General features: G+C 35.8%; 1 protein-coding gene across 1 annotated transcript; it reads left to right on the forward strand.

The window, feature by feature from the left end:
• The first annotated feature begins 31,770 nt into the window (after positions 1-31,770).
• Positions 31,771-37,467, forward strand: LOC148273493 (uncharacterized). Its single transcript, XM_088238626.1, has one exon. It carries the CDS (start codon positions 31,771-31,773, stop codon positions 37,465-37,467), a length of 5,697 nt encoding a protein of 1,898 aa, XP_088094752.1.
• Positions 37,468-60,948: the final 23,481 nt, after the last annotated feature.

The following is a 60,948-nucleotide window of genomic DNA, read 5'->3' on the forward strand; positions in this document are numbered from 1 at the left end:
ATTTTGCTACTTAAACTAGAACTTAAGGATCGACGTGTTATCCGTGACATTAGCCATTATATAGTAATTTATGAATACTCCGTAGTAGGTAATATTATAGCAGTAGGTAGTAGAAGTATTAGGTTGGATTGGAATTGGAAATTAATAAATATCTAAATAACCCTAATTTTAAAATGATAAATGAACAAACCACCCTAATATTTTCACCACTATTAAACATATTTAAATAGACTGTTATTATTCACTTTGTCCCTTAATGTACACGCTTACATGACGCGTAATTAATAGATGAATCATGTTACAATTGCATTTAATATATTTTGATAAGAAATTCTTAAAAATATAAATATTGTTTAATAATACATTTATGTTTATATAAATTTCTATATTCCGAGCATGTTTTAAAATTAAAAAGAACAGCAACCTATTATAAAATTATATATATATTTTCCACAACAATTATCTAAAGTTATAAAACTATAAAGCTTCATTAATTATCTCACAATACATACTGGTATGTCAATAAATACTTACTTTGTTATATTTTTTCCGAAATTAAAATATAAATACCTAAATTCCCCATTACCTATTAAACACTTAGCCTCGCCCTTAACTATTGGTTTTTCCCTCAACTATGATTAATGTACATGCTCTAGTTCGTAAGATTATTTTTATTTTCTACTCAAGTGCCTCGAATTATATAACTATATAAGGACATTCAATCCATCTAATCTTCACATTCGTTTGAAAATGTCCTAACAAGGCGAAACAACTGTCGCGAAATTTTTGTTTTTATATTTGTAAAAATAAAATAAAGCGTCAGTAGACTCAAATCAGTGTTTGATTTCTAATATTATAAGTTTAAATATTATTAATGTTTTTGAATGCTTTCACGCAACAAAACTTTTCCTATTTCCAGCAATATCAAACTTCGTATGGCATTGACGACATCGGAGGGAAGAAACTTTTATTTTAGGACAAAACCCAGGCGTAATGAGAACGGTTTTAACGAGATTTTCGTTCAGTGAATTGTGGCAGTTGTTAATTTATTTTTAATGCACAGCTTTATACTCAGCACCGCTGATTAATCCAGCATCCTCGATAGATAAATTGACGAGTATTACTAACTTTTGAGTCGGAACATTTTCTCTACAAGTTGTGCTATAAAATGGTAATCCAGTAAGTTGAGCGGGGTTCAATCCACGCCCCTTGACCCGTGACCCGCACACTACCAACGGACCACAAACCCGATTAATTGAAACGTTGGCGTTTCTATTTATTTATTCATACATACATACAATTCATATTTTACATAACGGCACAAAAAACACTCTGGAAAATTCTGCTCGTACTAGGAGTAGGCTACATTGACACACTTGATAGACTGATACTATATAGGTACTTTGATGAGACTAAAGAAAAATATATCAAAGTACACAGTTCAAATTTTTTACCCCTCCGCCTCTAAAGAGATAATCAAAAATAATGTTTGACCCGCTTACGGCAGATACGGATGAAGGTCTTGAGATTTAATTTTAGTATAGTCTAAATTTGGCTGTCTTCAATTATGAATGCAATTTAATCTCATTTTTATCTTTCTCAGGAAAACATTCTCGAATCTGTACAAATTTTTTTGAGCGAGATAAACCACAAATTTCGGTATTTTTCGAAAGCAATGAGAAACTTCAGCCCTTCGGGAAATTGAATACAATAAATATTTTCTCGAGCGCGGGAAAAATTGGAGCATTAAATTGTATGGCAAAGTTTCCTGAAAATGTGCGAAAAAAATCATAAAACATATTTTGATAAAAACTAAATACTTCGAACGACGTCACTAATTCGTATGAATCAACCAATCATAAGAGAGTTATGGAAGATTTCCGGTTTGCTTGCCGTCAATGGACTAATCGGCAGAACTGATCGAGAATAGGCGGAAGAGAATCTCTGACGTCACACGCGGAGTTATTTCAGAAATACACAATTTAAAAAATGACAGCGCCGATATTACGATACATAAAAATTAAAAAACAAAATTTAGCTTAGTTTAATAGTCTATTCACAAATATAAAAAAATTTAAAAAAACCACCGTACTTCCTCATTGAGTAAAAAATCGAGAAGAACACCGCAGTAATTATGACGCTACAGTGATATTATCATATTTTAACAGTCAAATGAGCGAATACAAAAAAAATACTGGGCATTATAATGTCAATACACGTTAAGCTACGGGCACTGATAATTTATAAAAATGTTTTTGCTCCGCTTTAACATGACCGATTTAGACAGACCGCAAAGTACTTCCGGGGGTGCGATATATTTCATGGCTGGTATTCTGAACGGAATTGCGCGCGGAGAGATCGCTCCGTTAGCGTGTATTTAGTACGTAAATACGCGTTGAAGATGCGTTTTCTACGCGCGCTCTTGCGTTCAGAATACCACCCTACGTCGACAGTTATTTGCGATTGAGCTGCTGTACGATCTAACGGCCATTTTCTAAGTTTTATAAGTTCCGCAAACGCGACAGAATCTCGGCGTTCACCTTCATCTGACAATCGAGTGAATTAGAGAAATAAGATTTGGGTCTCGTTCACTATCCAGTATCCAGTGTCTAGTGTAGCCGTACTTCTACTCTTCTGCCCACGGGTGACCCGGTATCGCCGCCGAATGCAAACAACAGATGAACGAAATTAAAACCAGTTTGTAAAGAAAAATGATTCACCGCGATGTGTGATGAATTGTCCCACATACATAATTATCTCCAACAGGCCAAGGATACTGCGTTTCTAAATAACGTGACATTATTTGTTATATCAGGTTTTTCGGAGTACGAATCTGAAACATCGTATAATATATACGCACGTGTACGGAGTACAATAATTAAGAATTCGACTGAGCAGAGTTTTACTGCGTCTTCAATATTTTATTTAAAATAAATATTCTAATAGTCATGATTATACATATACAGAAATATATTTTTTATAGTTAACAGAGTGTTTTTTAAACCCCCGCTAAATAACCCGACGTGGCTCGGAGACATACGTACATACTTATACCGTGTGAAAATATCGCGTTGGTTATAAAAAAACTACTTCGAATCAAAGTTAAAATAATTAAAAAGGGAGTTAATAAGGAATCACCACCACCTAAATACGTTATTGCCCGTCTGTTCCGTGACTGCTGACGCGCTGACTGCTGACCTGACCGGGTTGGTTATGGTTACTCTCGACCTCGACTCGACCATCGAGTGAGCCAATCTCGGTGTGAGTTTGTGAGCAGCCGGAGTTTCGCAGGCTTCCATAATCAAATCGTATAACTTTATAGCGCCTTCGCCGTTATTGTACATCTTCTCAATAAATGAATACATTTGAGAGTAGTCAGACACGACCGCAGCGTCATAAAGTGTTTGGAAGCCTCGGTGAGTATCGAGATCTCAATCTATTTAGTCAGTTTTACAATAGGATTGGATCTCTTTACTTTTGAAAACATTTATGATCGTATAAATAACTGTGCATAATATTTGAGTCAATTAAAGAAAGATTCCTTTCTCGCCAATCTTTTCATTCAAACTGCGGATTTTCGTCAGTAAAATTTTTGGCGTCAACGGTGAAAAATATTTAATAAGAAATGTTTATCTTTCCATTTTGTAATACAATAGCTTTTGAGTCTGTTTGCTCGGAGTTGATCTTTTTTAATATTAACTCCTTGTAGCTATAGTGTACAATGAGGAAGTTCAGCGGATATTTTAAATTGTTCATTTGTTAATAGACTATCAAACTAACGAAAAAAAAAAAAAAAAAATAGGTTTCGTAATGTCATCGATGATTTTTTTAGTAATTTTGAAATTACACAGCCCGCGATGTCACGAGTTCAAATCGGTGAATTTTCCTGATTTTTAAAAGTAGAACCCTGTACTCGTCAAAACACGCTAAACGTCGAAAAACATGGCTACACGGAAGCTGGAAATCTATCACAATAATCTATAATTGATTGGTTATTCACATGTATTTACGTGAACCTGCGACGTTTTATAGTTCATTATGATTATTTTTTTCATACATTTTCGAGAAACTTCGCCATAAAATTACATGCTCTAATTTTCACCGCGTGCAAGAAAACATTTGTTGTATCTAATTTTCCGTAGCACTTAACTTCCTCATTATCAATTCGGCGGTCTTTCTATTAGATGTTAATATACAGTTCCCGGCAGATTGAAGCACAGTAATATTTATTTATCTTAGAATAAAATACATGACAGATAAAATTGGTGCAGGTTTTAGCAGTATTATAAATATAGAAAGTATAGCGTATGGTGATATTCCAAGAAATCAATTTCTCCGGCAACAGAAAATGGTCGTTTATTTTTTTTAAGTAAAGTTTTAAATCTCCGCGAATAGGACCATTTTCAATATTTTTTTCCTATCAATATATTATGTACATCCGATTCGATACCATTTCACACATCCAATGATAGTATTTGTCAATATTCAGTACCGGTTAAAGTGTTCGGATTCCTACCGAAGTTGGACAATGTTTTCCAAGGTCGTCCGTATTCGGCCAATGTCACATACTATACCATGGAACTGCGCCTACTCGTTCCTCACCTTCTGGAGAACGAGGACGTGAGGAATGGTGTTGAAAATGGCGTTATCTGAATTTCTGCAACCAACAAAAGTGTGAATTATGACGGGAAATCCGACAGCGAGAATACCTCTTCTACCTGTGCCGGGTATGTAGGTAGTAGGTAGTCTGGTAGTCTGGTAGTCTGGTAGTGTATAGGTAGGTACAGTGTGCAGGGAAGTTTATTGATTGGAAACGATCGGGTCCGCCCGTTGAGCGGGAAAAATATGAATTATGGCGGGAAATTGACCGATCTCTTGTTTTCAACGTGAAAATGGCCGTGGAAATCACAAAAAAGGCCGTAAAACGTGTTGACCTATGGTCGTAAACAGGTAATGTTGTAATTTACTTTGTACAAGTACATACAAGAATGGCCGATAAAATATATGACAGTTGTAATAATTATTGATCGGGGCATTCATCGATAAAAGCGCCTAAAGAAGGATTTTCAAAATATTTTTGTGATTATTAAACACAAAGTTTTCAGTAGCGTAGATCTGCGTGTCGTGTGAGTTATGGTCGTATGTGTGCTGACGGCTGACGAAATTTATGTTCGGGAATGATTTTCAACGTGCTGCCTAGATGTTCTTTATTTTATATTTAATGAGAAATTTCCAGAAAAAAACAAGTATAGGTACTTATTCATTTAAAAAGTATTTTTTACGCAACTCCCGGGCGATTGTTGATATTGTTTGTTTTAATGATTTTACGGACTCGATAATTTTTTTAAAAAAACCTAACATTCGGTACGTATGCAGAATCGAAAAATAATACAGAGTAATTTAAATCCACACAAAAGGTTCTTCGTTCAAGTAAATTGTTATTTCCGTCAGCATTCGTATCTTTAGCCCGTAATAATACCGTTTGTGTATTTATCCTCCAAACATTCAAAGTGGTTACTTTCGTCTCACGCCCCCGCCCCGGCCCTCGCCGCAGTTCCTCTCGCCCCTTATCCGGTAAGTGGACCCGCTATCCTCACGACCGTAGTAACATGTTCTTAGATACATAATATTACGTTCATGCAAAAAAGAATATTAAATTACAGCCCATACGAGGATTTATTTTTTTTATATATTTTTTTAATTTATTTTTCAAAAATATCTACAAAATAGTCTTAAATTAAAGTCCTGCTGAGTTGCATACATACAAGTCGTCAGCAGGTTCTTATAAATTACATCGATTATTTACACTTAACCTACATTAACAATAATTTTACTTGAAAAACAATTACAGATTACATTATGAAAAATTAAAAACTATCACTAATACAAAAAACTTTTTTCTAATAACCATAATTTGAGCAAACGTCGCACTCTTGTATTTAACTCAGTATTTTTAATATTGCTTGGTAACATGTTAAATATTTTAGTTATACTGTATTGCAGTGTCCTTTTGCCATATTTATTGCAGTATCTAGGAACAGCTAGCCCTTCCATACTAGTAAACCTGGTGTTGTAATCATGTACCAACTTGAGTTTATACTCGGAGTGCGATGCATGCTGACAAATTAATTTGTACCAAAGTAGAGCCCTAACAGATAATTTATTTACAGATTTATACATTAATGATATTGAAATATTGTGTCTCTGGCGGTATACATCTTTATGTAGTAGCAATTTGATCATAGAATTTTGCAAGGTTTGAATAAAATTAATATTAGTTTCACTACAACAGAGAAAATAAATTGGATTTCCGTAGCTAGTGCAATATTCACATATCCCCGTTTATTCATTTACATTCAAAGTCTATGTCAACATCTAAAATGGAAGATTATCTTCCCGCATAATATTGTTATCGAATCTATGTACATACTAAAAACAACACTTCATAGTTACTATCGATTTTAATGTATGCTTCAGTAGCGCGGTATCATATCGTACATAAGCTTTAATGTATCGTAATTTATTTTTAAACATTGACAGTTTTATTATAAATAACTTTCGCCACGATTCGATCATTTCAATTTTAATTTTTAAATAATATATATTTATATGAAATTTTATTCGCATCGTATTACGAGTATCCCGACAACAAAGGCGATGCGATGCGTACAAATGTGTCCACATCGAATGAATGAAATATTGGGGATCGGCTGTCAACTATGTGTTACAGGCGTTTCCTACAATATTTTGTACACATCGCCAAGAGAGAACTAGACAGCCTCGAAAAGCGTGTCGTGATGGGCGGAGTGCAGGGAAGAAGATCCAGAAGTCGCTCACCGACCCGATGGAGCGACTCGACTAAATCTACGCCGGGGTCTTCGGTGACTGATGCTCTTCGCTCTGCCCGGAACGAGACTACCCGGAGGCAGACCGCAAAACGAATGATCTAGTTCAGCCGCCATCCTCAGTCGTGAATTCCATAATAAAATTGAATACAATCATTGAAACTTTATAATAACTGTTGTTTTTTTGTCGTGTTAGAATTTTCTATTGATAATACTGTCTCTTGTAAACCTAATTAATGATGATAGTTTTTTTTACGTTTGTACTCTGTATAAATACTTAAATTGATAGTAGAGCGCCTTACGCTCGAACAACGCTCGCAATTTATTTATGAAATCGATGTTTGGTTTACCAAACGCACGGGACTCTTTGTGAAACCGCGAATTTACTAGGTGACACTTGGCAGCAACATTTTTTCCGGAAATGATCGTGTCAACTTGCTTCCACAATCCTGTGATTGACACCGTTGGATTACTTCCTATAGGGCTACGTTAAGTCTATGGAAACATACCGGCAACTCATTAGAAGGGAATGTAACACGCACCGTTTTGAAAATAACACCGGATTTGTTGGGAAAAGTGGCCAAAAATTGGACCGACAGAATGCGCTACAAAACTGCTAGTTGTGGGGTTGTGGGTGACATTTGTCGAATATTACTATTAAAAACTTTTTTTTTCTTACTTTATTTTTATTACTATCTTTTTTACTTCATTTTATTTTTATTACTTCATTTTATTTTTTATTTTTAACTTCTAAGTGCCTAAAATTTCTCAATTTTTAAATTGCTTTTATTTTGATACCTATAATGTACTTAATCAATAGCTTATATCACTGTGGAAAATTTATATCGACTGTTTTCACAATTTTAGTTAATATATTTTCTTATTTTCTGTATGCAATATATGTAAAAGTTGTTTTTTTCCCAAATAAATAAAAAAGAAAAACTTACGATTTTTTCAAATACAATAAAAACAAACTCATTTAACGACTGTTTGCTTCTTTATTTAAATTAAAAATTGTACCAAGTCTAAAAAACACCCGATATTTTCGATAATCCGTTGAAAACGTAGACTAAGAAATAATGAAATGCTTTTCCTCGGTCACTACAGGACCAATTATGGTGCACAGTCGCCTTTGCCCAGAATGATCAGGCGGGTGAACGATCATCAAGATCTTGATTATTATGGTGTAAGGATGTCTTCTTTACAAATCAGCTAAAGAATCTGTATAGTTAGCCTATGCTTTTTACTTAATCTAAAAAATCTTTCATCTGTCTTTGCTGCTTATTTCTGTTCCTTATATTTTTTTATTCCTTTGTAAAAATTTCTTTTAATTGTAATGTTTATAATGGACTTTGTCCGTAAATAAATAAATAAATAAATAAATAAAACCACCTACTCACATTCGCAAAACAATTGATAAGTAATCATTTTATAAATGTAAATAAAACCCGTATTACCGTAGTCGTCAAAATTAACTATCGATAAAATCAAAATATTTTTGGGGGAAGAGAAACTTTTTTGTAAAAAAATAAATATATGCGTTCTTATGATTTACCCAAATATTTCAATTTTGGGTCCATTTTCAAAGAGTCGTAAACCATTCACTATTATAAAATGGGAATCAATTTGCGGTAGAGTGGGGTTCGAACCTCGAACCTCTGATCCGTGAGTCCGCAACACTAGCCACGGGACCACAACCCAATTTTATTTTATTTTTTGCAAATATTTTAAAACAGGTTTAGAAGAATCGGCAAGATGGTATCCACTTAAGAATACATAAAGTAATTTGTACATAGGTATACGTAAAAAATCTGCGAAAAGGTTGTCTTTTTCCGTAGTCAAAAGTTGTATAATTCCGCAGTAGCGTGTGAGCAATAGTGACGAATATGCGGTAGGAATCCGAACACGAAATGCGACATAATATCCTAAAGAAAAACTCAAAAGAAACTTTAAAAATTAAACAGGCGACAAGCAACCATACAAAACCGCATAGCGACCGAAGGCTTCGGTATGTTGCCGCAACGAAAAGCCTAGCGTAATAAATGATGCAAATATTTTGTTCTCTCGTCATTCCGCAAATTAAAATATGCATCTGTTTGGCTTCTGTGTGGCATTCAAATAATTGGCGTGGTGACGGGGACGTCGCACGCCACACGCCGCGTGCCAGCGCCGACGGCACATGGAAAAGCAAAAACAAAATTCAATCACACCTTTGAAAATATTGTATTATACGTAAATTACGTGAAATAACATATCGCACCCCCAGAAGTAGAGCCAAAAACAATTTATTTAAATTTATTAATTCTCGTAACTTACTGTATATGTATTGACATTATGCATAAACTTTAGCACGATAGATCTTTTCAACGAAACAAAATTTTTCTTTTTAAAATATGTCGAAAAAGCGATGGAGACGTTACAAGAGCAAAATTTTTAGTTTGCTATTTAACATTTAATAGTTTTTATCCTTGTATTATTATTGATATATATATATTTATTTATTTTATTTATTTAATCCAATATAAAATACAATACAAATACATAGTTAACAAAAATGTCTATACAATAGGTAGGTACATTCAATATATATTTATTTTTTTATGGATATAGCCACTCCACTGGCCCACAGGCACGTTCCGGAGTGTCAGTGTATTATTATTTATACATATATATATATATATAAATATATATATATATATATATATATATGTACGCGTATGTATGCAAGTATGTGTATTTGTGTATGGATGTATATTAAGGTGTATAATGTGTATGTATATATTTATCAACAATATTTTGAGTTTGTCCAAATTTTTGTTGACAAGGACTGGATTCAATTCCCCGGGGAGCTGTTTATATTAACATATTACAACATAGATGAAGAACATTTAAGAGAAGGTAATATAGAAGTCTAGGCATCTACAGGGCTTATGACCTGTCAATGGCTGGTTTAAGTGTCACTTTACACACTGTGTAACATTCACCATTCTGCCTTTATGTAAACGTCTACATTTCCTCAACTCTTCCATCTGTTGACTTTTGTAGACCTAGACTTCCTTAGTACCTTCTCAAAAGTGCTTTCCCTCTCTGTTGCAACAAATTTAGATAGTACATTTACCTTCCCAAAACAAGAACGAATTAGTTTTATATTAAATACACATCCCTTATAAGAAATGACATTAATTACGTCAAGCCGATTGCTCCAATTTCGCAGTAAACAAGTAATCCAAGAATCCTAATGACGTATTGTACAAAATGACAAAATGTTATCTGAAGGAAAAAAATTACGATACATTATTTTGGTTTTAAAAATAAAAATAAGTCTATATTTTGGGTGGATTGATTTTTTTTTTAATTAGCGAAAATATGAACGTGAAACGAGTAACAAAACAATAGTTCGTTAGACAAATTGCTCGGAAGTTGGGACTACAAACTGAAGAATATTGTTATGCAGACATCGAAAACTTTATAATCCTTAATAATAATGCTGACCAAATTCGTATTTTTTTATGTTTCCTCGATGTTCCAGCATTTCTTCAACAAATCCCTCTCATCGCTCTCCCCTGTAAGCTCTGAAATAATTAGAAACCGTTCCTCAGTCATCAGAGTTAATAATCATGGCTCCGATCGAGTGATGAATTTCAGCATTTTATACGATTATGTATACCGAATATCTGAAAAACAAGCAATAATAATGGTTATATTGCTCCTGTTTTCAAACCCGTTACCATTTTATAAATTCTGCGCTTATTTTTTTGTTTTAAATTTTCTTCGTTTAATTTCCTTTAAAAGTCCTTCGGTTCGTCAATCGATAAAGAACATGTAGGTAATATATCGAAATACCTCAATACATCTTTCAAGTTCATTCAGTTATATCCCCATATTGACTTATTTATTGGGGAATAATACAGATTTGTGGGGTTCATAGTCCACGATCGATGACGCACACACGTGCTAAATGAAACACGAGATGAACGTCCTGCAGTACATTAACATCATCCCTACCATGGAAATATGAAGAACAAAAAAACGTGGCCTATAAAAGAGACCACAGGGCGCAGTCAACGCCCAGTCCGTAAAGTTCAGCCAGTTCAGTCAGATAGTCACTCAGTTCCAGCATGTAGTTCAAGTGTAGTCTCTTAAACTCATCATCTCCATTACTCTCGCGCTCCACAACACAGTGTTGTATCTTATACAACATGCAATAAATACACGCATTAAAACACCAACACTGTCTCTTCTGTCCATCATCAACTGGGACGGGACCACCACATCTGATCCTTCCCGACGCGAGTTAAACGACATTGATCATACAGGTGGATACGGAAAAGTCATAAGAAATAATAATTATATTAAACAATCACAAATTACAGTCAGATTCAATATCATTTTTACAGCACGTTCTCCCACCAGAACTACAAGGACGTCGACCTTACCCACATGATAATGTGTCCACTCCTATTATGCATATATATATATAATTACATTATGGTACAAATTGCAATATTTTATTGTTAATAATAATTACCGGCCATTGTTCACCTCGCATTTCCTATACGAATTACAATGCCTGATATGTGTTTAGTCATGTGAGATTTCATATTATATTCCTTACATCCTCTGGGAAAATTCCCAAGCGCGTTGATTGTACTTACCGGCACTTTACAAAGTGAAATTCCGCAATTTTATGACAGCTGTTGCGCCTAATTTATGCTGATTTTTCATTCTTCCCGTTTCTGTCCGATACAATGATCGCGTAGCTGGTGCTGGTGATTACTGTTATTCTTTTTTAAATTCCCGCGTTTCAATTATTTTTATATAATCAAAAAAACAGTTACACAATTAAAAACATTGAACCTTTTTTTTTATTTGAGATGTCCTTATACTCATACTTTTGTAATTTGCAACAAACACATGAAAATAAATCGTATATTTATATTTACAGGCGCCGTGGCGCAGTTGGTTAGACGGCCAACTGCTTTACTGGCGTCACGGGTTTGATTCCCGCCGGTTGCAAGAAAAAAATCAAGAAAGATTTTTTCTCCATCGGTCTGGGTGTTGTGGTGTATTTTTCATAACCACCCTATCCATATTCCCTCTTTCTCACCTGCTGACAAGCCTCTAAATAGAGGCTTAGCGGGTTATTCCTTTAAAAAAAACTTTCCTTCTGGCATATGTAAGTCAAAAAAATATTAGGTACTCCGATTTGTTTATTAATTTGTATTATTCTTATTCCTAAAAATGGGGTCAGCACTTACAGCCACATAGCGCGAGGGTTAAACCCCGTTTATACGCGGACAATGCAATATTGTTTTGTCCCAGGACATGACCATTGTCCACGTGAACACAGAAATTGCAAGACAAGAAATTGTTCTGAACATCGCCACCGAGAAAGACAGGCAGGTTACCTCCGCGGAACAATGATTACCTTCACCACCGCGCGCGCATCGTCTTCGTGTGAACACACGGACAGTAGCAAATAACTATCGACGTGCTAATAAGCAACCTGCTAATAAGCAACCTGCTTATAATCAACCTGCTAATAAGCGAAGTGATAACAATTTCTCACCATGGTTGTTTATCGTATTCGCGATCACAATGGAACGGAAAAATATTTTCGTTTCGCGATGTATAATCCTGCTGCGCAATCACATATTTGAATTTCACCGGTGTAAATATGGAAAATATTGCAAAACTGCTATTTTTATTTATTTATTTATTGTTAATCATGCTATTTGTTGTATTTAGCCGGCTTTAATTGTAATTTAATTTTCACTTTTTTGTATTAGATACTCCTTAATATTTTGCAAATGCAATATATTGTATTATTTTTTATAGTACTATATTGTAGTACTGTATTTATTTACGAGGAAAACAAAAACACAAACCGACACGCGCGTTGACTTATGACTGCGATAACTTGTTCATGTTCATTAGTGTTTATTCAAAGCATGTTCATTAGTGTTTATTGTGATCGCTCAAATGCTTAGCTTTTTTTAAGAACGTCGATTGTTATTTAAGATTGAGCTACAGGACATCGTGACATGTGAATGTATCGCTTCCCGCACATTTTTTCTGCCGACAATGGAGGCAGAAATATTTGCGTTTTTATGATTTACCAAAATATTTAATTTTTAAGGCCATTTTCAACGAGTTGTAAATAACCCACTATTAGAAAATGGGAATCAAGTTGGGGTAGAGTGGAATTCGAGTGAGTCCGAGACGCTAGCCACGGACTACGGATTTCGACGATAGTAGTTCATATTTGTGTTTTATAATTCGCTAAAACCGATGTATTTTAACTAGAAAAAATATGTTTCTTGTAAATTGTATTCCTCCTTCGACTAAGACACCGGCATTGATAAGGTAGCGTTATTATATCCGTGGAAATAATATTATTTATGGTGTTCGAAAAAGTTTCAATTCAACTCTAGCAACATAAAGTTTCTAAGTATTTTAGGTCGCGATCTGGAAAACATGACGCAATACGAGTAGGAACTTAAAATTGTGTATTGAAATACTTAAACAACTTTCGGGTATAAATCGTGAAAACAATAAATTATTTCTCGAACACTTCTAGCGAATGTTTAAGACGTATTTACTAAAATATTATTCAATGTATCCACATACATAAATTATACGTAGATAATAAAACCATCCGCACACTTACAGTTTTACTGTCAAACATCGAGCAAAACAATATGTATATTTACTCCCGCGTAAGTTGGATTCGTTCCGACGTTTCGGCTACCATTGCAGGAGTCATCTTCAGGGCGAACCGAATTTTTATAGAAAAAAATATGCGTTCATCTACTAGTAATTTGTACCGTGTCGCAGTCGGCAGCAGGCACATTCCGTGTCATTTTTTTAATGCGTATTGCCGAGAACCATGTTGAGTTTAATTTCAGCCCGTCGGCGTCGCGTCGTCTCTTTTTATGTTATTTGAGTTTTTGTGAATTACTATAGCCTCTTTTATCATTCACGCACTGTAATTTCTAGGTTTATTGCAAAATATGTGTCAATAAAGTGTTCCCAATGCAGATTTTTCAGGGTGCCATAGTTTACGCTAAAGATGGCTCCGGTAATGGTACCCGAAACGTCGGAATAAATCCAAAGTATACGGGATCGCTAAAAAAAAACATTTTGATAACAGTGACCGTGAAAACTTACGCACCTATTTATCGAGCAAAATGTTTTACTGAAAAATCCTAAGTGCCGTCAAATTAACATCACTTCAAATCATTCCAACGGAAGCAATATTATCGATTAAACAGTTAATTCTATACAGAGAGTTAGGTAAATGTCTTATAAGTCTTCATAAACCTATTTTTTTTTAAATCTCATGAGAATCAAATGCAACAACTTAAGTAAAAACAAGCGAAAATGCCTTTTTTTAAAGCTCTGTGAGCCCGTTATAGACGTTGTATTAAAAAATCTTTTCATAATGCCAGAAAAAAAAGTTTAATAATACTCTAAATGGGTTAACACCACTTCAAAGTTAGTCACTGTAATTCAATCAAACTTTGGGAATATTTGTCGAGAGTTGAGTATTAAACGCTGAAGTCGTCTGTTTCCATATAAATTAATATTGGAGTTTGACACACGTTTAAAAAAAAAACAACTATCTACCTATATATAGTACTCGCATGTTCTCTCTCTCTAACCGCGAGTTCTCGATTGTTCCATGGCGAAAAAAAATTCGATTTGAACGCAACTCAATATCCGATGTCTACTACGGGTAGGTAGTAGGTATCGTGTTTTATTGACTTTACGAAATTCAAAATGAGTTTATAATAATATTGTTTAACCTCTAAGGGAGAGTCTGTTTAAACACGAGTACATTCTCCGAACAAACAATCGCAGCGGAAGATAGATTTTATAACGCTAAATAATAAAATGAATATGAAGCGCCTACCCTTTGTGTATTTTATAACTTCATTTGTTACGCGCATTATCCCCGGTGGTGCCGGCGGTGATAACTTTACAAGTTATCTAATTAAAACTACCTTACTATAGTAAAATGTACCTATTATCGTTTAACTGATTAGTTTAATTCTAAATTGTTTTAATCCCTGGAGATGGGCTATTGGCACATCCGAGAAGTCTTCGAATCGCCCAGCAGGCTAATATTAATACTAATTTAGATTTGTATCACAAGCGCAATCGTTTTGTGACTTTATGCTAAATGCATGCTAAACGCGCGTTAAAGAAAATATTGGGCGAACGGGTGATTTGACGATTTTTCGTATGCTTAAATCCCGTGGACAGCAATTGTCGTGCGAGAATCGGCAGCCCTTTGACTGATCGGTTCTTGACTTTTCATTGAATTGAATTTAATATTTTATTGTTTCTAGCACCCTCTATACAACTAGTAGCTATGATCAAATAATACTGCTTTAAAAATCCAATATAATATTTCATTTCAACGATAGAAACACATCAAAAAGGGTATGGTATTTGATATTTTATATACATAATTGGAAAGGCTACAGCGAGACGGAATAACCAGCCCACAGCTACCGCTTCGCGACTCCGAGCATTAGGGTGCGAGACCCCCGTACGGCCGTTCTAGGTAGCCATTAGTTCAGTCACGGCGTCCGAGAAGAGAAAAACAAAATAAAAGAGACAAGTTAGTATAAAGTTATAAAACTACTAAAATTAATCAAATAAAGCTCCCGCGCTACCCGGCAAAGTTGCTCGAAACGTTTCAAAGAGCATAAAACGCGAGGCCAAAGTTAAAAATTGTTCAGAATCGAGTTCTTAAAGAGTCAAAGGTTTCGTAGCTATTAACAAATTGATCTATTTCCGGATCCGAATGGAACAACTGATTAATTAACGGGGTAGATCGCTAATTAACTAAGAATCGGCACAGACTAGATGGCAGTAGTACGGTAGGGGGTGGGAGAGTGGAGAAGGGTAAGGGAAAGCTATACCTACGCTATGTTCACGCACAGTTTAGCCGCATTTCTATGTTATTTGTATGTTCTATGTACTAAACTAACCCAGATTATAGCGCTGAAGACAATTTAGTATCTAGTACCTGCGTATTTTAATATTGTTTTATGGTCATTATTAATTATTTATTGAACTGCACTCTGGAACAGATGTAGAAAATAATACAGAAGTAAAATACAAAGTACATTATGTTTATTTCGTTATGATTTGTTTAATGAAATTGTTTAGAATTGCTGAGTGTCCATCGTAGGATTAATATTAGATTTATATATTACAACAGATATAATTTTTTTTAGAAAATGTAACATGAAAATCTAGACATTTACAGGGCTCATGACCTGTTATTGTCCGATTTAGGTGGCCACTCTACACACTGTGTGACACTGACCATTCTGCCCATGTTTGAATATCCATATTCCTTCAATTCTTCCATCAAACTGTTGATTTTTGTAATGTTAAAGAGCTGAAACCTTCATTATTGCGGGTGAGATTCATCTGACTGAATTATTTCACCTATATACTAGGCAACGCCTGAACATATTTTTCAATACAATAAAATAAATAAAACAATTTCGATTTTAGCTATTATTTTTTTGAATTACTTTTTAAAGCTAATTAATGGACGATGTTTTTTGTTTATTTTCAGGGTCGGACCGAGAACTTCAGACATTTCTTAATTTCCTAAATTCATCACGTAAAGAAATAAAATTTCCTTAAGAAATAGAAAAAGATAAAAGACCGAACTTTCCTGACTTGTCTTTAACAATAAAAAACAAAAAATGATTTCGATATTTCGATATCTACCGTAAACCAACATGTACAGAAACAATTATTCATAATTCCTCAAATCATCCAATTGCCCATTAACATTCCGCATTCCATTCAATGATACACAGGCTAATTAACGTTCCACTAGATGATACTTATTTTTAAAAAGTACATAATACAATAAAATAGATTGCTAGACTTTAATTTATAAAATATTAAATCAAAAACAAAAACGCAAACTTATAATTAAATATTTATATTCTACCCCACAATAAATAAAGCAAACCCACCTAAACTATGGAGGCGGATTCTTTTTATAAATTACAATTTTTCTGAACAATTATCTAATTCCTTACCATCAAAAATTAAACCTGCACAATATACACAACTAATAATATAGGAACATTATTAAAAAATCACAAAGACAAAGTCCATAAATAAAATAAAACTGGCATATATAGATCTTCCGGCTTTTCGTAGATCTCTTCGCGACAAAACAGTGTGGGATGAAGTTGGATTGGCATGGTTTAGCTCAAAGTTTTTGGTCTTTCGTTTTTTTGAATATATTGTATACTATTATTGTTTTGCCCTTGTTTGTCTTTGCTAAATAGTTTTATGTTATTTTTGTTCAGTTTCTTGCATTTATGTTTCTTCGTGTAACTGTTGTAATTAAATATAATAAAATAAATAAATAAATAGGTATACCAATTGGATTGTAGTGATTGCGATTCAATCTACATTGGAAAAAATAAAAGAAACTTTAATATTAGAGTAAAATAACACGTTAGGTGCCTAAATAAGAATATTTTTTTCTGAATTTGCAAACTATCTGATAGAAAATAATCATAATTTTAATAAAGACACCAGATTAAAAGTACTAATCAAAAAAGCGATTCATAATAAGAAAAAAATGATCCACTCCTGTCTAGTTTCGAACGTTTGCAGCTCACAGTACCATCCTTTCAAGAAAAAAGACTTGATTTATTTGTTCCATTGGCAGTATACGATTACAGTAAAATCTTGCAGCTTCCCAAAATGCAATTTAGTATTTCAGCACTTCTTTATAAGGGCTATTATTCTTTCAAATAAAACTGCTTCACTTAAGACAGTGCAAGTGAGATAGTATTATACGCACCCGTATAATGTGAAAAGGAGATAACGAATATGTGTACGAGTATATAACATAGAAGTTAGATTAGGATAATACTTAAGTCCTGTACGGTGGTTTTTAAGTTAATTTGTTGTAAAATACATAATATTACGAATTTACATTTTAATCCTTAGTATCAGTATGAAATACTTTAGTGAGTTTTCTAAAACAAAGATTTGCTAAACAAGAATAAAATATACATGAAATACATAAGGTTGAAATACAAATAAACAAATTGAGTTATGATAAAAACGTTACTAGTAAATTAAAATTGAATAGTGTCAAGAATAAATTATGCATAAAGAATAGTAAAATGTATAACTTACACCGTTTTGTGAATATTAAAGTGATATAAGAATCGATGAAAGAATGATTCTAAAAAGACAATTATTGGTTATTAGTGAACTGTCGTTTTCGGTGAGGAATACTTTTAAATAATTTAGATTTTATCATTATTTACAAAGAAATAGTGTTTTATTTCAAGACCAGTAAAGGTAGTCACAATTAAGCGAAAATTATCGGTACACTTATGAATAATCTCATTTTATAAATCACTTTTTCGACACTCGAACTTGTATATAAAATATCCGTGCGGATATGTCGTTGCTTTTAGCACAACGGTTGGCGTTCAATTATGTTTTTTTTTAAATTCATTTTTTGTCCATCAAATGTTTGTGTTAAATTAGAAAATATTTCAACTGAAACTATTAGCCGCTAGTGCCATTTGTTATAATAGATTATTTATCAAATATAAAATAGTCCAGTTTTTTGCAATTATGTTTTTTTTTAATGCATTAAAAAAAATAATGTGCGTATTAAATTAGAAAATATTTTTACTGAAACTATTAACCGCTAGTGCCATTTGTGTAAATCTTAAATCTTAAAGTAGGGCACACATATCATACATATTGTTATGTGTGTTCTAATAATAACATTGCAAATATATTTAATTTATAAATTGTTTATCACGTATGTCTTGACCATTATTTTAAATTTTGACATGTTTTTTTCTTCATTTGTTATTATTGTCAAATATAAAATAGACCTTTTTTATGTGCCCAACTACCGCTATAGACATTTTATCAGAACTTTTGCAGCTTACCAATCTAAAAACTCACCGCTCGCTACTGCTAGAAGGTCGGATTGATTACAAAGGTCTTAATGAGAAGATATATTTAAGGTAGATACTAAGTCATTATACATATATTGGTCTCTGGATAAGCCCAACCTCCAGCCTGTCTTTCTTAAAAATCGACGTTGAACTGATTCAATATTTTTTATGTGAACATCATAATATGGAGACCAGATAACAGAATAAACACAAAGTTAGTGCTTCAAATAAAACATTTATATTTTTCAATGTTTATACATCTTGGACCAGTCGGTTTTATCAGCAATATTTTGAGTTTGTCCAAAATTTGTAGACAAGCACTGGATTCAACCACCTTTCCTTATCTGAAATGGTCTTCACCTCTGATGTAATGCATTAATCTTAATAACTATATTATAGTATGGAAGGGCAGCTTTTTCTAGATATTATTATTTAATCAATATGGCAAAAGGACACTGCAATACAGTATACCTCAAATATGTAACACGATATCAAACAAAATTAAGAACAGTGATTTAAATACAGGAATGAGACGTATGGAGAAAAAGTTTTTTGTATTAATCATAGTTTTAATTTGTAATAATATAATCATAGAATTAAGAATAGTCCAGAAGGAGCGTAGAATCACATTTGAATACATCGGACTGTGTCCAAAAAACCCTCCACTTTGCCCCACTTTCGCCCCGCGCATGCATGAAGTCGCCGCGTAATGTTGCCAGATCGCGAAAAATATAATCATAACGCAAATGTAAGGTAACTATATTTTTTTTTAAATAAGCTATTTGTTCATTTCTCTAAAATTTTATTGTACACGCGGAAACATTGATTGACATAGATAAGTCAAGGGTCATTTAATAAGAGTAATTTAATTAATTAATTTAATATAAATGGATATTTTTATGTCATGTTAAATATTATTTTATGTTTTAAAGATAATGTCGGTCAAATGTCCACCTCGGCGTTGTTTAATCTTAGGGGTCCAATTTTCATTAGTTTTCTCATTAGATGAGCAAAGTATCGTTAAAAAATTGACTACCTTGGCAACACTGACAAAATATCCATTTTGTTTTCTTCGACAATCTGACATATGGAAAAATAATTCAATTTTTAAGTAATGCATTTGCTACTTACACGTGCATTTACTACTTACACATAAAATGTGATCCCTTTCTGTTTCTTTAAGATCCTAGCAGTATTTCTAAACTTTGAAACGACACAACACGGCATAGTTAAGTTCAAATAGAAATTTGCGTATTGAGCGTCGTCTACAAAGAAACTAATGGGTCAAAACGTAAAGCTACTCCTTTAAGAGTAGTTTAATCGCCTTCTGTTTGATGCGCGTATGCGGTTTCTGAACTTTTCTTAATTCTATGGTAATGTATTTAAAATAAAACTATTATTAATGTAGGTTTAGTATGAAACGAGCGAAGCAATATATAAGAACCTTGTACGCTTACAATTTCAGCAGGACTTAAATTATTGTGTAAATATTTACTAACTACCCGGGGTGTTGAATGTCCTTGTCTGTAAAAATTTGGACAAACTCAAAATATATTTATTATTATTATTAATTAAATAAGATTCATCGAATCTCTTATAATCGTCAATAAATAAATTATAACAATAATATATAAATCAATTAAACCCCTCAAACGAATTTAAATAATAAAAAAACTAAAATCAATAAATTGAAACCAACAATCGCGAACCTAATGCCAAACTGTCTTGGCCTGCAAATATTCACCGACTCTATAGTAGCTCTTCTCAAGCAGGCTGTGCTTGACCAAATCTTTGTTTTTTTGTTTCTTATTCGTTTGAATCTATGAATTTCAAGAGGTACCATTGTAGAATCTAATGCAGTTTGAGGCAAAATAATTATTTCCTTTTTGCAGTCTAGTAGTGGGCATTTAATATTTAGTTGATTATATTAAATAATATATTATAAATAATATAATACAATTCATATAATATAATTAATATAATATAATTAATCTAATATTAAATATACATACAAATAATACAAGGCTAGCACAACGTGAAGGCTTGTCAGTACCGAGGTTTGTAAATAAGTATGGCCAAAGAACACTTCATTATACAATTTCTAAAATTTTCAATAAGATTCCTAAGCAGATCTTAAAAGAAAATGTTGACCAAATTTTTAATAATTAAATGGCTAATATGTAACAAGGCTTTATATTGATTATTTTTTATGCTAACAGTCATCTATTGAAATTATTGTTAATAAATTTTACGTATAAAATACGTATGCTTTTAGTTCTTAATAATGTTTATATTCATTTTTAATATTTTATAATTTCTCTAACGTTTTTCTTTGTAAAGGAAAAATAAGAAACCTGCCGAGAAGCCGGTTTCGCGGTTTAGTGGGTTTCATTATTTTTCCTTTTATATTTTCTGTTCATGTTTACCTTCTTAAATAAAAATAAATACAAAAAAATATAATATAATTCATTATATTATTCAATATAAGATTACAGACGCACTGTGTAAATACTGTTTTCCGTTTAGTAACAGTAAAGTTGTTCTAGCAACGAAGACGAAACTTGAAGGAAACGTTAAATGTTATTGTTTGTTTTAATGGTTGCTCTAACACAAACAATACGATAATTACTCGAACTATGTGTAAGGACTTTAGTATGTCCAATGAAAACATTCTTATGAAAATTGAGCTATCGAGGATCAGGCCAGCCACCATTAAACCCGAAACCTTTTGTGTCGAGGTCGAGACTCGAGACTCGATACATGTCATTCCGGTCACTCGTCAATCGTCACTGTTACCCCGGCCTAGTCGGAGAACACAGGTGAATACCGCGGTGACCGAGAGATGACCTTCAATACTCAAAACATGTCCATTTTCATTTAACTGTTTAATACGAATACGGTTTTCTGCTCCTTAGTCAATGTACTCTCAATGAGGAAGTTCAGCCCTACGGTAAATTGGATATAAACAATGTATTCTTACGCGCGGTGAAAATTAGAGCATTAAATTGTACGGCGAAGTTTAGTAGAAAACAATAAATAAATGGTTTCAATAAAAACGAACTACTTGCATGGCGTCACTGGTTCTTCATAAAAGAGTTGTGATGGTTTCCGGTTTACGGTAAGTGAACTGACATATCAGCAGAACTCATCGAGAAGGGGAAAAGAACTTGAGACGTCACACGTAAAGCAATGGAGAAGTTCGTGGTTTTAATTTTATTTTTTAAATAGATTATAAATATAAAACCTAAGCCAAAAACTTCCTTTCCTCTAATGATCAGCGCGTTTGCCTACCACGCAAGAGGTCTCAGGTTCGATTTCCGACATGGTTGATATCAGAAATATTTATTTATAAGGGTGTTTTCACACTAGAATATTACATAGTCCCTGGACTGGTATCTGAAGCGTAAGACTGATCATCTTACCTTCATGTAACAAAACGATCAAGATACGCTGCGATTGGTGTACCAATGCAGTGTCTTATGCACCATTAGGTGCGAAAAGGGAATTATGATGATGTAATAATAAAAAATAATAAAGACGCACAATTTTTCTCTGTAAATTTTCCCCCCTTCATTTTTTTTTTACGTTGCTTCGATTGTTTTTTTTATTACGTATTAGATCATACAATTTATATAGCACAATTACCGTTACGCCAATATAATTTATATTTACAAGTTACAGGTCACAGCTCATGGCAGAAAAGTCATTTTTTGTCGCATCGATCAAAACATTTTTTTACTAAAAAAGCCGTGCGAATTTCAGTTTACATTTGAGTCTGACAAATCCGTTAATTACCGTTAAATGCAATTTCTTCCAGTTTTTATTTAATATTACAAAGTGAGATGAACGAATGAGCGACTACATTTTTACTCTACGTTTAGCCTCTTTCTTCTATAATCATAGGAAGATATTTGAAAGTCACTACATTATACAACCACATTATCAATCGAGGGGAAAACTATTCCGAAGACACCCTTTAACTATCTTTTCCCGCCTTACCCGCCTTAAAGGATAAAAGCGAACGCAAATAGACTCGATCAAAGCAATGTTATTCAAATTCAATATAATATCTAATAAGATACATCCTTTATCTGTGGAATGGGGATAATTTAACCCTCAGAATATTGGACCGACGAGGAAATGAAGACAACACCAATAGTTCCAATAATAAATACCCAACTCCAAATAGTGAAGGGCAATGCCAAAATTACGAAAAAGAAGCAAAATTAGTTTTCCTGGGTCACCGCGCCGTGTGTCGTTCTCGCTCTTTTGGCGTTTCGGATCGCATTACGGCGTCCGTCAACCCTGATGATGATGTTCCGCATATGGCAGATGGATCCCCGATAAATTTAATTAAAATTTGTATCGCTGTTGTCGCTGACAATCGATGATATGTAAAATATTTACCCTATTGATAGCATTTATTTGATTTTGGCGTAAACATTTTATTTAAGTACCTGCATAAACTTTATTGTTTATGTGGCGTGAGTTCACGAAGACAATACATGACATCGTGCTTAGGATTTTTATTTAAAAATCTATAATACATATTAATATATTTTGGGTGAATAAATTAATGGCGCGATCAATCATCGTCGGTTGAACGAAATAAGGTATCTCGCGATAAATTATCCGCAGCATCCAAGGAAAAACATTCATTATATTATTAAATTGCCAACGCTAAATATTTCTCCAAATAACATATCATCCGTTCAAGGTCCGAACAATATAAGGGTTACCTTTTTCTCGTAAGGAAAAAGAAAGATCTGACGATTATCCCAAAATGATTACAGGTAAACATAATTTATTACTTTGTCCGAGTTCAGCCGTTACTATTGTGTTTTCAAGCGACCGCTTTCGTTTTTTTGTTCTTCTCCTTCGTTCAGTTTCGTCTTTGCAATATTATGACGCTTTACACTAAAATACATATAGACATAAAGAAAAACGGAATGTTCAGACACTTGAAAAAAAAACATGGAGGCATACTGTTTAATAACTCCTTTTCCATACTTTATAAAAATAAACGCACACTTTAGCCCTGTTAAAGTGTATGTTTATTTTTATTTTTAAAACCGGCTTTGTAATACCTCGGTAGATAAATAAAGACGGAAGGTAAATATACCGTCTTGGTAATTGTAAAAATTCATATAAAAATCATGATCAAGCGAGCATTTTTCGCTTGAACAGAGATTTATTGGAGATTATAATCGCTTTAAAGTGGCCACTTTATATGACAGAAGCCTATTTAAAATATATAAGAACTTTTGGGGTCATTCATTGGTTACATTCGATCATATGACGTCGAGATGACGAGTCGGTAGAACACACCGAGTCAGATATTTATTTATTTGTACATAATGTTATTTGTACATTGACGGGCTTATTGCCACAGGCAATTTTTTCTAATCAACCAATAAAATAATAGGTTTATTTTTATAATTCAAGTTGCAAAACATATTCAATAGAAAAAAAATATTAAAAAGCTAAAGATATAAAAAATAGAAATAAACGTATTTGTTTATAAATTACCTTAAATCAAAACTGTTACTCAATAAGAAAAAGGAAAAAAGAAAGGAGGAGAGATTAAGGAAGAGAAAGGAGATGTTTCTTCAGACGTGATTTAAACAGAGATAATGAAGTAACATCATTGATGGTGGATGGGAGATGATTCCACAGTCGAGCCGCATGGACACTATATGAGTTAGAGAAGAAATAGGAAATGTGGATGGGTATTAAGAGAGTGCCTTAAGAATTCGAACGAAGAGGTAAACCATGAACTGATAAGCGCTGAAATTTTTCACGCAGATATATAGGAGCGTTATTGGAGCGGACTATGAAGTACATTGAACAGAAAGGAAGGGGGAGTGATAGTCTCTCCGCTGTCTAATTATGAGCCATTTCAGTTGCCTACGATAATCAGAAATGTGGTCATATTTCCTAAGACCAAAAATGTACCTTATGCATGTATTCTGAAGTCGTTCAAGTTTATCGAGTTGCTCACAGCTTAAATCAGTCATGGAAACATTAGCGTAATCTAGAATGGGTAGTAGTTATGCTTGTACAAGTATTTAGTATTAATGGGTAAGAATTTTCGCAACCTTCTAAGTGAGTGTAGACTGAAAAATATTTTGCGGCTTAATTCATTAGTATGAGCTCACCAGCAGAGATGTTCATCCATTAGTACTCCTAGATTTTTTACGGATTTCCTGTATTGAATATTGGTACCATTGCCATTAAGAGGATTAAGTAAAGATACGTCTAGCTTACTAAGCAATCTTTGACTACCCGCAAACATAATTTGTGTTTTAGATGGGTTTATTAGTAAACCATACTCTTTTGTTCATGTTGACATGCAATTAAGTGTATTAGACATCGATTCTATTGCAACGCTGGTGTTTTCAGGTCTGCAATAAAGATATAGTTGTAAATCATCTGCATAGAGATGATATGAACAATTGAGACATTCTGCTATCGGATTGATAAACAGGGAAAATAGTAATGGTGATAAAACTCCACCTTGAGGTACTCCAGCGGCAATATCAACCCATTTCGATTGATGATTTGGTGTTTTGATGCACTGTTGTCTAGCTCGTAAATACGATCCGAACCATTTTATAACCGGTTGAGTCATATTTAGTGTTTTGAGCCTAGACAACAATATATCGAAATCCACAGAGTTGAAAGCGCTGCTGAAGTCGAGTAATGTTATCAAGGTTAGCATTGTGTTATTAACTGCGTATCTAATGTCATCTGTAACCTTGATTAAATCGGTAGTTGTACTATGGCCCGCACGAAAACCTGATTGATTGGGATCAAGAAAATTATTTGACAATAGATAATATAATTATTTAGCTGATTATATACAACTCGTTCAATGACTTTGGAAACAATCGGAAGAATAGATATAGGTCTGTAATCTTTGACAGAAACTGGTAAAGAAATTTTGGAAAGTGGTATAATGAATGCTTTTTTCCAAGCTTCAGGAAAATCTCCAGTATTTAAGGAAAAGTTTATAATGATAGATATAGATGATAGATAGAGATAGTGCAGAAGATAAGTATACCGTGTCGGTATATACCGATGAAGATGGCCTTTATAATCGCTTTAAAAGTCCGGAGTCCGGATTATAGGAACAAAAGCAGTGCGGGCAGTCGTTTCGTTATTAGTAAATACTTTTGTGACGTAGGAGGCAGAGTGGAGGGCCAGTAACTATTTCAATTTATAATATTTAGCATATTTTATGCTATGCAAATTATTATTTTACTTTTCTGTTATTATTTTCTTTATTTTCAAAAATGATAAGACGTTATACAAAATAACAAGTCCAACCAGACCAAGCGAGTATAAATTAGCAATGTTGAATGTCAACTGTTTTCTGACAAGCATAGCCAGATTAATAAATGATTATAATTTTATAATTAAAATTATTATTTTATTTAGACAATATGTCAAATTTGTGACAAAACACAATAAAATACATTCTGACCATAGAATTAAGAATAGTCCAGAAACCGCATACGCACATCAAACAGAAGGCGACTGAACTACTCATAAATAATTAGGTTTACGTTTTGACCCATTTGTTTTTTTGTAGACGTCGCTCAGTACGCATCTCCTGATTTGAATTCAACTATGCCGCGTTGTGTCCTTTTAAAGTGTTGAAATACTGCTAGGTAATTAGCAAACGAATGTTTAAGTAGCAAATGCACTACTTAAAAATTGAATTGTTTTTCCATCAGTCAGATTGTCGAAGAAACAAAATAGAAATTTCGTTATTGTTACCAGGGTAGTAATTTTTTTTACCCGACTTTGCTCATCTAATGAGAGAATTAATAAAAATAAGATCTCGGACTAAACAACTCTGTGGTGGACCGACATTATCTTCAAAACATCAAATATTATTTAACATGATATCAAAATATCCGTTTTATGTCAAATAAAATTTGTTATATATTTTAAGTTTAAAGTTCATTAATTCAATTTATCTACTCTGTGGTGTCAATCAATATTTCCGCGAGCACAATAAAATTTTAAAGAAATTAACAGATTGCTTTTTTATTACCTTACATTTGTATTATGATTTTTTTTTCCCATCAAGCAACATTACCCGGCGACTTCACGAGTACGCGCGGCGAAAGTAAGCCGGAGTGGGGGAATTATTGGACACAGTCCGATGTATTCAAATATGATTCTGACTCTATCTTTTTTAGTATGAATAATTATTATTTTTGTATAAAATAAGCGATGCTTAAAGAAACCGGCAAAAATCTAAATAAACTTAAGTACCTACCTATGTAGTCTCCCGTAATCTCGGTACTCGGTATCAAGATGCATCACGGAACACGGCACATGGCTCATGGTTCACGGGGGATACTTCTATAGTCGGAAAATCGGGTGTCTGTTCGAATACTTAAAGTGTATCGGAGCGCGAGATACAATAGACATTCTTAAGACGCGAGTCATGGACGTCTTCGAACTGAAAGGATTCGAAAATTCCACTCTGGGATTACTCACGGGGGCGGATGAGGTCAGATCAGGTGGGCAGACAAGGTCCTTTATGCTGCGAATATTTCGCCATTCTTTCTTTTAAATATTTAAGGATACACCCATATGTACCGGTAGATACAGTAAGTGCATGGTGTGTGAGACAAAATCTCATTTTCTTCCCACTTAAGTAGGACAATGTTGTTTTCTAGTCCATCACGAGGTGGCCTCCGTGGTATAGTGGTTTTATATATATATATTTGGACCCCTGTATTTAGTAGCCTTACGTGTCATGTACAAGGCTAAGATACTCGGAAAAAAATCGTTTTTGTTTGTCTTGGAAATGGGATGTTCGATCGCTGATTTTGGTTTATTACCTTTATGAGTCCAATCAGCATTGTTGCAAAGTCCGAGAACAATGGCGCGTGAGAATTACTTTTAACGACAGTGTCGATATCTGTTAAGGATATTCCATCTTTCCTGCATTCCGCTTCGATATTTTCAATACAAATTCTGTTCATGAATTAAAACGAATTCTCACTCGTTATTTATTAGAAAAATAATGGATTTATTTTTAAATATATTATTAATTTAACTTTGTTTCCTGGAATACGTGATTTTTTATTTCTTTATTTAACATGTTAGACATAATTTAAAATGTACATTGGTGGATTTTTTGCCAAATGGCAACTTCTTCCAACCAACTGATGATGATGATTTCACTGAATAAAGATATTATTTAGTTAATTAAAGTTTTTATTATTTTATTTTATTGCTCAAAAAACTGTCATTTTTTTAAATACTAATGTTGTATTATTTTTTTAAAGTTATTATTATCTAGTTATTCTCAACTTTACTGTGTTATATTTATATTTAGAACATAAGATTTTCTCATAGTTATTGTTTTCTTTTATTTAGAGATGTTATGTTTCTTTTTTACTTTTTGTTTGTATTATATGTTCACTAAATTTTTTAGTTTTAATTATTCTATTATTTCATAATATGTACTACATGTTTATTGTGCACTTCTGTGATTATTTCTGTAAATAATTATTTTTTGTAAAAGGTTCTTTGAACCGTTGATGTATAAATAAATAAATTCCTTAATTCAAACCTGTAAAGGTAACTTCTCATAGCTTCGTGTCCGGTAAAAAAAATGGTCGTTTCGAAAGTACTTTGGTGATGGCGACGGAAGTTTGCTGCATCGGTCAGCGTTGGGAAAAACATTTTAGTGATTTTACCTGTAGAAGAAGCGCGGTAATGATCCTCCTAACGCTGCTGCGTATTTTGTTTGTGGTATAGTGGTCAAGACGCTTGACTCACATGCGGAAAGTTCCGGGTTCGATTCCCGGTGAGAACACAAAAATTCACCACTGAAATTGGGCCTCCAGGGTACGTATTCTGATGGGAAGTTAAAATGTATCTTCAATTTTATCTACAAAGTAAAATTAAGTTTTCTGTATGAAAAATATAATACATTTATAATTTTTTTCTCTAAACACGTTCAATTACCGGTTACCGACGAAGATACTTTGAATTTTCATACAAATATACACACTTTCATACATAAATATCGATATTAGTTTATACCGGTGAAGATAGCCGTTCATAATCGCGGCCCTGGCCTGTTGTGGTGCAAAAAAATCACGTGTACAATGAGATATTATGTTCGACAAGACTATATTTATTAAAGTCATATTTTGAGTTCGTTAAGTCAAAAAAACTTTTAAACACTTCGTAAACATTTATTTTTAATTTTAATTTCCCTATCGTAGTAGATACCAAATGCAGCGTTATCAACCATCCTATATACAAAAGGTGAGGTAATCAGTCTTACACTTCAGCTGCTTGTCCGGGAACGATGAAATATTTCGGTTTATTACCACCACCTATAAAATCAATATTTCGCGTCCACCCGGTCAGGAATCGAACCCGGGACCTCGAGCGTGCTCGAAGATGCGCCAACAGATACTCTAAGAAGCGGACTTACTATGTTCACTCAATTTCTCTTTCAAGATTTTTACCCGAGAGCACCAGGTTCCATTTAGACATTTTTAGACACAACGAAAAGGCGGACTGTAAATGAAAATCAAATTTCATTCAGTTTTGTGAATTTGGAAATATTTGAGAAAGGAATAGGTACATGGAGTGGATACCTACCTTTAATATAATCTGAATGTTCTTCAATTTCTGGCACTGGATCACAAATGAACTTTAATATAACAATGTTTTCCTCGACGCGCGACGATTCCAACCACTTTTTATCCGATTTTATGTCAAGTCAAAAATGTTGTTTTGTTGTTGTTTTAAATCCGAAACTTCTAATTTTGAATATCTTCTTTCTTGATATTAGGTAGGTACCATAAGGATGGGTCAAAGGAAGGATGGGAACGAAAGGTAATCGGCCAGGAATAGTATCGATAAATGCTGTTATTTACTTAACACATAGTAAAATTGAATTATTAAGCACTTCTGAATATTTTTATTTTATTTTATTCAGAAAACATTAAGTCATACAAAATAAGTATAAAAAACGAAGATTTTCAAGCATAAAAAGACGAATTAAGTTTTCATAAATTAAGTAACAGATGTAAGCATTAAATGTGACAAAAAAAACTTAAGTGAGGAAAGAATAATCGTACTCGTATATGTTTTTTTTATATACCTAAATGGTTAGTGTAGGTCTAAATATTGTTGATAAAAACCACCCAATAATTCGATTTCATAATCGATTATTCGCATTAGTACTAAACTTTCGAAAGACTTTTTCGTTCCGAGAGATTTGAAAAAAGTCAGTGATACGATATACGATATTTTGATCCTTTGCTTTCTCAATAAGTGTCAAAAGAAGAGACCGAAACAGAGATAAATGATTCCGAATTGTGCACAGCATTCTGGTTTTCTACAACCATTTATCTTGGCGTCGAGATAAATCATATTTATTTACATCAGTGGTACAAATACTTAGAGACAGTGGCAGCGGCAGTGCTTAGAACGGAAGATGGCAACTACTCGGAACTACATTCATAGGATAGATAGTGGAGAGTTAGATAGCAAATTAAGAAATATGTCATACCTTTTATGCTTCAAAATTAAGAGCTAAAAACTCTCGCCTTTGTCGAGCTTGGAAACCAATCCAATATAAAAACTTCTGGTCTATAAAAAAACATACCCCTTTCCGACAATAGATGTCGCTGGTTTCCTCAACACTTTCATTCGCTTTAGTGGGTTGACATGCGTGGGAATGTAATATTTAAACCAAGCATATATAGAATAGAAAAAATGCTATACGTGAATATGGAAGTCAATTACCTATTACATGATCACGATGAGTGTGTAATATGATCCCTTAACCTAACCGATGACAGATCGTAAGCTCTGTAAATGCCTAGACTTCTACATTCCCAACAGCTTTATCTATGGTGATAAAATAACATATATCTTATTCATATTACAGTGAACGCAACCTTTTCGACATTTTTCGACAATTTTTTTCATGTTTTATTGTACGTTGGCCATAAACGTTAATCGAAACACTGATACACGATAAATTTGTTTAAAATTCCAAATGACTTGTACTAAAATAAATGGTTTTCTCGCCAAGACTGTTGTAACGGACGGTTAAATATGTAAATGAAAATGCAATAATATAGTTAGGGCCCCCGGTATCTGTAGGCTAAATGTTGGACCCACAATAAAGGATGAATATTCCACTTTCGGGTCTGACTTTAGCGATACCGGGGTACTATAGAGCAGGAATTTGTGTTACAGGCCCTAAAAAGGGCCTGAATCTAGACGTTTGACGCGTTATTGCCCTAACATGCATATTTGTATTTGTATAAAGACTAAGGACTGCCTTAAAAAAGGCATTTGTAATTGATGTGGCGCGTGCGGCGGCTCCCAGCGAAGTGACCGGGCCGAGCGCCGGCACCTCCCTATATGCACTTTGGGGGAGGCGCGCCGGCCGGGTATAGTGGGAGCGGTATTTCCCCCCCCACTCCCGTATTGGCCTAACGCCGGTTCGGACGCAGGTAGCGGGAGCCCGCAACACGCCCTATATAATGTGTACATTTTAAAGAATAAATATTGAGTTCGCCTCGAGACATCAAGTTAGTCTGATTGTTTCATTTCGTCACCCCGCCCGACCTCCCGCTCTACTACTGGATCTACACCTTGGACTTGACCATCGCTTCACCCCAGGACTACGAACCAGTATCTTCCACCGACCTACGCAGTGACACCGGACTTGAGAGGAATTTCGAGACTACATAACTTTCGGGATTTACGACCCCGAGAGCGACGACGGCAGCGAGACACGGCCAACACCTACCCCTTGCTACAGGATTGTGGAATACAGTCCAAACTGTTACTTGTACAGTACAGTTTCTGGTCCTTCGAGCCGGATTGTGATCTTCAGCTGCCATCTACTTTGAGTCTTCAGCCGAGACGAATCTACGATGCCCGCCTCACTACGCTCTGGAAAGAACGCCGAGGAGCAGCCCACCAAGCCCGTATCGGATGGAGATTCCGATTCGGAAGGTGACATCACTCTTCAGGAAGAAGCAACCCCCTCGCCGACTGCGACTGACGAGACGCTGCAGAACGAGAGATCTGAGAGGCGTCGGGAGAGAAGACACTACGAGAAGCAAATCAAGCAACTGATGTCGCTTTTGGGAACTACAAGCAAGCCAGCCGCTCAGCCAGACACCGCGCAACTCGGAGCGCGGACCGCTCTGGCCCAGGCGGAGAAGGAAGCTACATCGAGCGCGCCCCAGGACCGGGACGCGCTAGTCATTGATCCTGTCTACCCCAAGAGGAACGAGCCTTTCTCTGAGGAGGACAATCAAGAGGCGAGGCCGAAGGAAACGGCGCGCCGCAACACAGAGAGATGGGTCGAGGAGCACACCAACGCCGAACCAGCCGACCGTTTCACGCTGGCACTCGAGGCCTTGCTGGCAAAGCAAGGAGGGAATCGAGGACAAACCCAGGAAGAGGAAACACGCATCGGCGCCATGCTCGCTCGACAGGGGAACGCCAGGGAGCTACAGGACTTCAGCGGCAGCCCCGTGCATTGGCCGGCATTCTGCGACCAATTCTGGGAGTCTTCAGAGCTGTGCCAACTGACGGACCCGGAAAACCTTCTCAGGCTGAAGAAGGCACTCAAAGGGCCCGCCCGGGCGCTAGTGGAGGGACTACTAGTGGAATCAAAGGATGTTCATAAGATCATGAGCACCCTCGAGACGCACTACGACCGCCCGGACGTCATCATGAGCACGCAGTTGGACAAGCTGCGAAAATCACCGCGACTGACGGCAGAAAGCACCATGGACGATTTAGTGGAGTTCGCGATTGCCGTACGGAACATGTGCCTCACGTTGGAAAAGAGGCGCAAAGAACATCTGCATTCGGACGAACTGCTGAACGAGATGGTGCTTCGACTCCCGTTTTTCACGCGGCAACTCTGGGTGATGTCGCGGAAAGGAGCTAACAAGAAGGCAACACTTCGCGACTTCGTGGACTGGATCATGGTTTTCGCGGACAACGCCAAGGACGCCTGCGCCTTTGAAAAGACGAAGTTACCGGCGCGTGGAAAGGAAACAGTGTTCGCGGCGACGGAATCACGGCCAACAACAGACTCAAAGTGCGCGAAGTGCGGCCGTAGCGGTCATAAGTTAAGTGCATGTAACGAGTTTGCGAAGATGTCGTTATTGATGCGACGAGACTTTGTGCGAAATAGAAAATTGTGTTATCGGTGCCTGAGTGACGGACACCGAGCAAACCAGTGCCGAAGCACTGCTAAGTGCAACGTGGGTACGTGTACAGCGAACCATCACAAGTTATTACACGAGCCGCGAGTGAATAGCGCCGACAGCGTTAGTGAGACCGCAATAGTGCCCGACGGGAATCAGTTCGTCGGGGTAATGAGCGGACCGAATAGTGACTCGAAAGTTCTATTAAAAGTGATCGAAGTGGAAATAAGCGGACCACGGGGACGCGTAACAGTGAACGCAATGCTGGACGAGGGTTCCACTATCACGTTGATAGACAATGAAGTCGCGAACAAAGTGGGAGCCCGCGGACGTAGTGATGTTATCTCGATCCGCGGAATCGGTGGAAATAGTGCAACGATAGACACGCGCCGAGTGCAAGTGAACATAAAAGGAAATAGTGACATCTCATATCGCATCGGAGCGAACACAGTGCGAGAATTGAACCTTCCACAAGCGCCGTGTGCACGCAGTGGAACCGCGAACGGTTCGAGAATTGTCAAGCCACAAATGATCATCGGGCAAGACAACGCTGGCGTAATAGTGTCACGGGAAGTGATAACGAACGGTGATGAAATCCGTTCAAGAACCTTGTTAGGCTGGGTGACTCACGGTAGAGTCAACGGCAGCGCACTGGCACAAAACAACATTACGCTCGCGACTATGAGTAAATCAAAGTGCTCTACGGTAGTGAATCGCGAGTGTAGCGGGCTTGTAATGCCGCCTATAACCGCGGCAGTGAATCGCGCGCGAAACGGGCTAGTAATGCCACTCACAACCGCCGAAGTGAATAGCGAGTATAGCTCGCTAGTAATGCCGCTTACAATCGCGGAAGTGAATCGCGAGTGTAACGGGCCAGTAAGGCCGTTTGTAACCACCGAAGCAAATCACGAGTGCCGCGGACAGAACGAGCGTATCGTGTCGGAGCTACCCACAAGCCCGACTGACAGTGATAGTGCGCAGCAAACCAAGTGCTGCGTTAATTTAGCAAGTCTTGTAAAAAATAACTTCACAATCGACTCGTTGGGAGTAACGAGTGCCACGCGCGTTGACAGACAGATAACGCGCGCATACGCGATCATGCAAGCCACGACAAAACCTCTTCAGGATGGACATTGGGAGACTGGACTCTTGTGGAAAGACGGAGATACGTGGTTGCCCAACAATAGGCAACACGCTCTCAGCCGCCTGGAAGGAGTGGAAAGAAAATTAAGAAATAACAGAGAGCTTGCCGCCGCATATCATGAGAAAATGAACGGATACTTACAAAAGGGATATGCATCCGAGGTATGTGAAAGTGAATTAAATAACGTACCAAAGAGGTGGTACCTGCCACATTTTGCGGTCATTAATCCGAAGAAACCCGCCAAAATACGGGTAGTCTTCGACGCCGCAAGCAAGTATAGAGGCGTCTCTCTCAACGACAAGTTAATGGCCGGACCGGACCTATTATCATCGCTATTGGGAAATATGTTTCGATTCCGGGAGGGACATATAGCGCTTGCGGCGGACATAAGTGAAATGTTTTTACAAATAAAAATCGCAAAACAAGATCAACTCGCTCAACTTTATCTCTGGCGAGATAATCCGGAGTCGATGCCGAAAACCTACAAGATGACGTCAATGACTTTTGGAGCCGCGTGCTCACCAAGTTCTGCGCAGTATGTGCGAAATACAGTGGCCGAACAGAGTCAGAACGAGTTCCCGGAGGCAGCGGCGGCATGCAAATCCAAATTTTATATGGATGATTATTTGGACGCCATGGACGATGCCGGCGCTGCTGAGAAAATGGTCCGGGAGGTATCCGAAGTCCTACGCCGAGGCGGGTTTACACTGACGAACTGGGCTAGCAACAAGAGTGAAGTGCTCAGTTCGGTGCCGCCTGAAGCGCGCGCCGCGCCGGCCACGCCGATATACCTAACGGAAGCGCACGAGACGGCCGGCGCTACAAATGAATTCACAGGACGAGTCCTGGGAGTGACTTGGAGACCTGCCACAGATGAGTTTATTTATCAATTTGACGACCCACTCGGCCAGGGTAGCGACAGTTGGCCCACTAAAAGGGAGCTGTTGAGTGCAGTGATGCGAGTTTTTGACCCGGTCGGATTCCTGGGATGTCTCGTCATCCGCTCTAAGATGCTCCTACAGGATGTATGGAGGGCTCAAACCGGATGGGACGAAACGATAAGAGAAGATCATAAGACTAGATGGCAAAATTGGATCGCACAGTTAGAAAATTTAAATTGCGCCATCCCCAGATGCGCCATAGTAAGTCGGTGGAACCGCCGAGAACTACATCTATTCAGCGACGCCTCGGAAGTGGCGATCTGCGCAGTAGCTTACTACGTGGAGAACACGACCGAGGGCAAGAAGACCACCTTTATCAGCAGTAAATGCAAAGTGACGCCGTTAAAGGTGATGTCAATACCGCGCCTTGAGCTACAGGGCGCACTCATGGCGGCCAGACTGGCGGCCACCATCAGGAGAGAAACCCAGTGCGCCATAGAAAAGGTGGTGTACTGGACTGACTCCACAACGGTCCTGTGCTGGATCCGGTCGGAGCCGCGCGCCTACTCAACGTTCGTGGCCAATCGGCTAGGTGAGATAGACGAACTCACCGACGCCGCGGACTGGAAGTGGGTGCCGACAAAACTCAACCCCGCCGACATCGGTACGAGAGATGGCCGCCCGCTTGACCTGTCCCTCGAAGGAGTATGGTTCCAGGGGCCAGACTACCTCCGGCAAGGAGAAGAATCATGGCCTCGAGAAAAGAAGATGACGCCCACTCCGGACGATGCGATGCTGGAGAAGAAAGCAGAGCGAGTGGTACTGGTGATAACCACCAGCGAGGCGCTACCCGCGCCACAGCGATTCTCGTCGTGGAATCGCTTGATAAGGACAACGGCGTGGGTACTGCGCTTCGTGAGAAAAAGCCGCCGAAGAGACGGCGCCCGCGAAGTTGGCGAACTGACGGCCGGGGAGCTAGAAAATGCTGAGCTCCATTGGGTCCGTCAGTCGCAAGCGGACGCTTTCGGCGGTGATATACCTACACTGAGACGGGGGGAGCGACTCCCTACGCGGAGCCGCCTATACGGGCTGACGCCGCACATAGACGACAAGGGTGCCGTGCGAATGGGAACACGCTTGAGGAACACAGATACATCAGAAGGACTGAGGGCGCCTATAATATTGGATGGCGCCCATAGATATACCCGCCTGCTCCTGGAGGAGTACCACAGACGAGCCGGGCATCCGGGGACGGAGAGAGTGTTATGTGACGTGAGACGTAACTTCTACGTGCTCAAGTTACGAGGGACGCTGAGAAATATAAGTCACAGGTGCGCCATCTGCCGAGTTCGGCGAGGACGAGCCGGCACACCGCAAATGGGCCAGATACCGGAGGCGCGAGTGGCCAGCTACCAACGACCATTCACCCACTGTGGGTTGGACTACTTTGGCCCCCTATATGTTACGATAGGGCGACGCCGGGAGAAGCGATACGGTGTCTTATTCACCTGTATGACGACCAGAGCCATACACCTCGAGTTAGCATCATCCCTGACAAGTGACGCGGCCATCCAAGCCATCAGACGGATGACCGCTAGAAGAGGCCAACCGAGGGTGATCCATTCCGATAACGGAACAAATTTCCACGGCGCCGACAGAGAAATGCGAGAATCAATTGCTGATCTCCATAATGACGCCGCATTCCAAATAGAACTTGCAAATAAAGGCGTAGAATGGAAGTATATACCGCCATCCTCACCGCATATGGGTGGCGCGTGGGAGCGACTAGTGAGATCAGTTAAAACCTCCCTAGTCGCTATCCTCAAAGAACAATCTCCACGAGAGGAGACCCTGTTGACGGCGTTCGCCGAGGCCGAATTCTCGGTAAACAGCCGTCCCCTTAGCCATGTGGCGGTGGACCCCGCAGATGAAACCCCATTGACTCCGAACCACTTCCTAATTGGTTCGGCCGGGGCACGCACACATCTCGCCTTCTACCCCAAAGAAACGGAGAATATCTGCCTGAGAAAGCAGTGGCGGATAGCCCAGCAACTAGCCGACAAATTTTGGCGACGCTGGCTGGGCGAGTTTCTGCCTACACTAGCACAGAGGAAAAAGTGGCTCGATAGATCGGAGCCATTGAAAGTCGGCGATCTTGTAATGATCGCCGACCCGTCATCACCCCGCAACCAGTGGACAAGAGGGAGGATCATGGAGACACGACTGGCTGCCGATGGACAGGTGCGGACCGCACGAGTTCAGACGGCGGCCGGAGAATATGCCCGACCAGCGATCCGGCTCATCCCACTACTACTAGAGGACCGTCCAGAGAAGAAGATGCCCCCGCAGCCGAACAGCGTGGCATCGGGGGGAGTGTAACGGACGGTTAAATATGTAAATGAAAATGCAATAATATAGTTAGGGCCCCCGGTATCTGTAGGCTAAATGTTGGACCCACAATAAAGGATGAATATTCCACTTTCGGGTCTGACTTTAGCGATACCGGGGTACTATAGAGCAGGAATTTGTGTTACAGGCCCTAAAAAGGGCCTGAATCTAGACGTTTGACGCGTTATTGCCCTAACATGCATATTTGTATAAAGACTAAGGACTGCCTTAAAAAAGGCATTTGTAATTGATGTGGCGCGTGCGGCGGCTCCCAGCGAAGTGACCGGGCCGAGCGCCGGCACCTCCCTATATGCACTTTGGGGGAGGCGCGCCGGCCGGGTATAGTGGGAGCGGTATTTCCCCCCCCACTCCCGTATTGGCCTAACGCCGGTTCGGACGCAGGTAGCGGGAGCCCGCAACACGCCCTATATAATGTGTACATTTTAAAGAATAAATATTGAGTTCGCCTCGAGACATCAAGTTAGTCTGATTGTTTCATTTCGTCACCCCGCCCGACCTCCCGCTCTACTACTGGATCTACACCTTGGACTTGACCATCGCTTCACCCCAGGACTACGAACCAGTATCTTCCACCGACCTACGCAGTGACACCGGACTTGAGAGGAATTTCGAGACTACATAACTTTCGGGATTTACGACCCCGAGAGCGACGACGGCAGCGAGACACGGCCAACACCTACCCCTTGCTACAGGATTGTGGAATACAGTCCAAACTGTTACTTGTACAGTACAACTGTCTTGTTTCAAATTTACTAAGCGGGTATTTGGTAAATAAAATCCCAACATAACTATTTTTATACTATTTTTTACGGCTTAAATCAATTAAAAAAAAAAAACACATTTACGAAAACACAATTTTCATACAAGAAAAGGAGGATTGGGTCCAAATATTGACATCAGGTATATATTACAAAACATAGAAAATAGTAAGGTAGGCGGGAATGTTATAAAATCATTCAAGAATAACAATTTATATATTTCATAAAACGTCGAGACATTTTTTTAAATGAAAGAATACAGGTATAAAAATATATAGTATACAACCTACTTCCATTGTCCATAAGGACAATTAGTGTATATTGTCACTAAAAAATCGCCATTAAAAAATGTATAATGGAGGTGGGATGCTCAGTGAGCGCGGATTGATAAGTGGACTAGCCACAGGCCAAATATGTAGAAATACGTTTTTATTTATAGTGTTTTTATTTGAAGTAAATTTTTTTTTTATTATGTTTTACATCTGTTGGATAATTATGTTCAATAAGGCATGATTCAAAATTATATCAAATGTCTCCTTCAGCACGGAACACCCGGTGGGAACATTATCATGAATGTAAAAAAAGGTAATAAATAAATTGTAAAATAATAAATAAATAAAAAAGGTATTGTTGAAAAAAACTCATAAACTGGGCACTTGATGACACTTTTTGAAAAATAAGGGCGTGTTTTCTAATATTTACGCGTTTTTAAAATAAGACATTAAAAATAGTCTTACTACGAGTATTATCCGCTAGTTCACCTGCGGGAAGTGGGAAGGTACACATACTTGAAATGTAGTACACCGCCAACTAATTATGTCCAGAAAAAGGAAAAATACAGCCATCTTAACTCCGTGTACAGTCTATGAAGACATGTCCAAAGGGGAAGGAATAAGAAGTTACATTGGATGCTGTAATTCAATTTGTACAATTCGTTTCGAATATAAATAGGAATCCACAGCATTTGTAGAATACAGAAATACGAATGCGGTTAGATTAGGTCGGATTGGGTTGATTGATCGCGGTCTTCCAGGTATTCAATATATATATATATATTATGCAAGTACGGAGATGCTGGGACTCTTACTTCTTATTAGTTCATCAGGACTCGTCACATTCTTATTTATAGTATGTTTGCCTATTGGTTGTGCGTTGTGCTATGTCACGAGGCTGACGAGACCGACCACTAGCTCCCTGCTGATGACAGGAGAAAGTGGGTACATAATTATAATATATTATGGGCTTGTTTATATATCGTGATGAGGTTAAGGCGTATCATTTTATCTTTCTAGCGTTTAAGATTACTTCATCATTTAAACACTGCATACCACAAATATTCTACATACATCAGTAATTTTGTTCATTTCGTGTTAGATGAGTTTTTAATGCGTTCGACACTTTATGTTGCAAACCATTAACACACCAAATATTTCTTGTTTCTAGGTGCTATGAAAATAATAATGTTTTTCATGCTCAATTTGTAGTACAATCCACAAATTCGTGGATTGTGGTGTCATATGTGTCTATTTTCCTAATATAATATTTCTAAGTGTTATTTTAATTATTCTGATTTTATTTTTTTATTTTTTATTGTTATCTTCGGTGGAAGAAAGTTAAAGTCTACTGAATACGATTTCAAGATAAATGTATCAATATTTTATACCTTGTATAAAACAAAAGCGACGCACAAATAACTTGAAACTACAATAAAAAATAATAAAAAATACTAGAATCCATTTTATTTATATTTATCGCATTCTAATACCCGTATGCAGAGACAAAATTTAAGGTGAGGAAAGTACATTCTAATTTCAAATGCAGAGAATAACCCGAAGGTGAAGACAATAGAATGTACTCTCCTCACCTTAAGGTTTGTCTCTGCATACGGGTATAAATCTATGAATTTCAAACACGCTGTAAACAATGTAAGTAAAGTAACCTATTTTATTAATATATTTATATAACGGAGAACAAAAAAAGGCGCCGACGTTTTTTCTCGATTTATTCAAAATCTTTGGATTAAAAACTCAATAGCAATCCACTATTATCATCGGTTTTCTCCCATCAGAAGTCCCATTGCGAGTAACTATAGAAAAAGTGCGAACCATTTTGATTCGAATTGTTACGCGAGCTTTAATGAATTTAAAATTTGCTACAGATAATTGACTTGAGCGGTGAATTTTTTTCCTTTCAGAATAATTACCATTCATTTTTATCATTTTCCAAATAAACTTTTAACGAATTCAGCTCCCCGAAGTTGAGCCATTGAATATTACATCACGTTTTCCGCTCCGCTGTCACAAATTTTACTTTTATACAATAATTTGATCAAAAAGGCATATTTGATGTTTATTGGCGCGAGGTTTAACTCATTGGCAGCGGGAACGGCAAAATATACGCGTATACGCGCATGTTTCTAATTTTATTTAGTTATTTGACAAATGCTGTCTGCATTTCTTTACGGGCTGTTTAACCCATTACGAAATGCAGACTGTAGATACAAGTTAAAAGTTAATGAACAAAAAGCAGATAGCTGCTGAACTGCCGATATGTACAGAAAAATAGATCCATATTAGTGGGTGAATTGTCCTATCGATGGATGAATTCTGACATGCATTTGTACGGCTTCTGGGTGTGTAAAACAGTGGATGAGATCTCGCTCTAGTATAATAATTATTGGGAACATACAGACTGATCTCTTTCAGTATATTTGGATTACATATACTTCCAGAAATCAGCTCATAGAAATGTTTCGGAGAAAAATTTGGCGTCGAGATTCGAGGGTGTTGTAATCCAGCATCCCTGCTAGGAATAATGATGGATAAGCTAAGATATATTATTGTAAGCTTTCATCGCGCAAAATCTACGAAATTGTCAGTACTGGATAAAGAAGTACGTCAACCGAACTGACACCGACCTCTGGGTATTATACTCTCAAAATAATAATGCGTCAACCTATAGAGAAGCCCTATCTTTATGTTTCATAGAACGAAAGCGTTGTTAGTTAGCAACAAATTGGCGGCCATTTTGTTTTGTTTGACAACATACGCATAACGGTTTTATCGGATGCTTTTGTCGCTGTGCTTGGCTTTGTTTGTAAATAACTTAGATATTTACGTTATAATAAAAAAAAAACGACTATGGTGTATGCAGTATGTTTGGTTGCAGCAGTAGGAGCGTCAAATGTGTTAAAGGAGTCAGTTTTAAGAGGTAATTGATTTCGAATATTTTCCCATGATTTAAATCTGGAGTGATAATGTTTTTAATTTAAATTGATTTTTGGCATTTATTGTCCCGACACGTGTATTATGTTGCTTAAAAACTTTCCTTATATCAACATATTTACTTCAGATACTATTTTTTCTCAATTTAGGGGATAAATTTGTGAATTAAAGTATGTTTACTGTTGATAATGACAGTTGATTACGGGCAATACGTCGGGGCCGCATTAGGAATCCATATAAAGTTTGAATCTTTATCGAGTAGAGGTCGATTCAAATTTTACTCGAAAATAGCAACGTTAACCTTGAAATCGCATCTAAAATGACGTGTCCAAATTTCAGGCCGCTACGACTCGCTGTTTCGGAGCTGTGACGACCAAACAAACAAACTCAACACAGGACTTTGGTTCCATGGAGTTGGGATTTATATCTCAATAAATGTAACATAAGTAAATAAAAAAAAGATAAGATTGCAAAAAAAATATCAATTTTGGGAAGGATCAGAAGATTTATTGATAAGGACTCTTGCAAAACTATTTACAAAGCAATTATTGAACCACACGTTAACTACTGTAGTAGCATTTTATTTTTATCAAACAAAGAAAACATAGATAACCTAACTGTATTACAAAATAAAGCCTTTAGAATCATTTTGAAAAAAAACAGATACACGAGGGTAAAGTCGATGGTAAATGAAATGAAATTATTATCATATAAACAAAGAATATTTTACAATACAATGATATTTGTTCATAAAATTATAAACTCTAATAAAAAACAGAATTTTGGAAAAAAATTGATCGGAATCAGCATGAACACGATCACAATACTAGAGAAAAGAACAAAATTAGACTTCTATTTAGGAAAAAGGCAAAGTCACAAAATTAAATTTTATTTAAAGCAATTAAAAAGTATTACGAAATGGAAAAAAATATTTAAAAAGAAAAAAACATATCAAAATTTAAAATAATAGTCAAGACATATGTGATAAACAATTTATAAATTAAATATATTTGCAATGTTATTATTAGAACACACATAACAATATGTATGAAATGTGTGCCCTACTTTAAGATTTAAATAAAATCAAAAAATCAAAAATAAACACACACATGTATTTACAGTTTTATTAAATAAATATAGGCGAGTTATAAAAAAATAAATTGGAATAACCCTGAAATAATAAATACACAGGTACATATTTAAAATTATTTACAATGCAAATTTATATCCATTTGGCAATTCTCGACCTGAGTACGGCCCATTTTTTGCTGCGAACTGTAGCTAACTAAATACCCAATAGTCATAGAATGGTTTTCCTACGTTTGGGCTCCTCTATAGCTTGGCGCATTATTACTCTGAGATTATTCCCATATAATTAAACAAGATTTATTTATTTACAGACTATACAGTCCATTTACTTGTGTGGGATTCATAGTCCATTGATCGATGAAACACACACTTGCAATAATTTCACCTGAAATAAAGACCGACGACCGATGAAGCAAGTCATCATTTTATATTAAATACAATACAACATATTCTGCCAGACTGACAGTATTGCACAGAAAACGTCCGTCTAGATAAGAGCGACGTCCCGCGGTACATTCACACCATAGAGACACGAAGAACAAAGGAACTATGGCTATAAAGAGACCGCAAGGCGTGGTGACGCCCAGTCAGCCCAAACAGTCAGCCCAGTCAGCTCAACGCAGTCACTCAGTTCAAGCATGTAGTCCAAGTGCAGTCAGTTCAACACTCGCGCGACATAATTTATTTCATTATTTATTTACCATGTAATAAATACGCATCAAACAGCAACCTCATGTCTTCTGTCAATCTCCAACTGGGGTAGGAGCTCCAACCCTCAGCAACCTAATTCTTACACTTACAAAAAAATAAATTTCATTGGTAAACAACATTTGAACGCAGTTATGCAGAAAGCAGCTAGCCGTAGAAAAGTGAAACTGAGATAATAGCACTTTTGTGAAAAGTGTGAATAATCAAATCTGCATAACGCAACGGTTGGAATGGTTTTTTACTTTGACAAATGATAAATAATGCATACACTTGCATTGCTTTTTTACTTAATACAAAAAAGAATTTAATTTCGTATCTGACCAGTTTTGGTGATTTTTAAAGTCTGGCTGACCACGAAACTTAAGATGTGCATTTTGCAGAAAACAGCCAGTCTTAGTGAAACTGATGTTTCTTGTGTCTTTATGTATTGAACATATTATTTCATATTTATATTATAGTACTTGATTGTACATAATCACTTGATTAATTTATTATAATAACCTTTAAAATAATTTAATTATGTATTAAAGGAATTTGGGTGATTTTTCAAGTCTGGCTGACCACACAACCTAAAATATGCATTATGCAGAACACAGCCAGATCTAACATGGAATGATATCTCATTCAAACTTTGAGTGTATGAGGTGACATTCTATATTTAAACATGTTTTTATTACGGGTATTTTTGAATGATGGATGGAAAATAATTTAACTTCTAGATATAATGACAATTGATCAAAGAATCAAAGTCAATGTAGCCAATGAAATTAACAAAATTATTAAAGGAATAATTCCAAAATATTTTTAAAACAAACAAAAAATAATAAGTTCTTTCATAGAAACTATGCAACAAGAGGATCTAAAAATATAAGACTGAAAAATAAATCAAAAGCAATGTCCTAGATTTGCCGTATGTACAAGGAAATACAGTTATTAGAGGAAATGCCACAAAGCATAAAAAATGAAAAAAATTAAAATATATTAAAAATTAAATGTAAAGAGTATATATTATGTTAAAAACACTAGGTACTAGGTTGTATATATTGTAAATAGTGAATATACATAGGTTAATATAAGTGCACATATTGAACAGTTTGAATATTAGGATAGTAAGTGTTTAATAGCAATAAATAATGTTAGAATAAGTATATATGTAAATATTATGTTGCACGTATTTATTAGATTATGTTTATCATAGAACTAAATAAAAATTTTAAAAATATATTAAAATACTGATGTATCCACCTTAATACATTTAAGAGAACGTGCTGTGGGTTTTTTATGCAAATTGAGAAATGCCGTTTTTGTGAACAACACTATTTTTTAGAAGGTGATTATTACAGTTTTTATTGTGAAAGAGGCCTGGCTGTTTTAAGCAGAATGTGGAGTTGACCTTACGGCACCCGATAACACCGATACGTCATTTTTTCTAAATTGTGGACTGGCTGCTTCCTGTATAACTATGTATCTATTAATGATGTAATAATTTTCTGGTATTTTTCGCTTTGAGAATTTGATCACAATAGATCAAATACAAGTAATTTAACAGATATGTTAGCTACGAGAAGTACGTTCGAGTCGATACATGTCGTTTAAACAAACATTTATTAAAACAGAAAGTCTGTTTTCGTAAAAGACATTTGCCTAGTAGCTACTTAATAAACACGCCGTTTTCATATGATGACATCTCCTTACAGACGGCAGCCCATTAGGGAAATCACGTCGAGGGCTAATAGCTACTCGGGTAGTTGTCAAAAACTCAAGTATAGAACAAAGATTGAGTAATCTGAACCGTATTCGTAAATAGGATTTGACTTGGAATCGGTACACTATATAATATATTTCAGCATTCTAGATAGTAAATCTCCTAAAAAAGGAAGCTGCGCGGAAAGTTCTCCCAGAGAGAATAAAGGCCGACCGGCCGATAGAATCCTCACAAAGAGGGACCGAGGGACATCCTCGTGTTACGGTATACGCCAGAACTGGAGTGATAATGTTCATTGTTGCGTGTCTACCGCCCAGCCGAGGATTTACAGCTGTTTGGCATCCAAAGTACCGCAGAACACGCGAAAGAATAATAGCCCAGAACTGCTCCACGCATCCAATAACAGCCGAAATGACAGAAAATAACATTTCGTTGCTTTAGTACAGCCTTTTTAAAGTGCCGTTTACATGTGGACAATACAGTAGATATTACAATATTGCATTGTCCCAGCTCTGCGAAAATGAATAGACGACGGCGCGGCGTTTATTACAAGCGAATTTACGAAAAATACTATTTATTTTTTGAATAGATGTATTGGAATTCCAACCAAATGCCGCCTATATGACGCCTGCATGACGCATATTTTCCTCTACGGATGCGAATCGGGGCACTACGGCCCAAAACAGCAAAATTCTGAGTTTTGAGAATAGGTGTCTCAGAAAAATCTAGGTTGTGCGGTGGTTTGACTTTGTAAGTAATGAAGTAATAAGAGAACGGACGCAGCAAACTCCGGTGACAACTGTCATCGAGCGGTGGAGATACGGTTGGCCCGGCCATGTTGCTGCGGAGAGCCTTAACCACGCTTGCCTACTTTACGAGGCATCAGGTTTTCGACGTCCTAGACGTCCATTGCTGACTGTCGTCGGCAGTTCTGACTTGGGAGGATGCACAGGAGCTGGCAGCTGACAGAGATGCTCGGAGGATTTTCGTAGACACCATATGCTCCAACTAGGGAGCGGACATGGAAGGATGATGATTATGTACTGGAATTCTTAAAGAATGAACTAAATAAACAAAAAAAAAAATTGCTCAATTTTCGGCAAAAAAAAATAGTCTTTCTTCAATACACATTATTACAATATTAATACATTATAAAGAAAACAAGTACAGACATAATACTGTATACGTATAAAATAATAAATAGTTTAAAGAAATATATTTACATATATTTTTTTAAAGTAAGAAAATAGAGTAAATTAATACAATTAAAATTAAAGAATAGAAATTTATTTTGAATATATTTTAAACATAAGAAGAAAAAAATAAACACATATATAAATAGTGTGTGCTCATAAATGTAATCAAAACAAGATAAAAAATAAATTAAACAAAGTAAAGTAAATCCAGAATTTCAATTCGTATTTACATAAAAAAATAAAGAATAAGAAAATTAAAAGTACATAATAAAATTAAGATCTAAAAAATGTAAATGAAATAAGAAAGAAATAAAAGAAAAGGTTAACCTAAGAAAATAACAAAAATGTATTCAATGAGAGATAAAAAAAATAAATGTTTTACATAAATAATAAATCAATATAGGAACGTTCTGTCTACTAACCACTTACGTAATAAAAACATAATTTTATTTTTACTATGACATGTTTTTATGTCAAGTGGCAACAAATTGAATATTTTTGGAACAATATAATCCAACGTACGTTGTCCATAAAAAGAGTAACGTTATTTTTTCAGTAAAATAACGATATTAAATAATAACGTTGCTTTATTTCTATAATTTTAGCATCCAATCATTCTTGACGATTCATTTGGAAAACTAAATAGGGTTTTTCTTTTCAGTTTTTTTTTTCGTTTCGCGTTGAAAATTATAAAACAAGATTACTACCGACTCTCCGCTTGCCAATTATTATTCTTGTATCTGAAATTCCCAGCCACGATCAATTTAAAATTCATTCCATCAAAGTCAGAGATAATTATTTCAATATTCTCAAATATCTTGGGAGATTTTCCTATCAAAAGCAATCCACATAATGCAAGTATATATTTATAACTAATTGAGCGTATCACTTTTGATCGGTACGAGTATATCGATACTTACCTAACGATAAAAACCCGATAGTCGAAATGATTTACAAAATCTAAATTTATATAAAAACATTTATATTATATTGTTCGGCCTTTAAAATAAAAATCGAATCTCATATCATGCAATAAGCCGATTTTTGCTTTAACATTGTTTCATCGAAAAGATAAATATTTCAGGATACATCCCGAAAAAAACAGTGATTTATGAGATAATACGAGTATATATAGATTTGTTCGCATTTATAACTGACTTTAAATAAAACAAAATAAACCCTCTACACAAATTCATATAAACGATCATCCGTCAATTTCAGCTGAAATTTACAAAACAGTAAACGAAACACTTTAAGTTGACAGGACGGGGCAAAGAATTCACGAGATACTTCAAATAATTAGTATAAAAGCTCCTTTCTCTATCCAACAACAACGTCGTATAATTTTATTAAATTTTTTATTTTAACTTTTATGTTATTTACTACTCTACAGTTTTTACATTATTTGTTTAATTAAAAATAATGTTCCCTCACCGAGGGATACATTTTACTTTATTTTGAAACATTAAGCCTTAAGACAATTTCTTCCTACCTATCCGAACCGTTCAGTTTGAGAAAATTACATGTACATGGACATATTCTAAGGAATTATACTGAATCTTATAATTTTATACAAAACTAAAAACAAAAATTACCTAATAAAAAAATCACACTATACTAAATACATCTTCGAGCAAAACTCTTAATATTTAAATTGAACATAATGTATGTAGGTGAAACAATTCAATTATATAAATCCCACCCGCATAAATAAAGGGTTTAGCTGTTTAACTTTACAAACATCAACAGATGAAAGAATTGAAGGACTATACATGTTCAAATATGGACAGAATGGTGAATGTTACACAGTGTGTAAAGTAGCCACCTTAACCAGTCAATGACAAGTCATAAGCCCTGTAAATGCCTAGACTTATATATTGCCTTCTCTTAAATGTTCTTAATCTCTGTTGTAATATGTTGATGTTAACAGCTCCCTAGGGAGTTGAATCCAGTACTTGTTTACAAAAATTTGGACAAACTAAAAATATTGTTTTCCTAATATTTATCCTATAAAAATACCTTTTTACCTATTTGGTCCACTCATCAACTCGTGTACGCAACCCACCTACATTATACACTTTTTGGTAGCAATTTTATAATGATAGTAATAAATTGATAACTGTCTTATGGCTTATGGACAATGGAAGTAGGTTGTACACTTTAATCGAAAAGTAGACCAATCATCTTTGACCGACAGTCGTGTTAATTTTTAATTGATTTTTGCAGCATGAGGGTGAAGTTTCTTATAACTATAATTTAGTATTCGCGCTTTACGTGACGGGAGGTAGTGTATAATTTGTTCATAAATGTCGAGGGAGCTTGTTCCGACATATTATTAAGTATTGTATATTAGAGTGGGCCGATGACGTATGAGGTTTTTTATTTTTTTAGACATCAAAGTGAAAGGGGTCTAAAAAGATGCATTATGGTTCACATTGAACGTAAAAATTATTTTAAAAAATATTCCATACTACTTTTGGCCCTCAACCGAGGTTTGAAGTTTATCACTGTCAGAATTTTATCATTTTGTTAATTATCTAAACTGCTAAAATATTTTTTTTGTTTGTAAAGGTATAATTTTATCACATTACAAATTCGAACACGTTTTTAAACTACCGAAACGCAAAAAATTTACACTCCGCGGAACTGATTCCGTTGAGCGCCTGGTTAATATAAACGAAAACAATGGCTCATTAAAACGATGCTACCCATTTATTACAAAATAAAGAGCAACTTACGCCCTTTGATGCTTATTTAATATAATTTAATGCACATTACAAAATTTAATTAGGCTGATTTTCTTACTTAAATACGAAATGACTGATTTAGCGCAAAAAATCGACTTTTTCGAAAACTTCAAGCTCTGGTTGAGGGCCAAAAGTAGTATGGAATATTTAAAAAAAAAAATTTGCATTCCGAATAATCCAAAACGCAACTTTTTAGACCCCTTTCATTTCGAAAATCAGAAAAAAAATTATCGGCCCACCCTATTGTATATGTATTTAAAAATAGTAAGTAGTGGTCAAGTGAATACTATCTAGTCTAACTTGTAGATATAACTAACGTTGGTGCGGTGTAAATGAGATAACTAAACCAAAATTCGACAAAATTTGTACGACCTACTAGACTCTAGTTTAATAAAAGTTTACTCTAGTAACTAGAGTAAACTTTTATTTTCTTTTTTCTAAAAAAAAAATAAATGAAATAGTTTCTTATGTTTAACTCAATTTTATTTCTTTAACTCAATCTTTATTCTTATCGTTCACTAAACTTAATCTTTATCATTACTTCAATTTATTTAATTAAGCTACACACTTATTTGATATAATTTATGAAAGATGGTGGAGTTCTATAATTGAGGATATGTATGAAGAATGTTAGCAATGCTTACTTACAAATTGTATGTATTTTATGTATCCTGTTGAACTTCCAAATATTTTTTTTAAAAAAGGGGTAAAAAAAGCATGAAGCAAAGAAAAATAATAAGATATGTGGAATAGATCATATTATGTCATCAGATTCCTTTGACGAGTCCACGTATAATGCATAGGTACTACTCAGCACAGATAGGCGAGCACATCTTACGCGCATATTGCGCATACGGTACCCGAGTGAGCTAACTGCGAGTAACCCCATTGTTACGCGGAATGGCGCCATCGGTGTTTATCATGAAACGGAAAAGGTGAAACAAAACACGGCACTTCCTAATTGGCCCTTTCTCGAGTGTCGAGTGTGACACTAACACGCGGAAAGCTTTGGCGGTAGACCTTACTCTCGCGGAACGCGACAGCGGACAATATCGTCCATTCATAATAATAATATTTACGAAGAAGGGGAAGGGGGAAATAAGCGAATATCCGACTAATATGATTATTAGGTGTGTAGGAACGTAGGATTTCGGGAAAATCTTCCAATTTTCCATCTTCCGCACCCGACGGAGCACGAAGGATACGACGGAAGCGCCAGTTGCGACGTTTATCTCGATCGTAAATTAATTACGATATAAATCGACAGCTTGTTTCTGTTGCTTCGCAGCACGGATTTTTGTGTTTCACGTTTATTCAGCTTATATATTTTTTTCGAAATTGGTAACCGTCGGCCTCGAGGATCGTAAAAAGTTATCTCCTTTCATTTATTTATTACGAACTACATACGACGGCAATGACGTCACAGAAGTGTAATCTGCGGAAGCTCTTGTTTCCTTCTGTATCTTTCGAGACCCAGTTTGTTTAGATATAAATTAATAGGTAACGTTTTCATTTTGTCGAGTTGATTTTACGAAGGAAGCGTTCATTAGCAGTAGTAACTAGTAAACCTTCCGCTGTCTGTTATTTGTTCGAAGTGTCCCAGAAAGCATCCCCTACAAATTGACAGTTTAATTGTGCATTCAATATTAGGAAATGTCGGTTTATACGGGGTAACGGAGCGCGGGTACGGACTCGGGGACGTCCCGAGACTCGGAGGAAATTATCACTAATGGATTGTCTTCCTCGGTTAAATTGTTGCGAAACTTAGTAGCGAACAAAATAAAGCTAGTCGCCACCCTGTACCCCGCTACCTGCTACCCGCCAGTCTCACCACTCGCCACTCACCGACCACCCTATACGCCCTATACAGAGGCGTGCAGAGTGTGCGGCATATGCACAGGATGATATTGGACCATTTTATACGTATCGTCAAAATCCACACGACATGGCAAAATAGGGAAATATCAAATATTACGAATACCGATAAAAATATATGAAATGGATTTAGAATAATTAATTATATTTTAAAAATCAATTTGGATATTGTGGAGAAATGTTTTCATACATAAATTTAAGTTTTTTTTTTAAATACGTCACTAAAAAACGCGACATGTTTGGCCTTGAAAGTTGTGACGTCAAGATTCGTGACAATGTTCTAAACAAATTTGAATGATCAAGAACAAATAAATCGTGATATTAGGGGCGTGGCCAATGGAATGGCCGTTTTAGGGGAATTCAAAATTAGAAATTTAAAAATATTTTTTCTGCTACTAATAAGTAACAATTTTTTTTTTCAATTCTTGGTAACAAAAGTCTACGATGTATGCAAGAAAAGCGATTGGCTTATGAATGTTGACAAATCGAAAATGATGGTTTTGGAAAGTAATAAGAATATAACTAAATGTGAGATCACAGTAAACGGAGATAAACTGAATCAGGTAGAAGAATTTGTGTATCTGGGAAGTATGTTTACTAGGGATGGAAAGACTGAGAAATATATTGAAAGGAGGGTGAGTGCCGGGAATAGGGTGAACGGTGCACTGAAATCTACCTTGGCAAATAGAAGTTTGGCGCAGGAGGCAAAACAGGCAGTTCACAATGGAGTTCTAGTGCCGACCCTAATGTATAGACGCGAAGTATGTAATTAGAAAAATAATTATGTAAGTAGGTTGAACGCTGTCAAAATGCGATCTCTCAGGCGAACGAGTGGTAAACGACGTACGGTAGGCGCACAAATCTCGAGATCCGTGAACTATGTAAGGTTGAGACAAGCATTATCGACAGAATCAAGAAAGGAGTGCTGCGTCGGTTTGGACATGTAGAGCGAATGGACAGCGAAAGAAAGGCTAAAAGGATCTACGATGCGAATGATGATGTATGTAGAAAACGAGGAAAACTGAGAAAGACATGGGACATGGACAAAGTATTAAAAATGTAATTTTGAGCTTGCGTTTTCTGTTGTTTGCGGATGACTTAAAACTATTTTAAAGGTGACAACTTCTGACGATTTTCGTCTTCTCCACGCGGATATATCTAATATGTATATCTGAATGGGAGGCGAAACAAACTTAGGTTTAATGTTTCCAAGTGTTCGGTCACGGGTTCGGTCTTTCACTAGGGCCCAAAAAACTCATTTTTTTTGCTACAAAATGAATGACCAGAATCTGATACGAACATCGAATGTTAAGGATCTGGGCGTTAGATTTGCGAGCACGCTGACATTCCATGAACACACAGAGACAATCAGTGGTAATGCATTGAAGATGTTAGGATTTGTTCTGCGAACTGCCAGGGTTTTTGAAAATACTCGCGTACTGAGAACTCTTTACAACTCCTCGGTGCGAAGTAGACTCGAGAGTGGCTCGATGATTTGGGGGCCACATGAACTGAAGTACTATCTTATGATAGAGAAAATCCAAAAGAAGTTTCTGAGATATCCCTACATGAGAGAGTGCGGATATTATCCTTGGCTCTACCCGACCGAGTTTCTCCAGGGCATGCTTAGCTACAACAGTTTAGAGACTAAAAGGAATGTGTATTTGACTACACATTTTTATCGATTGTTTCGCGGTATTGTCGATAGTCCTGAGATTATGTTGAGCATTGGTTTGTATGTTTCTGATTATTACCTAAGACAGCGTCAGCATAGATTGTTTCATATTCCGATACACAGGACCAACCTGCCGATGGTTATGCCTGTTGGAAGGGGTACCGCTATGCTGAAAAACATCGCTTTGGATGTTGATCTGTTCCATGTGTCCGAAGGGGTTTTCCGGAGCAAGATTCTCCTACTATTTGGACAAGAGTATCTTTATGTATTTAAAAAAATATGTACTTCTTAAATTTTAGTTTGTAATGTATGTATTATTTTAAATAAATAAATTGAAAAATTTAAAATTAAGTCCATCAAATACTTAAATATGGACATGTCAAAAGTGCGAATAATCGGCGTGCGTGCATGGGAAGATGTATAAATGTAGAGGAAGCGAGGCATGTATGCAAAGACAGAGTGATGTGGCGTTCTATTCTCTCCACCTACCCCTACGGGAAACGGCGTGACGGTTTGGTTTGTTTGTTAGAAATAATGAATCGTTTGGTGCGGGGTGTGGGTAATGTAAAGTGGTGCACGAGTGCCCGCCCCCGTGTTTACCCTCCCGCACCCCTCCTCCGATCAGGAGGCGACTTGATTAAATCAACTCTTGAAAACTCAGTTAATATTTCGCAGAAGCTTTTGTCATTTTAATAAGACAGGTAAAAATTTACTGAAATTAACTTAGCACATTATCCGTTTAAATGAAATATTCAGAGATGAAGGGTGCTTCTTTCAACGAGTAATCATTATTTATTGAACGTTAGTTTGACCGTCGCGTCGCGTCGATTTCACATCTTTACCTCCGTAATGGTTATAAAAAATAAAACTAAAACCAGTTCAGGTTTACCCAGAATGTTGATTCAATTCATAAATAATTAAATATTTTAAAAACTTAATTGATGTTTATTATTGGTTTATTTTACAGAAACGTGCAGTTAACAATGATTAAATTACATAATGAAGATGAGGTTGAAAGACAGACCGGCAAAGTTTCTAAATAAAAATCATACATATTAAATTATGGTACATTTCAAATGTGTGTAATAATGTTTCCCTTTCAATGGTTTCGTCAATTTATTTATTTATTTGACGGACTTATGCAGTCCATTCTAACGATGGTAAATACAATTTCTTATAATAAATACAGGCACTAATAAAATTAAATACAACTAAATAAAATTAAAGCTAAGACAAAAAAAAAATTACTACAAGACAAGATCCGGTCTATCTTAGTGAATTTTTAAAACTATAAAGACTTACACCAAAAAAGTCCAGATCGGGACATTGGTGCATGCAAGTCATAGATTGTGCTGTGTTGATCGAGGAACAGCACATTGTTATTTCGCAATTAAGGATCTAGGCATAAATTTTGATACTAAACTCTCCTATCGTGAACACATTGATAATATTGTAAACAAATCTCGCAAACTTCTCGGCTTTATCAATAGAATGACGACGGACTTCAAAAATATTAATACAATCAAAACTCTTTATTGGTCACTAGTTCGACCCCATCTAGAATACGCTTCTACTATTTGGTCTCCATTCTGCAGGACTCATGTTGACCATATCGAGTCTGTCCAACTCGTTTTCAAGAAAAGTGGCATGGTTGCTCGGATTACAAGGGGGTAATTATTCCTATTTTGAAATGGGGTTATATTTTATATATTTATTAAAGCCGTCAAAACACGCTAAACGTCGAAAAACACGGGTACCCAGAAATCTGAAATCGATCACATTAATGATTTATTGACTTCTAAACACGTGTTCACCTGAACCTGTGACGTTTTGAAGTACCTAGTTTATTTTTTATAAAACAATTTTTTCACGCATTTTCAAAAAACTTTGCCGAATATTTAAATGCTCTAATTTTTACTATGTCTAAGAAAATATTTTTATTCCAATTTCCAATGAATATATTGTATACCATTATTGTATTGTATTGTAAGTGTACAGGTGTGTATAAGCGTGTGCATCATTAGAAAGAAAGTGGGAGTGTATTGCAGCCAGATAGGATGAGTCTTAATTAATTTTTAAATAAATATGTTATTAAATTCAGGAAAAATACTACTATGAAAATAGATTTTTGTAACTGAATGTAATGCAAATAAACACAGTTTTTGCTACCATTCGTGTAATTGCAATATGGGCATGAGGAAGAACGACAATATCCTACATAAGCTCTCCATATAATTTGCAAAACTCATAGTGAAAGGGGCAATTAAATTAAAAAATGATAGAGCTGAATTAAATTAAAAATTGCGGTTTACTAAATTGTCATTTTGAAAGAGTAACTCGTTTATTGACAAAAAAACAACGTATTTTAGTGTGAGGAAAACCTTTAAGAAGACCCACGCCTTAAAAACGGTTTTCGGGTGTGTAATGAAATATTAGGTGACACCCTTGAGGTGATTTTAACAAAAATGGCGCCATATAAATATTCCAAACATAATAATGTGCCCCTTCCCTTATCAGTGCTGCTATTCCGAACGCTCTAGCGGCCTTAGAAAAGCACTTTTATCTCGCGTATTTTGTATGTTATTTGAAATAAAAGCCTTTTCTACGGCCAAAAGAGCGTTTGGAAAAGCAGCCCAGGATTATGCTTCAACACGAGTGCTAGGTAACGGATGAAAATAGACGACTATAAAGGACGGCAGTTTGAGCCATGTCACGTTTACAGAATAAAAGTAAACTCAAGTAAATGAACACCTATCTGTCAAGTTAAGCCTCGGTCAGGTTAGATGTTAGTAGTCAGTAGTAGAGAGTGAGGTTCTCGAGCGTGTATCGTGCGGATTGAGCACACCGCGAGTGCATTACACCTTATAGAATTGAATAAGCGTTATGTATTATGAGAACAACACATGCGGCGGGCCGTGCACTGTGTACGCGTACAGTCGTACAGAGTATAGCTGCCGTAGGAACAGTATTATTATACAATACACACGGGTACCACCAGGCGCGTGCGGTGAATATTATCAGTGGGGATGCTGACGAAAAATAATCATGTTCTTACTTTTAGTAGGTATGATAGTAGATAAGATATAGGTAGATATCCAATTAAAACCAACATTGCATATGGTCACTTTTGTAAAGCGCGCTTGAGAAAATGGTGCTTTACAAGTTTTCCACTGTAATGATTACAATTGATCGTCTATAAATAACGGAGCACACAGCAGGTGAAGCTGTAAATATTAGGACAGTACCTAAAACTCGAGATGTTCTTAAATTCTATCTATTTAAAACTTTATGTTAAACGTTATTAGGGTCGTTTTTTCTTTGCGTTATACGAGTTGGATGCTCTTATCTCTACGAGTCTCGAAGAACAATACTACAAAGTTATGAACCTGGACTCGAATAAAGAGTAGTATCCTGATTTCTAGGTATTCAAATACTATCAAGGACAAGGTACCTCGATATGCAGTACGTTGGTATAAAAAACATGCGTACGTAGGTAGGTACGTATCCTGAAAATATTATTTAAATTTGTAAATCGCGTGCATTCTTGAACATTTTTTGCTTGAATTGGGATTTATTGGAGTTTATAATCGCTTTGAAGTGAGCACTTTTTATTAAAGAAGCCTATTTAAAATATAAATGAGAACTATTTTAAATGTTAATGACGTAAGGAACGCGGACTAATTGTTTGCGGTCATTCCATTGGCTTGTTTCGATCATATTATGATGTCGATATGACAAGTAGGTAGAACATACCGAGCTAAGATACAGATAGTACAGAAGTTATGTGTACCGTCTCGATATATACAGGTGAAGATAGCGTTCATAATCGAGGCACAGTAGTTAGAATAGGGAGCGGAATGAAACGTTAATGAGTATTACTCTAAAATTGTCAGAATAGTCGGAAAAGCATTCCGAATTGTAATCGGAAATAAGAGATACCAGTTAACGTAGTATTGTGGAAATATATTTGATTTTCTAACTAACAAAATAATTTCAAAATATCTAAATATGAATGAGATGGTTGTAAGCTAAAACTCAACCCTCGGGCTCTCGAGTATCAATAAGGAACTTCAGCCCTACGGGAAATTAGATAGAATAAATGTTTGCTTGCACGCAGTAAAAATTAGAGCATTAAATTGTACTACAGAATTGCCTGAAAATGTACGGAAAAAATATTTTAATAAAAACGAACTACTTTGAACGACGTCACTGGTTCATATGAATCAACCGATGATAAGAGAGTTATGGAAGATTTCCGTTTTGTTTGCCGTCAATGGACCAATGGCAGAACTGATTGAGAATGAGCGGAAGAGAACCTCTGACGTCACACGCGGAGTTATTTCAGAAACAAAAAACTTTAAAAATCAAAGCGCTAATAATAGTATATTAATTTTTAAAAAAAATTAAAATCTGAACTTCATCATCGAACGTAGGTATGCTATAGGTATGAGAATAACGCATACAGTCGTTTTTCTATAACACAGAACGGAATTAATTATGTATTTGACCATTTTAAATGATTTTTCAAGTCTGGTTAACCGCACAGCCGATACGTGCATTTTGCAGAAAACAGCCAGCCCTAATAAAACTCTGATGTATGCTGTGTTATTATGATTGAACACATTACTTTATATTTTTGAAGAAGACTAGAGAGACTAGAAGAAACTAGTTGGTTGTCAAATTATAAAAATATAAGTGGTACATAAAAACAAAGTGATTTTATTTTAATATATTATTGAATATTACTTTATATTTATATTCGGGTACTTAATTGTAAAAAAAATCACTTAATTCATTTGTAAAGCTTACAATAAAAAATAATTTAATTATGAGTTACAGGAATTTCGATTATTTTTTGAGTCTGGCTGACCAGACAACCTAAAATATGCATTTTGCAGAAAACAGCTAGATCTAATATTGAATGAATTAATAATATTAAAATACTTGCGTTTCATAATGTATTTAAGAGAAGTAGATTTTTGAAGGCATTATCTTTCCATCAGCATCTACTCGTATACTGTAATTGTAAGATTGTTCTAGTGCTGTGGGTGGGTCCGCAAATTGAGAAATGTCGTTTTTGTGATCGACACTACTTTCAGAAGGTGATTATTGCAGCTTTTTGTATGAAAGTGGCCGGCTGTTTTTAGCAGAACATAGAATCGATCTTACAGTACCCGATTACACATTCATTCATTGTAAATTGTAACACAATAATTATAATTGGGTAAAATGGTTTTTAATGGCATAAATTGATGAAAACATTGGTTCGCAATATTTTTTAGCACTAAAATAAAGCATTCTCCGTCACTGTTGTAAACTGAGATTTCAAAATTTAATTTCATAGTTTATGATTAAAAAAAAACCTATCGATGTATACATACAAAATCCAGAAGCAAAATATTAAAAATGATTTTTAATTGATCAATTCTTAGAATAAAACTTCGATTCTAAGGACACAATTTTTCAATCTAGTCTTTGCAATTACGTATGTATAATTAAATAAACACGTTACAAGCTCGAAGAAATTTTTTATTTGTGGGTAATTATAATCCAATGTGGACTTCCGACATAATCAGACGCGATGCTACGCAGAAACACGCCGTCGCGTCGTGTGTGATGAAAAAATGCTTTAATTGTACCGCAACTGTGAAAAACGACAGATGTGTCGTTTCATTCGTAATTATAATCCAATTAATAGAAAAAGTAGACAATTAGTAAAGATTTTTTGAAATTTTGACAGCTGCCAGTTAGTATCGTGTCTATGGTAACGAGCTACACATAAATAAACATAACGTAAGGAAATAAGTATACCTCTTTCTTACATTAATAATTGCACATGTGTCGTTATTTCTTATCTCTTTTCAACGCAATATTTGCTATATCTTAGATGTTTGGTAGTAACGGGTCTATTTATCACACGTCAGCGAGTCTTCTATAGTTATTTTTTTTATTCACAGGCAGCCGATAATTTTCAGAAAGGAGCGAAGCGAGTTGAATATTTGAAAAGAAAATGATATTCAAATTTGGATTCGGGAATCCCGTGAAATGAGCCGAAAGAAAAGTTCGTTTATCTGTCAGCGATCTTGAATAATGCCGGTGACTAGAATAATCGCGGAATAAAATGCATAAATTTTGCGACTAGTTCCGTACGCTTCAGATAACTCCGATCGCGATCATGTAAATTAGTTACACCAAGTTGCCTCTCGAGTAGGTTTCACACGGGGACAGGACGATATTGCTCTCTTTCGGCATCGGACCCATTTGGACTACACGACAATGGACTAAATATTGTCTAAGAGATAGACGGGCGGCGTCTCCGCAGGACGATGCATTTACCCCCACCATCGCGTGCGGCCGCATTGTCCTCGTGTAAACGCTCGCGGACAGGACAGTGGAATAATAGCTACGTGCTTCGCGCGTGCGTGACGCTTCTCTGCCAAAAATGTTGGCAAAAAAAATCCCTTTTGATTATTCTGTATGCAAATATGGTGAAATTGAATTATTATTATATCGAAATCAAATTTTATTATTTTTCTATAGTAACTACAAACCAAATTAGAGGTAAAGGATAGTAAGAAAACAAACAGTACTCCCGAAGATCTTTTAAATGTTTATTTTTGTAATAGGTATCAATATATTTTAGAAAACAAATTTGCCTCGCATTGAAAAATACAAGATGTGAAAAAAGTGTAAAAAAATACTAATTTGTGTCTCTCCTGAAAAGTTGGGTTTTTAGAGATACAACGTTCGTTGTCCAACAATTTCAACACCATCTCGGTATAAAATAAATAATATTTTTCACGAACTCGCTCGTAAAGCGCATCGTCATGTATTCATTTTTGCAGCCATCTACCACGTGTACTACGGTCAAACAGTTGTATTGTTCCATTGTCCTAGCTTTCGCGATCAAACAATATGATGTATTCCCGTCTATTTATTATTTATTTATTTATTAATTCATATTTTTTGTCTTACAAGCTATAATTTAAAATAAAAATAATGTTACCTCACTGGGGTTACCCGTGCCGAGGACACAACAATGTGCTTTTCAAAAAAAAAATATTTTTACATTTGAGAATAAACAAAGAATGCTAACTTAATAAACAGAAATAATTAACAAAATGTTCAGACAGTTTTAAAAACTACATATTTAAGTTTAAATATTTTTTAAAATTTTTATTTAATTTTTTTTTTTGTTTTTTTACAATAAACATAAGTGATAAAACAGAGTATAAAAAAAAAGCATAATTACATAGCAATATCCGACAAACGCACGGCCTGTTCGTGGGTATACAAGAAAATGTGGACAGTTATAATATGTTTGTGTAACATAAGAAAAAATAAAATATTCTGTAAAAGATAATATGGTATTTCTTTTCTATAGTAATTAAAAAAGGAAATAAAAAATATTTTTAAAAATACAAAAATATTCCTTATTATTAAAGGGCAACAAAATAAATCATAGAAAAAAAGAGTTCATATCTTTAGTTTGAATTAATTTATGTACATCTATATTATTTTCCTCGTGCGAACCCAGCTTTATCGGAACTGAAAAAAGTCGCTTCCGCACGAATCCATAGGTAGTGGGGTACTTCAATACGTCTATGCGGTTATCACAAAATGTTAGATACTAGGAGAAGAAATACGAGGGAATGCACTGAAAAACGTACGTTTGGTGCGCGGTGACTTGAATTGTATTCCCTCGACACGTGTGCCCAAGTACCAGAATCCCGGATAAGTCTGAAATACGTTTCACGCGAGGAGAGGTGCTAGCTACTAGTGTAGCGGGTAATAATATATTGTAGTATGTGAACATACATATGTAGCCAGTTAACGGCCGCGGTTCCTACTTCCTGTGTGCTATGCCATAAATCGCGCCCAAAGGTGGTAGAATAAAATATAGCAAATTACATTGTGATTTTGTACGTGATTCGTATTTTTATCATTTTAATTATTTAAACTTAAGTCGCATTATATTTTGAGTATGTCTAAACGTTTTTTAAATTTTTTTATTTGCTTTTAAAAAAGTACAAACATTATAATATTTCATTATCCATCTTTATTTCTAGCAGGGATGCTGGATTACAGCACCCTCGAATCTCGACGTCAAATTAACATTTCTATACGCTGATTTCTGGTCCGCGACTATGAACGCTATCTTCATCGGTATAAACTTACATCGATATTTATGTACGAAAGTGTGTATATTTGTATGAAAATTCTAAGTATCTTCGTCGGTTACCGGTTATTGAACATGTTTAGAATAAAAAATTGTAAACATATCTTTTTCATACAGAAAAATTAATTTTACCTTGTAGATAAAATTAAAGATAAATTTTAACTTACACACGTTTTATACGCCTATGATTCATGTAATTAATTGTAGTGCTTTTACACTTATATATTACTCAGACAGGGTATAGTCTAAGCTTACAACCGAGTTTATTAGTCCCGACTGTCCTTCTCTCGTTTTC

This window comes from Micrasema longulum, unplaced genomic scaffold, assembly GCF_059751315.1.
Source record: "Micrasema longulum isolate JH-2025_06_02 unplaced genomic scaffold, ASM5975131v1 h1tg001935l, whole genome shotgun sequence".
Taxonomy (NCBI): Eukaryota; Metazoa; Arthropoda; class Insecta; order Trichoptera; family Brachycentridae; genus Micrasema; species Micrasema longulum.

Bases quoted from the DNA above. Each gene is read 5' to 3' on its own strand.
- LOC148273493 (XM_088238626.1), top strand. From the start codon at position 31,771: ATGCCCGCCTCACTACGCTCTGGAAAGAACGCCGAGGAGCAGCCCACC.